Source organism: Sinocyclocheilus grahami, unplaced genomic scaffold, assembly GCF_001515645.1.
Source record: "Sinocyclocheilus grahami isolate Dianchi unplaced genomic scaffold, SAMN03320097.WGS_v1.1 scaffold220.1, whole genome shotgun sequence".
NCBI lineage: Eukaryota > Metazoa > Chordata > Actinopteri > Cypriniformes > Cyprinidae > Sinocyclocheilus > Sinocyclocheilus grahami.
In genome coordinates this window covers 591,691-651,339 of record NW_015505399.1, presented here as the reverse complement: position 1 = coordinate 651,339, position 59,649 = coordinate 591,691, and the positions used below count along the sequence as shown (strand labels likewise).

General features: G+C 36.9%; 3 protein-coding genes across 16 annotated transcripts in view; all 3 read right to left on the bottom strand.

Moving 5' to 3' along the window:
- abi2a (abl-interactor 2a) overlaps positions 1-13,322 on the bottom strand; it is a 54,999-nt gene extending 41,677 nt beyond the window's left edge. For all 11 annotated transcript variants that reach the window (XM_016287271.1, XM_016287273.1, XM_016287278.1 and 8 more), the window contains exon 1: positions 13,139-13,322. In XM_016287271.1, coding sequence (XP_016142757.1) covers positions 13,139-13,255 — 117 coding nt within the window. In that variant the 5' untranslated portion in view covers positions 13,256-13,322. The remainder of the gene's footprint in view (positions 1-13,138) is intronic.
- A 2,523-nt stretch (positions 13,323-15,845) lies between these two features.
- On the bottom strand, positions 15,846-20,976 carry LOC107596532 (transmembrane protein 237A-like). Of its 4 annotated transcripts, none has more exons than XM_016287286.1 (9): positions 20,839-20,976; positions 18,946-18,982; positions 18,680-18,751; positions 18,262-18,378; positions 18,072-18,162; positions 17,803-17,960; positions 17,159-17,276; positions 16,802-16,993; positions 15,846-16,022 (listed from the first exon to the last, which is right to left on the bottom strand). In XM_016287286.1, exons 3-9 carry the CDS (start codon positions 18,744-18,746, stop codon positions 15,941-15,943), a joined length of 825 nt encoding a protein of 274 aa, XP_016142772.1. In that variant the 5' UTR covers positions 18,747-18,751; positions 18,946-18,982; positions 20,839-20,976; the 3' UTR covers positions 15,846-15,940. The 4 variants fall into 4 exon arrangements, with proteins under 4 accessions (XP_016142772.1, XP_016142770.1, XP_016142769.1 ...); XM_016287284.1 differs by having other exon boundaries at positions 18,262-18,381; positions 18,916-18,982; positions 20,839-20,975; XM_016287283.1 differs by having other exon boundaries at positions 18,262-18,381; positions 20,839-20,974.
- A 1,898-nt stretch (positions 20,977-22,874) lies between these two features.
- Positions 22,875-52,779, bottom strand: als2a (alsin Rho guanine nucleotide exchange factor ALS2 a). Its single transcript, XM_016287301.1, is given in 47 exon segments — positions 22,875-23,189; positions 23,326-23,460; positions 23,557-23,665; positions 23,777-23,870; positions 24,137-24,217; positions 24,342-24,366; positions 24,369-24,463; positions 24,800-24,877; positions 24,961-25,008; positions 25,160-25,180; positions 25,490-25,531; positions 25,918-25,935; positions 26,645-26,703; positions 26,793-26,989; positions 28,456-28,552; positions 28,673-28,822; positions 28,916-28,977; positions 29,069-29,114; positions 30,299-30,475; positions 30,787-30,903; positions 31,199-31,356; positions 32,488-32,605; positions 32,901-33,065; positions 33,155-33,282; positions 33,403-33,480; positions 33,623-33,734; positions 33,815-33,982; positions 35,266-35,364; positions 35,821-35,886; positions 36,126-36,325; positions 36,409-36,475; positions 36,643-36,713; positions 41,521-41,544; positions 41,644-41,772; positions 44,793-44,924; positions 45,005-45,167; positions 45,260-45,325; positions 45,410-45,599; positions 45,699-45,870; positions 46,996-47,184; positions 47,285-47,362; positions 48,279-48,375; positions 48,483-48,651; positions 49,993-51,345; positions 52,113-52,288; positions 52,435-52,498; positions 52,576-52,779. Coding segments are annotated over 46 exon segments (6,231 nt in total). The 5' UTR covers positions 52,458-52,498; positions 52,576-52,779; the 3' UTR covers positions 22,875-23,000.
- Positions 52,780-59,649: the final 6,870 nt, after the last annotated feature.

The window sequence follows — 59,649 nt, the reverse complement described above, 5'->3', positions numbered from 1 at the left end:
TGATCTGATGAGGCTTCTTGTCACAGAATGAGGCAGAAAATATTTTCCATATGCTACTTTAAAAAGAATATATAGATTAGCAATAAATTAGGGTGACCATACGTCCTCTTTTCCCCGGACATGTCCTCTTTTTGGACCTACAAAAATGCGTCCGGCCGGGATTTCTTAATTGCCCAAAATGATTCGGCTGTTTTCTTAATCCCACTCCCGCTGGATCTCTGACCATTGCCGCCTGCTCCCGCAATCTGTTTCGCTCCCGCAATTTTCATGTCCACTCCTTTAAACATTCTAATATTGTGTATAATTTTGGCTCATCAGGGAGCCGCTCTCAGGATGCGGTGTATTTAAATATTTTTGAATGAGCGTTTGCTCAGTTTACTTTCACTTTCGATTTCGCGATCACACGCACTCTGTGTAAAGGGAGCACATCTTACAAGATCAGATATTTGTCAATGAGCTCAGGATCTGTTGAGCAGCAAATACTCCAGCATGGTCTTGTCAGTCATCTCTACTTATTCTCGACCTCTGATCAGTCAAAGCTGACTTCGGTAGTTGGATGCAGGGTTGCCAAGCCCGCGTTTTTTCCACAGAATTTGGCTACTTTTTAACTGTTGCCATAGGTTGATTTTCCCAAGTGGGTTAAAGGTTTGAAATATTGCATAAATTACATTTGACTGAAATGCTTGTAATGAAACATTTTGCATTCTACCCATGTTAAAACTTTCATGGACCTCTACATTAACTATTCCCTCCTGGTGGAATGACCTGCCCAGCTCAATCCAAGCAGCTGAGTCCTTAATATTTTCAAGAAATGACTGAAAACACATCTTTCATCTTCATTTGACCCTCTAACTCTAGCACTCTCTATTCTAATGCTACTTCTAATTTTATCTGCTTGTTTTTTTTTATTAAAAAACTTGACCCTCTAACATTTGCACTCTCTATTCTATTTCTATTCTAATGGCCAATCCATCATTTTTATTTATTTGTTTTTTAATAAGTATCGGTTCAGGCACCGTTTAGGCACCGGAACCGTTTTAAAAGTATCGATTTGGCACCGGTATCGAAAAAAACCCAAACGATACCCAACCCTAGCAAGGAGAGGGTAATATCACAATTGAACTCACATGTTTGTAGAGTGACGCGCTGACACAGGTTCACACACACACACACACTTCTCTCTCTCTCTCGATCGAATAATTAATTCAAGTAGCTAAATGTTATAATTAATTAATTCAAATAAATGTGATCTTACCACATTATTTAATCTGTCTGATCTGAAGTGGGCAGAATAATGAGCTAACGAGCCGTAGCTTCGCGTCAGTCTTGCCTTCACATCGTGGATTAAAATAGTTTAAAGCAGTGTATTCGCTCTTTAGCAGCAGTTTTTACGGCAATATTTAAATGACACTCTGGTTATCCTTGGTGTACCCAAAATGGTAAATAAAGGATCGCCGTTTGGTTCCTCTGTCATAGTTAATCTAGTGTGTGTAGTAGCTAGCATTCATGCCTCTGATAAGCACAGTATTTTAAGCTGGTGTAACTTTGTTTTCGTTTTGCGCAAGTTGCAACCGTTCCATTCTGTGCAACAGATACACTCGGCGTAGCGGAGCCTTTACGATTAATTAACCAAGACATTTTAAAGCGTGGTTAATTGTGAAACCGATTAATCGCTGCATCCCTACGCGGGGCCAGTGCGTTAACTGCGTTAAAATATTTTAATCACGTAATTTTTTCAGAACTAATTAATTAAGTTAACACGTTAAACTGACAGCCCTATATATGTATATATATATATATGTATATATATATGCCAGACTGAATCTTGGAAAAGAATGCCTCTCCTTTTATGGACTGGATGGCAGTTGGTTTCTTTCATCTCCTGGCACTAGGACTCTCTTCTTTGAGGGCAAACTCTGTGACTACTTACTAGAGAAAAAATATTTACTTTGTTCCTCTACTTTTTTCCTTTCTGTGTATTGTGAGTTCTCGGGTGATAAACCAGTCAAAGTAAAGTTCTTTGCCAACAAGATTCCTGACTTATATACAAGTCAGGAATCATAAGTCAGGAATCTTGTTGGCAAAGAACTTTACTTTGACTGGTTTATCACCCGAGAACTCACAATACACAGAAAGGAAAAAAGTAGAGGAACAAAGTAAATATTTTTTCTCTAGTAAGTAGTCACAGAGTTTGCCCTCAAAGAAGAGAGTCCTAGTGCCAGGAGATGAAAGAAACCAACTGCCATCCAGTCCATAAAAGGAGAGGCATTCTTTTCCAAGATTCAGTCTGGCATCGACTTGACAAACTGTGATAATATCCTGGCTGGTTATAGTACATCCAGTGCAGTTCAACACATACAAACCCATTCTGTGAATAATAACAATTCAATCAAAAACACTGAGAAAATAAATCTGAGGGTTTATTACAGACAGTTACAACTTGTCCTCCCCCACTAGAGCAAGCATGGGCAGAAAACCACTTTTAGCACACTTCATTTTGACATGTCTTTCATTCATGTTCAATTGTCATGCGGCACAGACACCATTTCTGCATTCATCGTGTTTACGGTCTAATTACGGCTCCTCCCTGTTTAAAAAACCAGCATATGCTGGTTAGGTATGTTTTGACGCTGGGATGCTGGTTTAAGCTGGTCCTTTGCTGGTCCTTTTGCTGGTTTATGCTAGTCAAACCAGCAAAAGGACCAGCATAAACCAGCAAAGGACCAGTTTAAACCAGCAAAGGACCAGCTTAAACCAGCAAAGGACCAGCTTAAACCAGCAAAGGACCAGCATAAACCAGCAAAGGACCAGCATAAACCAGCAAAGGACCAGCATAAACCAGCAAAGGACCAGCATAAACCAGCAAAGGACCAGCTTAAACCAGCAAAGGACCAGCATATACCAGCAAAGGACCAGCAAAGAACCAGCAAAGGACCAGCAAAGAACCAGCATAAACCAGCAAAGGACCAGCATAAACCAGCAAAGGACCAGCATAAACCAGCAAAGGACCAGTTTAAACCAGCATCCCAGCGTCAAAACATACCTAACCAGCATATGCTGTTTTTTTCAACAAGGCTTCTGGAATGACTGAGAACTCAGCATGATACGTTGTACAAAACACTCTGAGAAAAATAGCACTGACAATTATTGGCTATTACTGATACATTAATGGCCAGTTCATCATCTACTGAAAAGAGCAGAGTACTTAGGCTGCATGGTTAGGACTGTCATCATTATTGAGACCAAGAACAGGGTATCTGCAGAGCTTTTAATATTAAATTTAAGATTTTACAGAACTATACAGAAAAAACATACACAATCTCAAAATAACTAATGTATCTAAGATACTTTATTAAACAGGGCTAGGTATCACCGGCAAAGTCATGATATGATACGTATCACGATACGGGACTGCACTGAATTTCACCTCAGCAGAATTTAGTAAAACAGCTGTTTATTAAACACTGCATATTATAGGGCCATTGCTAACTACTGGCAGAACATGCACTTGACCTCTGCATTATGAAGGGCCTCCATAACTGTACCACAGTACAATTTAGGTAATGGCATGTGTTTCATGTTTACATTGTGCACTCCCCGCCAAGTACAATATTCTGATTGTTTGAATCTTGTTTTTAAGCCCATAAAAAATAATGTACTCATTCTAATAAATTTATATTGTAATGTACTCATTCTAATACATCAAAATCATCTTAACATTGCTGGTAGGTTATCATTGCACAAATCAACACACTCTCTACATTTAAAAAATAAAAATAAAAATTAGAAGAGTTCTAAACTAATGCACTGTCTTCACTGTACCTCACGCACACACGTGTAGTCACTAGGTAGCGCTGCGCACGCACAGACATTCTTTTTAGTGCTCAGACAAACTTTTTAGCGCTGCCCCGCAATTTGATCAATAAAATAGCTTAATTGCTGAAAAGCTACATTATCTTTCTCAACAAGGAGCAGGTAACACTATCTTTTTAAAAGCAATTAAAGGGTCAGTTCACCCAAAAATGAAAATTCTGTCATTAATTACTCACCCTCGTGTTGTTCCAAACCCCTAAGACATTCGTTCATCTTCGGAACACAATTTAAGATATTTTTGATGAAATCTGAGGGCGCTCTGACCCTCCCATAGACAGCAAGGTAACTACCACGTTCAAGGTCCAGAAAAGTACCAAGATGATCGACAAAGTAGTCTGTGTGACATCAGTGGTTCAACTGTAAAGTTACAAAGCTATGAGAATACTTTTTTGCGTTCATGACAGTACCATGACGCGAGCGTGTGGCGGCGCCGGCGCTGACCCTGATCCGGTCGTGATGACATCATTACGCCGGATCTGGGTCAGCGCCGCCACACACTCGCATCATGATACTGTCGTGAAGGAGTGTCCACAAGTATATGATAAACAGATTTTAGGGATGCACCGATATGAAAATTTTGGCCGATACCGATAACCGATTACTGAAGGAAATAATGCATTATTTATCGGCTTTAAGATATCGGCCAAATTTTCTTATCAGGCCGATACCGATAACAGAAAAAATGAGCCGATATGGGCCGATACCGATATGGTGGCCGATATATCGTGCATCCCTAACAGATTTCATCAAAAATATCTTAAATTGTGTTCCGAAGATGAACGAAGGTCTTACGGGTTTGGAACAACACGAGGGTGAGTAATTAATGACAGAATTTTCATTTTTGGGTGAACTAACCCTTTAAAGCCACAGCTTCAATGTTAATAGAGCAACACGGCAAAACGGTGGTAATTCATACATACACAGTCTCTCGCTCTCGCTCTCATAAATGAACACTTGATAAATTACACTTTTCTGAGAATAGAATATTGAAGTGGACATTACTAAGCTGCAAGCTAACTGGTGTTTTCAGAAAGCAAGCGCGTTTATCCACAGTGGAGAGTAGGGCTGGGAAAATATATCGATGCATCGCGAATCGAGAAATGATTCAGCATCCATTCTGAGATTTTCCGTATGCATCGCGATTCTTTCTTGAGTCGATTCTGAGCTTAGTTTTGAACAGCAGATGGCACTGCATGCTTTAGAAACAGCCGTACTCTGCTTGTTTCCAAATCCTTACACACACTTGAACCTAATGATCTATGCTAAGCTACAGCTAAAAGTGCTACCGCCAGACCCAGAAATCAGCTGAATGGATTCGAAAACGGTAAAACTCAACTGTTTAACTCTAGGGGAATTGGAAAATGAGCCTATTTTCAAAAATAGTGGAGTGTTCCTTTAGCAGCCTACTACAGAAATGAATAATCAAAGGTAAAATAAAACAGCATAGTCTTCAGTGTAAGAATTAAACTTTCTTTGTTTCTTATTAAGGCTACAAAAGTCCTTCACTCAAGAGCAGTGTGATTTTGAATTTGTCTTTGTTGTTTGATTAATATTAAGCACACAGTCGTCGGCAGCAGGAATATAGCCCGCTGTCACTTTAAGAGCCGCACGGATCCAATTTACCGTTACACATGTATTTTCATTCTCATCTCTTCACATAAATCACTAAGTGGCGCATTTTAACACATTTTTGCATGTATTTGACCATCTAGGCAAGGTGCTTGAGCTAAAAGATGACATTACATGTCCGTGTTCTGTTCCGTCTCTGAGCGCATCACAGAAATCCTCCTGAGGAGCAGCACAAGTTCTCTTTCACGCTTTAGAAACATAAATAAATCTAATATACTTCAATAAATCAAGCAGGTCCCAATTTGCAAAAGTTACGATACATGATTTTACTGATTTGCATGTGAAATTGAGCTTTTATGGAGGAATGAAAGCGCACCGCTGGAAAGGGGGCGGAACGGGGCGCAATAATCGTTTTATCTTGATTATTATATTTTCATAATCATTGGAGGCCGAAATCAAAATTAATTTCAATTAATTGCACAGCCTTAAGTAACACACTTAGTAGATATTTCCGTATTGCGCAAGTGGGAAGCTCTGTTTCGGGGATTACGTCTCTTTATATCAGGCAACCCCGGTTGTGTTCCTCTGCAGCCAGATTAAACCTTGTTGTAGCCTATATATTATGCTCTAGTGCTGGGCGGTATGACCAAAAATTTATATCACGGTATTTTTCAAAATTATACCGGTTTCACGGTACATGACGGTATTTTTTTTTTTCATGCATGACCGGGTGTTAACCATATTTTCTACTGATTGAGAGAGGAAATACTGCAGTATATTGACTAAGAATGCCCTATTTTACTGTCATGAGTGAATATTGTCAAAAAATACCACACTAAATAGTGACTAAACACGACCTCTTTTAATACATGCTAACCATGAGCCACTCTCATTTATAATCGCGGCATCGTCTGATAAAATCAACATGCATCTACACTAAAGAGCGGCTATGCGGTTGTTTTGGCTATATTACTTTTTTGTCTCATGCAGCGCACTGCCTGCGTCTGAGTAACAAAAAAAGTGCATGTGATATTAACAGACGAACTACGCTCATATTTATATAATTCCAAACAATCAGTAAGCGACAGGTGCTTGGAAACGCTGTTTTGTACTCATTTATTGACGAGTCGGCTGCTGTGTGGCCAACTGAATGCGCTGCTTCTCTGCCGCTCACTGCACAGAACAGACGCCGAGAGAGGTGACACTTCTCCGGGAAAGTCAGACAGCACTGGCGACATCTTCCAACTGAACCATAGCTAAGGTTTATCCAAAAAAGTCGCTAGGTTTGTCAGTATGAATATTCTATGGAAAAATGCCGCTAAAAGGGTCTGAAAGTTGCTAAATCTAGTGCTAAAGTCGCGCTCGTGTGTGTGTGAGACGCGGGAGCTGATGGCAGGGGGTGGTGGATATTTGTGGCGATCAATGTGGATATTGTGGATGAGACCATGTTCTATTAGTTCTACAGCTTCAGTTTCGGAACTGTCATGCTTAGTAACACATACAGCTGTTCCCTCACCACAGTGCAACAGTGAAAACGGACCCCTTTCAAACAGTGTCGCGTTCCGAACGTTGTTTAAGCGACATACGGGTATTGCGGTATTTAAAAAATTCATATCATAACAAAAATAAACACCGGTATTCGGTATGAACCGGTATACCGCCCAGCACTATTATGCTCTATTCATTATTTTAAAGAAACCTTGCACTTTTCTACTCCGTTTTAAATGGTGTTCTTGTATTCAAATTAAGCGCGGTCCACTGCTGCACACGTGCCACAATATCGATACAGAGACAGCTGTATCGATCCTCGCATCGTCAAATCTCTGTGACGATACATCGTTGTGTCGATGTATCGAACACAGCACTATTATTAAACAGGCTGGGGAAGACTCAACAAGGAATAACAGTGGGATTTCGCTGTTGCCTGGGGCTATGGAGTACAGGTAATAATGTTGTAAATAATGTTCAGTTTCTTGCACAGACTAATCGTTTCGCTTCACAAGCCCTCAATTTAACATCAACACCCACTGACTTGTATTTTATGAATCAAGGCCTACGGTTACAGTTAAAAATCTTCTTTACTGTTTTACTCAAGAAAAAGTTATCTGCATCTTGGATAAACTGAGGGTGAGTAAATTAACAGCAAACTTTCATTCTTCGGTGAACTATCCCTTTAAAACCTCTTCACAATGACAGTTAAGACATTTGTTTTACCATTACAGATATTTTAAACTTTTTATGACCTTTAAGACACTTTCTAAGGACCCTTGGAAACCCTGAAGAAGGTTGCTTTCTCAAGGTCTGTAAATTCAATATTGTTTCAATGCAGTGAAATGCACTGAATAGTGATGGGCGAGTAACCCAGTCTGCTTCAGAACATCTAATAAGTTTTGGAGGCAACAGTACTGTTGAGTCACTGTGCTCTTTAGCCTAATAAATCAAGATCTAACACTAATGAGTTTCTCCAAATAAATAAATTCTGTCTTTTGCCAAACCATCTCCTCAGGGAAATATGTAAAACTCTACGTCTTCTTAACTTGGAATCGAAGCCAGAAGAAAAGTGTCTTGTCACATTATCTCCATGGCTGCCATTAAAACAAACATTCTGGAAGGGCGTCCCCACCTTCCAAGATTCCATTAGGATTCAGAGCGGACCACTCATTTCACATCATCCAAACATGGATCCAATTACAACTGGGACTCTCCTAAGCAAGAGATAATCGAAACAAGCAGGAATGACCCGGAATGGATACAATAGCCCACCAAAAACACACACCTTAAACACGTGAAAAACTGCCCACAGGCTTGTCATCTCCATCTTTCTCTCTATAATTCAAGCACTGACACTTCAGAACTAAAGCCAATCGCTGATGTTCACAGACTCAAATCTGACATGCAGGCCCGGAAAGCTTGCTTGAGGAAATGAAAGCAAGCATATGATTTGGATGATAAAGATAAGCAACTGATGTAATCAATCCAAACAATCTGACATCTCTTTAATTAACAGAGCTTATGATCTATACAAGCACATAACCCTGACTCCTTATTCCTTCATATCCTTCCTTTCAAGCTCTGGTCCAAAACCTATGAGTTACATTAGAACAGCATTTTTAGGCATCATAGGGATGTTCTAGTGGTTGAATGTATCGTAGTTAATCCGTGATCAGTACGGACCAAGCTCCATGGTTCGACACAAACGTGATCCGTGGATAAATTGCAAAATTGAACCATAATAGACGGAAAGTTTATCATTTATTTATACGCATTTACACACACACACAAGCAATTTTAAACCATTCCAGCAAAAGGGAACTCGATTCGTTGCTCGTGTATTGTTTTCTGTTCACAGTCGCACACACATGAAGTGTGCGCACGAAGAGAGGTGCGTTTCAGACTGTGCATGAACACCGAACTGAACCTCTTTCATATCTCCTTCACTCCTTGCCTTTGAACATATATATACACCAAAAACTGACAAAATACCAACCTCGACAATCATACTGGTAAATGTAGTCAGTTATGCATGAGAACAGCTGAAAATGAAATCGGATGTGCTGCTGAAATCGTAAATACCTGTTGCTGTCATGCTCATCAAACAACAAAACACATTTGACAAAGATGAATCTAGATTTAATTTATACAGTGGACACTATGCAGTGTTATTTTACATTTAATTATTAGATTTCTGTACCTGAATACTACTGATCTTATTTTATTTGTAACATTGTTCTGTTGTATTTATCTATGCTTGTAATTTGTGTATTTGTTATTTTTACTGGCTGTATCAAAGAAGTACTTAGATTTAAGTAATGGAAAGCAAGGTTACATCGAAATATTTTTTAGCTGATCCGAAAAATGATCCGATCAGTGGCTCAAAAACCACCATATGATCCGAACTGTGAGATTTGTGATCCGTTGAACCCCTAGGACGTTCCCAATCCAAACTGTTCCAAAATGTAACATTGGTTTCAAAGAAGGCAGTTCCACAATGGGAAGTTGTCTGTTCCTTCACACTGATCTTTAGAAGGCATGGATATACTTTTCCAATATGACTTTAAGATTATTTCACCCAAAGAATGAAAATTCTGGTATCATTTATTTTCCCTCACGTTATTGAACCATTACAATTTTGAAGAATGTTGGTATCCACACAGCTTTTTTTCTATTGACTATAAGTGTTGTTTTGTCCATACAATTGAAGTCAATGGAAAACCAAACTGTTTGGTTCAGTTTCAATTAATGACTTCAACTGACTTGCTGCCTATCAGGTTTTGGAACAGGAAATATTTGGATTAGGCCTAACCTGAAGGCTGTACCAATAGGAGGCGGCAAATTTATGCTGCTTACACTGTAACAAATTGCTGTAAAAATTACAGCAATATTTTACAACAGCAGGCTGTTTTTCTAATAATACAGCATATTGCTGTAAACCCCAAGATCTTTTTTTTCTTTTATTATTCTCTATTTTTATTTGACTGTACCCGTCATCCCTTTTTCTGTCATCCCTCTATCTGTTTCTGACTGTATTATTATGTTTTGTAACATATATATTGTCCTCTTTGTTTCTTTTTAATATTTCTAGCCACCCTTTACATCCTGGGATGGAACAGCATCTGGAGCTGAACTGTTCTCCTTTTTTTGATCCGAAGTTTTGTTGGACTCACTTGGGGCCTTGTTGTTTGGGCATGTTGGACTGCTCATGAAGTGGTGAAAATTAATCAGTCTTTGTGGTTTTTAGAAATGTTTAATTTAGAGATGCACCGATTGCAATTTTCTTGGCCGATTCCGATTTCTCGTTAGTGTGATCTGCCGATACCGATTTTTGATGATTTCGATTTTCTTTCTAAGAACTATAATTGACGGCATATACAAACAAAAATCTACTTTTCTACAAACGCAAAGTTTTATTTTCATAAAAAAATAAGTAAAAAGTCAGTAATAAAATAAGAACAAATAAAAAAAAAACAGCACAAATAAATGCAATAGAATAAAGAGAGCTATGAAACGTAAGTTTTTATTCAGGTAAGAAATACAACAGAAATTAAAGTAATCAAATGTAAAATAACACATCCAGTGTTACTGTGTTTAACTGGATACTCGCCAAAACGGGCATTTTGACAATTTATGTATTTGAACATTTTAGCGCAGTTAGCCACTCATTTTGGTATTTGTGGCTCACAAGCTGTTTGAGACTGAGCGCGGATTGTGTGCTCCACTAATATAGATCAGTGGTGGTGCGCACGCGTTTGGTATAAGCGCGAAACCTGCGGGAATGACTATAATGCACAATACAAGCACTATTTAACTGGAGCGAATGAGACGTGTGTGAGAAAGAAGGGTTCGTCGGAGAGAAGAGAGCGAGAATGCGCAGCTGACGTTATTGCCTGTGCCGCTGGTAACAAAATGGATCGGCTTGAAATCGGAAAGAAGTGAGACTGACCGACCGATCACCGATCCAGGCCGATCATGAGGAAAATCGGCCGATTCCGATCCCTGGCCGATCGATCGGTGCATCTCTAGTTTAATTATGACCATGTTGGTTAACTTGTGGTTTTAAAATGATGCATGGTAATATGTTTCAAGTAATTTAATATTATTGAATTTCATTTCCAATTTATTTTGGAATTCAAAGTACCGATATTACTACATACACTGTTTATGACATTTCTTTCATGCGATTTTGAAAGTTATATATTAAATAAACTTTGTCCTGTTTAAGAAGTGTACATATTTTTGTTTTGTTAAATAACAGGTGAATTAATTTATGCATCATACAACACTTTATGCAGTTAAATGTTGTTTAAAGCTTATGCAGTTAATGAATAGTTTAAATTTAAAATTGACCTGCTAGTCATTAATATTCATTAATATTACAGCATACACACATTAAAGTAGTTTACTGTATAAAAAAAATAAAAATAATAAAAGTTATTCACTGCAATCAGGAAATACAGAGAAATGCTGTAAGTTAAATTACAGCAACACTGCTGTAAATATTACAGTAACCGGCTGGCAACCCTGAAAGTTACAGGTAATTTTTTACAGTGTAGTGAGTGTACTAAAATTGTTCATTCAAATTCAAGACACCACAGCATGTTATGTTTACAAAGACAATCCTATAACGCAATGCAATGGTCACAAGTGCTGTCGTAACCAATATAGTTCAATGTAACTTGCAAAACAGAGTTGGCAACTGATGCTTTTGGGAAACACACCTCTGTTCAGTTACCACTGTAGGCAGTCTCATTTCATTCACGTCTCTGTTCTAAAAGCCAGTAATCTAAATATTTTAAATGTGGCCTTGGCACTAAAAAAAACATTGCCATGAACTGCTAAGCAAGAGCATGCATGCATCAGTGCTGAGCATCACAAAACTGCTTTTGGCTATCGCAGGATATAACAGCTTCAGGGATGGGCTCAGCACATAAAGAGCACAGTGGAATGGGACAGAGAGTGCTTTTACGTTTGTCAGTAATGTGCAGGTGTGTTAACACTGATGAAAACCCATCAAAACTGGGTGATTTCAGTCAGACTGACTGGAAAGTAAGCATGTACTACACAATATTTATTTTAATATGATTTCCCGTGCACATACTAAATATTGTTAAATATAAACTGCAGTGTGTTATACCATCTTTAAATTAGTGCTGTCAAACGATTAATTGCAATTAATTGCATCCATAATAAGTTTGTGTCTACATAAAATGTGTGTGCACTGTGTATATTTATTATGTACATAAATCCACACACATACATATATATATATATTTTAAAAGTATTTATATATACATTTTTATTTATGTGTATAATTTATATTATAAATAATATACATTTTATATATTTTATTTTTCTTATATATATGCATGTGTTTACGATGCGATTAATCGTTTGACAGCACTATTTAACACTATTTAATTTAACATATGTGCTTTATATTAACCATTAGTCACCCTGCTAAAATATTGGCATCATCCATCAAAAAAAAACTATAATGGTAGACCACTAAAACTGACCCTAGTGTGCATCACTGCACTAAAACATGAATTTTAGTACATAAACATTAACATTTAATTCACCAATACAGATATGACTAGAGTGTGCCAAATACATATTAAATAAGAATTCCTGCTCACGACTGACATGAGTGTTCAAGCACAATTCATATTCATATTCATAAGTGATTTACACTTCAAAGAAAATCTGATTGAAATAAACCTGTCCTGACACATGCCATCAGTATGGAAGACTTCCAATAAGCCTCCAGCAGTCTGTCAGATTGCTCCTGCACTTGTTCGCGATGATCACGACGAGTAACAGAAAGTGTCACCGGTCTATAAATGTGTAAAAACAAACGAGGAGTTGATTTGAAGTGCATTATCAGATGTTTTACTCGCGTGGAGAAACAGAACAAAGTTTCCCAGTGCGAGATGATCATTTAATCGCTGTTATCGGCGCGCTACACTCACTGCAAACCTGAGCGCATCTCTCGCAAAGTAGTCTTCGCTTAGTTTACAGCCTCGCCTAAGAGTGCTATAAACTTTTATGGTTTATAAAAACCATAAGTTGCGCGCATGCATTTAGTAGTTGGTGCTCAGCTTCAACAGATGATCAACAGCCTCCACATAGACACCAACAGCTCCTTCTCCACACATCAACTCCAGAAACACCGCGTATGTGCAACGCTTCGCCCGCTCACCTGTACGTAGTTACTTTCGCAGTATTCGGCGACTCTTTGGAGGTTGGTGAAGCTGTCCAGTAACGCTCTGCGACCCGCTGGGATTTCCTCCTCCAGCAGCATCTGAAGCTCCGCCATCTTTACATCCCTCCACGCGCCCGCCTCGCGCGGCGCAACCAGCGACAGGAAGTGCAGCGGCTTCAGAGTTTTGGGGAAAGCTAAGGAAGGGCGTTTACCAGTAATATAATAATATCATATAATATAATTAGCATCTATTCCATACCATATTCTACATTTAAATATAAAAATATACACTATTGGTTAAAGGTTTGCAATAATTCAGATTTGTTTTGTTTGTTTTTGAAAGAAGTCTCTTTTGCTTATACCAACACTCTTAAAAAATGAGGTTCCAAAAGGGTGTTTTCGTAACGATGCAATAAGAACCATTTTTGGTTAACTTTTCAGTGATCAGTTCTTAAAAGAACCTTTTTTTCTTAGTGTGAACAACATTTAAATAGTATAAACAACTTTTCTTTTTCACTACGAAGAACCTTTTGTGGAACAGAAAGGTTCCCTGATGGATGTTAAAGGTTCTTCATCAATGCCAATAAAGAACCTTTATTTTTAAGAGCGGTAAGGCTGCACTGATCAAAAATATAATAATATCAGCAGTAGTGTGAAATAGTATTACAATTTAAAATAACTGTTTTCTGCTGTAATGCGAGTTATTCCTGTGATGGCAAAGCTGACCATTACACCAGTCTTCAGTGTCACATGATTCTTCAGATATCAATCTACTATGCTGATATTGTGCACAGTTATTATTAGTGCTCAGTTATTAATAGTTCTTATTATTATAAATGTTGAGAACCGTTTTTGCTGCTTAATATTTTCGTAGAAACTGTGATGAAAGTTCAGAAGAACAGAATCGAATTGAAATATACATTTAGTCATTTTTGAACTAATAAACTAAATGTATAAAATCTTACCTCAAACTTTTGAATGGTAGTGTATCTTAGTTTTCTACAAAAATATTCCGCAGCAATTTTGTCTTTTCAGAATTGAAAACAAGAAAGGTTGCTTGAGTTTCTTAAGATTTGAAAATCTATATAAATATAAAATAGTTATTTTAAATTGTAATAATACCTCAATATGAGATATTAAGAATGATCAAATAAATGCACCTTTGGTAAGCATAAGGCCTACTTCTTTCAAAAACATCAAAACATTTGACGAGTAGCGTGTACGAATTAAAAGTTCCACAATATTTATATTTCTTTACTTTTTTTTTTTCTTTTTTTGGTTGATTTAACCAGCGATCTAAGCATTACAGTATATGATGTAATAACAATGTTTGATACTGTTATTAATGAAAGTTAAGTGCTACCTTTATTAAGCTGAGCAGATAAACAAACCTTTATCACTATGTATTTCTTCCTCTCATTCCTCGTTTTCTTCTCCCTGACAACAATAATGTATCTTTAATCAAAATTAATTATCACACATAATATACGCTGAAGGAATGCATTACTCTTCATCTGCTGAAAAGATGCACTTTTCTGTCTCACATTCCTTTGGAAATTGCGCCCCCTGTGTTGTCATAACATATAATAATTATTTCACTCCTTTAATCTCTAGTTGGAAACAACAGTATTAAAATTCAGTTTGTGCTATATGACTTGTGTTAGTGTATGCATGCTCTTTAATGATGCGTTTAGTGGTAACGGGGTGTATTTGACATAAAACATCAAGTGATCGACAGGCGTGTCCTACATTTACTTCCATTTATTAATTTAGCCCACACTTTAAGTAGCTTCTATCCAAAGCAACTTACAAACCTGCAGTATGTAATACAATACTTCTGGTAAAAGTATTTAAACAACATATTTCTAATTGTTGAATAACTATATTATAAATTCAGTTCTTATGAATCCATAGACATGAAAAATCTGTTGTTAAAAAAAAAGTAAGAATTCAACACACCACACGACTATTTAAGTCGCGCTTCTAAAATACACACTTAGAAGATCAACAAAAAAGTGAAGCAGGAAATTTGACAAAAAAGTGTATTTATTTTTTTACATAGTTATTATCTACAGTATATAACAAGCTCACCAATAAAGTACAATCAAAACATTTAGCACAAAACAATGTTAATTTTGCCCAAACGTCTTTGTTTGGGCTTCCGAAAGCGGATGATGTCAGGAAACAGTGGTTGCAATTTACTTTTTAACTCTGTTCCTGAGCATTATAACCCCAATTTGCTATTGTGTGCTGCGCATTTTACTGAGGATAGCTTCCACAACATGAGGGAGTACAGTGCCGGATTCGCCAAAAAGCTTTTGTTGAAAGACGGAGCAAGAGGCGGGGCAGTACTGAAACACCATCTAAGCTGTTCGCCAATCACAACGCACTGGGACAGCTAACCAATCACAACAGATTTTGTTTTTCGGAAGGCGGACCTTCATCAAAGCCGGGACTAATCGAGCCGTTTGTGCCAGCCTGGGGAGAAAGGTATTGTAATAATGTAAATTATGTGAAAAATAATGTGTTTTTCGAACCACCAAGCATGAGAGCATGTTCTAGTACACCCCCAAAACAAAATCAAGACTTTGCAAAAGAGCATAATAGGACCCCTTTAAGTTTTGTGGTTTTTATTAATATTTTCAATGAGTCTTTTATATTTTTGCTTTAATTTTACTCTATGTTTAAGTAATTTTGTTGTGTATGCTTTTGTCATTATTAGCCATTTAAATGTCTATATAGTTAATTATAATAAGCCTGGTCAGAGGTAAGTGTTGTGTTGATAAAGTTTATTGATTTTCACTCACAGAAGGAAGCAAGAGCCGCTGGATCAAGAGTGAGAAATCCTCGAAGAGCCATGGATGCTTTGGCCAGATTCACCCTGATGTAAAGAGGGTACAGATAATTCACTCCGAACATTTATTTTGTCAAATGACATGATTTTCAAACACTCAAATCAAAAAACTGTACAACAGATAGTTCTGCGAAATTCTCTTATCAGTTTTCTTGGGATTCAATCTTAGTGCAGATTTTCCCAAATTGGGTTTTGCAAACACATAGCGGTATAACACATATAAATAATCAAATCATGACAATGTCAAATGAAAACAAATGACTTTAAAATAAAACTGATCAATAAAATATTTTCTTTAACTGCATGTCATGTGACCATTCACCGACATGCAAGAACCAGGTTAAGGTTAGAAGAGATAGAGTTGCAGCTACTGGGCTTGCGCTCATCAATATAGCGTAATTTTTGTCATACTGTACAACAATAATTACTGTTTTTGCATTATTGTAAGGGATAGGTTTAGTGTTGGAGTAGGTGTAGACATTAATAAAACAATTCTAATAGGTAGAAAATGTAATTTATTGTTAGTTTCCAGCCGTAGCTGTATCCCTTCTAGCCACAACCCAATAACCATGATCATGCAAAAATATTGTCAAATTATTGAAATTTAAACTTAAAATCTCAATGTAAAAGGGGAACAGCTGACAAAAATGTATGGGGATCCCTGGTGAAAGCATTTATTTATTGAATTGGAATCAATATATTTGTTCATTAAAATACGATTTTAAATCGCTTGGAGTATGATTATGTATTGTTTATACGGTTGTTGCTTATATTGACACTTGTGTTCTTACTATGCGTCCACACACCTGTCAAAGGCAGACACGGTGCTGATGGCCAGCAGGAGGTAGAGCAGAGACTGGGCTGGGTAAGCCAGACTGTGGTACTGCTGGAGAAGGTTATGTAGAGTGGTCATCTGCTCTCCAGCTAACACATACACAACAATGATATTCCACACCGCATATCCTGCCAGAAACCCATGAGAGAACAGTCCAATGATCCTACACAGAAAGCAACAGCAAATTTGGCAGTTGAGTTCAACACATAACAAGTCAACAAGCTCCAAAAAGAAAACCACATGAAAAGGTCACGGTCTTGATGAGTACTAGACAAACTCATGAAGCCCGTTGATAAGAGCTGTTAGATCATCTGCCAACCAAACCCACCTGAAGCCACTGTGGACCCTCATGGCGACATCTCGTGTATTCCATATGGGCCTGACTTCCATGTACTCCTCCATTTGGTCACGGGATAAATCCAAATGATCAGTCGCCTGGAAGCGGCCTGGGTCAGAGGTCATAGTTTATCCTATTTTAGTGGCTACATTTATATATAATATACTTGTCATAATACTGCATATATACATATATATATATACACACTGTATATATGTCTTTGACATAAATCAGATCTATAAATATAGGATCTGCAAAAATACAGAATATGAGATTTTTTTAATAACTAATACATTGGCAACAATTATAGGGACCAATTCTCACTGTTAAATAGTTGCTTATTAGCATGCCTATTATTAACAAATTGGCTGTTTATTAGTGCTTATAAAGCACATATTCTGCATGACCATATTCTACCTCACTAATCCTATCCAAAACCTAAACTTAACAACTACCTTACTAACCATTAATAAGCAGCAAATTAGTTTATTGAGGCAAAAGTTGTATTTAATGGTTTGTTAATAGCGAGAATTGGACCTTAAAATAAAGTGTGACCAATATATCTTTGTTAGCATACAGTATATTTATGTATAATGATAGTATCATTACATGTATGTATCTAAAATGAAACTCACGGTTCTTTTCTACAAACACTTTTCCGATCGGATGACTGTGACCCAGAGGGGCTGAGAATAGAGAGCGCTGAGATATGGGTGCGTGCACATCGGTGATGATGTCCTCCTCCTCCACGCCGAGCTCATTATGAGACTGGTTTTCCATCATCTTAGCCTTCCTTCAAAAAGAAGTGGACATTATTCTCAGGAGAGAATAATACAATCACAACGTCTATGAAACTACTGTATTTAGAAGTATTTACTTTCTTTTCAAAGTTTTTGCTTCTCACCTTTTTCTCTTGCTTTTTCTGGTGACTTCTTCATCATCTGTATGAGGCTCTTGAACATCTCCATTTGGAAGGTCTTGTTGTTCACTCTCATCTTATAAAACAACGAAATCAAGAACAATTGATCTAAAAAAAGAAAAAGAAAATAACATCCATAAATTAAATGTGAATATCATTAACAAAAATGATTTACCAAAAGTATGTGCCTTCTTTTTCTTCTTCTTCTTCTGTGGTGGATTGTCCTGAGGCTCAGGGGTCAGTGGCTCTCTGCGGCTCTCCAGACCCTCCATTTCTATAGCTGGCTCGGGCCCTGCTGTTGTTTATTGGGGATTATACAAATATAAAGGAGACAAATGCTGCAAGATTCTACATTTATTATCCTTGAAAGAAAAGAAGCAACTACAAAATATGTGCAGTAAACAGTAAGCCAGTTTTGTGTGGGTATTTGAACTATTCCACTGGCTACCTGCAGAGGTAGCTGTTACACCAATGGACTACACTTAATTGCCTTCACAAGAACGTATTTGTCCAGCAGCAAACACATAAAAATGTTAAATTTTTTTTAAAGTGATCTTGTTAAGATCAAATAAGGCATTTATAAGTGTAATTACCTTGTGGTTCCTCAACTTCATTAATGTCCTTCTTGATTTTCTTTTTCTTGGGTTTGACACTTGGCATTTTGTCTATAAAAGGTAGAAATAGGACAGTCAGCTTTGTCTACAGTTTACACTAGTCCTTTATAGTAATTAGATTAGAAATCCAAGTACAATAGAAACTATTACAGGCTTTGGGGTTAATAAGGCTAAGCCAAATAATATAATTGATTTGATTAAAACTTCCTGTTCACATGTTCAGATGTTCAACAAGGATAACTGACCGCTGGTGTCTTGACGTCACACACCCGAAAATCAGGACTGAATGGAAACAAAACAAAGAAAATGAGACCCACTTCTTACAACCAGGGATTGAAATGAACTTTTTCACTCACCAGCCAATTTGGCTACTAAAGTTTTAAGTTACCGGCCATTCATAACTTCTACTAGCCAAAAAAAAATTCATCTTTGCAGAAGTTGCATATGAAGTGGCATTTAGATGTATTTACACATGTTAATGCAGCTTAGAGGGACATGGAATGCTTTAAACTGCAGTTACAAATGTATAAATAATGTTTTGATATTTTAAACATGAAATGTTGAATAGTGATATTTGAAAATTATTTAAAAAATTAAAAGATACTTTAAATGTGAAATTAATTATCGCCAGTAGGTGGAAGCAAGTCACTGCCAATATGGCGTCTAAAATGTAAGTCTCTTGATATTAACTTATTGTTTATTGAACTGTTGTAAAATCAATATCACATTTGTAACCATGCTGATATTTTAAGAAAACAACGGCACTCTTCGTGTGATATTGATTAACTATATGAACTGATCTAAATATATAAATTTTCTGCCCCCTTATCTTGAATTATGTGATCATTCTTAATGCATATTAATAGACTGAATCATGCAGTGAAAGAACGCACTCTAAATGCGCACGCGCACTAAAGCCTGTGTTGGACTTCATCACGTCGAGTATGCGTGCCTCTCTGTAGGTGTGTTTTGTTTGGTTTTTTGCAATATACTAGATAATATCATGATGTCTCACGTGTTCAGTATTTGCGCTAAACCTGCGCAGATTTGGCTTGCATGAACTTCCCCAAGAAATTAATGAGTGAACATAACTTATGAAAAGTAACCCGCCAAATTAGCTAGTGATTTGACCCGCCACAGCTGATTTTTACCCGCATTTTGCGGTGTTGGCGAGTGTTAATTTCAAAACCTGCTTACAACTGAAGTCAATATGTAGAGTGTTTGTGTGAGCATACAGTGAGCATGTAGCTTTAAATTAGCCTCTTGCTAGATATAGCACTTTACTGAGAGAAGATTTTGAGGCCACAAGGTAAACAACACTGATTGAACTGCTTCTTTCTGCTTGACTTAAATGCTCACTTTTAACCACTTAGCAAGTCAATGACAGTAAGCAAAATCACAATCAAAAACATCCAACTATTGCAAATAGAAATTCATAATTAAGCAATTAATAATACATAAAATGATAGAAAAAAATAACAGATCTACCTCTCAAATATCTGTCTGGTTAGATCTAGATAGATATTTTAGATGATTGAGAGATAGAGGTATTTTTTTAGATCTGATATTTTATATTTATATAGCTAGATAGATAATATTACAGAAAGTCACCAAAACGTGTTTGAGTAGCTACAGTATCCTGACCATGTAAGTTTAAGAGGTGATCAGTTGTGATCCATGTCTGGTTATACCAGATTATAAACAGGTCACATATGGTCACACAGTAATGTATGTAAACACATATGACACTACATACACAAGACAAGAGCCCAGCTGATAAATAGCGAAGATATTATGTTAAGGAGGTGAATAGTAAGTGTGAACTTCAGTGAAAGTCTATCACGAGTACATGTCAACTGACTAGTCAACTAACTCTGACAGCTTTATATTGCCATTCAGATCATAAAGAAATATAAATATAGGTTACAACTAAATCCTACACAGCTCGCTCTAATAATCAAAACAAAAATACATGGCTTTTACACATTATGGGCTAAGGCTCAATACGCATCCAGTGCTCCTTGTCTTTATCTTGACCACATATCAGTCAAAGCCATAGACAGTGGTCAAAGCTCACGCTGCTTATCTTAAATGACTGATGCTAAGGATCTGCTATAATACTGTGTGGCATAATTTACCATTTGTTTTCTTCCCATTCTTGTCTGGCTGGAGTCGTGGTGCAGGAGCTGTTGGTGTGAGATGAGGAGAGTCTTGGCTGGGCCGTCAGGCTGTCTAATCCTGGGCTTAATCCTCACAGACGTGCATCTGCCAAGGAGGGAATTAGTGTGGCATAGATCGGTGAGTGAGGACAGCCTGAGAGAACCACACATACACACCATGACAAAACCCCTTATCTACACACCATTAACTACAGCTGTTACATCATAGGCCTACACATTTATACGTTTAATTCATTTTTTTTTCAATAAAAAGCACATACACAAAGTGAAAAGAATAAGTACACCCAGTGTTACATTTCAAAACATGTTTAGATTTATTTTGAAAAGGGATTCATTTTCTCTCTCTCTCTCTAGATAGATAGACAGACAGACACTGGTAGGATATGCCAACATAATATGTGAACTAATACAATATGATATGACAATATATAAAATGCTTAATGAATGATAGAAAAGGCAGATTCAAAAATGTCTTTGAGATGTGTTAAGATGTCTTTGGTATTTTTTTAACGCAAACATTTTTTACAAATCTTTCCCTCCATCCTATAGTTTTGAAGATTAAAAACTGATTTAAACTCAAGCCTTCCAAACAAGTTTGGAAAGATAACCATTAGCACTTTGCCAAAATTATTAAACCCCTTGACCTGCAGGACATTCTGCTGCCTATTCTGCAAACAATATAAGAAAACAATTCAACCAAAGCATCTGAAATTATAGAACATTTCATGCACATTTGGCTCTAAAAATTTATGTACAAAATTATTAAACCCCCAAAAGACAAATTTTGCAGAGAATCTTTTCTTCTTTATAACATCTAATAAATGTTGCCTCTACGTGCTCACAAGCATTGACAACTCTCCTGTTAAATCTTAGCCCAGAAGTTTTGGATGTATACTATTGGATAATTGCCCTGCAGTCCAATGATCATCGGTTTCAGTCTCTGTATTGAAGGCATCACAATCTTTGCCAAAATAGCCCGATACTTCAAAGAATCCATAATGTCCTTCATACAGGATTGCTCCACCACCATGGTTGACTATGGAAATGGTCTTCTGCTGCTCTTTTGCACCAGACATGGGCCCATGGGTCCAAAAAGTTCAGTTTGGTCACATTACGCTATAAAAATTTTTTTTCCTGAACTCCACAAATTAATTTGAGCATATTCAAGTCAGCCCTTTATATTATTTGTGAAGAGTGGCATTCGGTAAGGTGTCCTGACATGAAGGCCATGTTTGTATAGTGTTCTTCCGATACGCTCCATTGAAATGTTTCTTCATCCTTTCATCGGGTCATCTTGCTCTGTTCAGACATTGTATTCCTCTTGATGATGTTGTGCTTTTTCTTTAATGCCATCAGAGTTTTTCTGGTACACCTTTTAAACTTATGAGTAATGCTGACAGTTGTGTCTCTAGGAACTTTTAGACTGATGATACACAGGGCAACTTTTTGAGCAATGCTGCCGTCAACAGGCAACCAGGTGAGACACAGGGCTCACGACCAATCTAAAGTATCCAGATAGAAATTTGTTACCCATTCTCAATGGGAAAGTGCCCAAGCAATGTTGCTTAAAAAAAGCTGCCCGGCAAAATTGCTTAAAAATTTAGCCTTAGTGACTTGAAAGTCGTCATGCAACATTTTGTAATATTTCTTCTCTATAGCTTTTGTGAGAGCTCTTTTGACTTGGCCATATTTGCAACACAACTTTAGCACATGCATGGGCTAAATTCATATAGGACTCAAAACTATTACAATATACTGTATGTTGACATCTTACACGTGTAATATGCCACATTTACATTTCATTTAGCAGACACAAAAATAGCTTCTACACTAGTGTAAACAGTTGAAGTCACCAGAAATAAACCTACAGATCTCATAAGACATTAGTGAAGACCCTCGAGGCCTAAATATGTGTTTACAGTATATGTACTATGTACTGTATGTAAAATGATAATCCAGACAATTGCTGATGACAAATAAGATTTTACTCAGGGGTACACATGAAAGTTAATTTTTCCTAAACTACAAACAAAGGCATTTGTTTTTTCAAAATTCAGTTCTTTTACATTAATTACAACCATTCAAAAATTCCCTTGTTTGTTCTTATGTATGTCTGTGCATCATAGATGATCAGGAGCAAACCAGCTGGCAGGAATCCACTGTGGTTCTTCTTGAGCATGTTGTATAGCCGTGAACAGATCCATCCATGAATCTTGCAGATCATCGGTCACAATCACACAGTCAAAGTACTGACGATACTTGGCCTTCATAGTCCTGCTTGCTTCCTCAATCTCCTCAAAGTCTTTGTCCTGAGAAAACCAGTGGGACAGTGTTACATGTCATAACCAGAATTCATGAACACACTCTTTACTTATGTTCATAGCAGCTAATCAACCTGTTATCAGAAAAATTTTTACTACAAGAAATATCAAATGCATATCTTACATAAAAGTATCTCTTGATGTATCTATTGGAAAGAAAATGTGGGTCTTTTCTTGTTTGCTTCATGCAGGCAGGAGATGGAGGCCGTACATATATGATGTAGGGCTTCAGCTTCTTGGTTCTGACTGAATGAATGCACTGGAATAAACAGATATGTGCATGTACATCACTGTTTGCAACCAAACTAATGATAAAAACATAAGTGTGGTTTTGATAAACATAAATGACACCTACATGAGGTTCAAGGTCAATAACACATATTTTTCCATTGTCCAAAACATCTTGGGCCGAGTCTAAGCTGGTGCCGTACATGTGTCCATTATGCTGTCCATACTCAAGAAATCTGGACATTGTTAAAAACACAAAAAACACCCCAGAGTAAGCTGAATCACAAGAACAGATTGCCAACTATATATATATATTTTAAGTATTTAAACATAAGCAATAAGATTACTTGTGATTAACCACCATGTACGCGAACACTTCCTTGGTCACAAAGTGATATTCACGGCCATTCTTCCCACCCATTTTCTGGGACCGTGTTGTGTCTTGAACAAAACAAGAGACAACTTATAACATCAGACCGTTTTGTTAAATAATGTAAGATGACAACTTATAACATCAGACCGTTTTGTTAAATAATGTAAGATGCTGTAAGCAATTTCAGACATTTTGTTAACTTCAAACACACAGCCTCTCTTTAAAATCCAGCCCTCCAAAATCTGAGGGTAGTCAGGACATTTTTTCATATTTAAAAAAACTAGCTTACAGAACCTTTAAGTCAGAGGTTAAAGGGATCAAATGGACCACATACGAGATATTGGTCCCTGGTACGTATTAGGGTTGATTTTGATTAGCCTCCTGTGTAGTTCATTTACACCAACTCCTGATGGAGCTGTGAAAAACATGGAAAAGCATTAAGCCTTTAATAGGACAAATTTAAAACAGCCAATAAGACAAATGATAGTTATTGTCCGTTCATGTATGGATAAGATAATCCTGCACAAAGAGGACCATACCAATGAGCACAATGAGATGGGGGGGGGATCGTCTATGTGGCGCTGGTAGTGGACCACCTCTTCATAAACGGTGGCTGAGGTGTTATGGCAGCTGCTGACACCACAGGAATAACATGATGGTTCTTTTACATTAATTACAACCATTCAAAAATTCCCTTGTTTGTTCTTATGTATGTCTGTGCATCATAGATGATCAGGAGCAAACCAGCTGGCAGGAATCCACTGTGGTTCTTCTTGAGCATGTTGTATAGCCGTGAACAGATCCATGCATGAATCTTGCAGATCATCGGTCACAATCACACAGTCAAAATACTGACGATACTTGGCCTTCATAGTCCTGCTTGCTTCCTCAATCTCCTCAAAGTCTTTGTCCTGAGAAAACCAGTGGGACAGTGTTACATGTCATAACCAGAATTCATGAACACACTCTTTACTTATGTTCATAGCAGCTAATCAACCTGTTATCAGAAAAAAATGGGGCTTTCGATTACTGTATGATTTCCTCCTCCATACACGCAGACTGTGTCGGAACCCCGCTGATTCAAACAATTAAAAAATTTACTTTTCATTTAGGTGTACATATGAGCCAAAATTTACATTTGTAATTCAGATTTCATACCTATATATAATCCCTGCATATGTTCACCATTCTCACCCTCCTCTGACACTGGGCAAAACAAAGATTTGATCAATTAAAGATCATTGACAAATGTTTTAATAACAAATCAGCAAATCTACATAAAATCTAATATTTACATAAAATCTAAATTATTCTCGCATTCCATAAAAAGTTTTTTCCTCAGAAAAGACTTACCTACCGAACTCAAAATCTTCTTCGTCTGTAAGAACAAAAAAATTTATTCAACACTGTTAAATTCAGACAACCCATACTATTACTAAGGAAGCCGGTTTACACTATTTGTTGCGATTTACAATTTGTTACAATTTTGATTTGACATCTCACAATTCTTGATGATTATATCTTGGAATTAAGAGTTTCTTTCTCAGAATTGTGAAATTGCTAAATATAAACTCAGAGAAGTCACAATTGTGAGATGAGAAGTTGCTATTTTTTATTCCGTGCAGAAACAGGCTTTCATATATTACCACGAAGTTAAATGAAGATATGGATTCAGTGGGATAATCACCTGTTTCAATGCATTTGTTCTCATCCGTTGTCTCCTCTTCTCCTTCAGAGCCACACTCAACACACTACACAACTAAAACAAATGTTTTATACAAGTTCTTAACGAATGAAATCAACATGAACACGTCTCTATTAAGTTCATATACACCCATTTCTCACAATTAAATTCAAACCAATTCCTTATAGATAAAAACAAGTTTCATATATTTTTTTCTTGTTGAAAATTCTGTTTAACAGAAACAAATCACATGAAACACTGAACAGTTCTCAATAGTGAAGATATTATGAAAGCAATACCTGTGACATGCCATATTTCAAAGAGCATAAAACATATTATTTGAATGTACAGTTTAAATACTAAACATTTTAGGCATAAATTTAAACATACTAAGCTAACACTAAAATATGAAAGACAAAAAAGATACATACCAACATCTGTTGCACTCACTTTACATACCAAAGCAAAGAAAACGACAAAGAATTAGACTAGTAATAAATAAATAAAGATATTATATATATTAATAATATTAATGCAACATTGTGGGTAATCAAATGAACAGACTGCAATTAGCAAATCATAAGCAGCATTCTTTGTACAACTTAATACACATGTAAAGATGAATTTTTCAATAAAGATAACTCTCTCTGACCTTGAGATAATATAAATGAGCGGTTTCTGCTACTGTGATTACAAAATCTGTTAAGATACAGAGGTACAGAGAGATACAGGATTGTGGTCATTAAGTCTTATATAGTTTTAACTTCTCCATCCTTCAACAACAGCCTCTATGTAAAGCCTGCAGTACACTGAGCAATCCGTCCTGAAATGAGCTTGAAATGCTCAGGGACCTTGCAAACTTCAGATGCTCCTAATTCCTCAAAAGGATATGCAGAAGAATCATCTGGTGTTTAGAATTAACAGTATCTATCTTTCTTTCACCTTAACGGTTGAGCGCAAAGTGGACAGGACTAGTCAATCAGTCATGAAGGAAGGATCATGCCAAGAACAGCTCACTTTCAAGCTTCTTTAAAGTAATTAGATCAGGGTAGAGAGAGGGCAGGGTTAAGAGGCTTATGATGCCAACCAACATCTTAAAGAGTGCACAGAAGTTCATACATTTGTGTGTGTATGTGTCTGTGTGTGTTATTAACGTACAGGGTCTGATGCAGGTGTGAGCCTGATAAGGTTGGGACCACCACAACTCCCTTTGCTTACTGTAAAACATGGAAATAAATATCAATCTTGCTCACAAATTTATCAGTGACATAATTTTGAACTTAATTAAGCATAATTCAAAACTGACTATCTGAACTGGTTAGTGGAGGGGATGAGGCCACAACACAATGAGGCACTGTGGAGTTTCCTGGCCTGCCACCATTGGATGTCCCACTGGTCGACAATCTTCAGCAAGTCTCCTTTACTGAACGCCATGCCTGCATCTCGGCAGGGGATCGCAAGGTCCTGCAGAGGACTGTAATCCACCATGGCTCTCACATACAGCTAATGGGAGACAAGAGACAAACAATCAAAGGGATAGTTCACCCAAAAATTTAAATTCTGTAATTAATTACTCACCTGTATTTTTTTATGAAATCCGAAAGCTTTCTGACCCTGCATAGATAGCAACGCAACTTAAAAATTCAAGGCCCAGAAAGGTAGTAATGGCATTGTTAAAATAGTCCATGTAACATTGCGTCGAAGACCGACACGGAAGAGAATACATTTTTCTAGAATAGTCGTTATTTTTGTTTTCTTTGCACACAAAAAGTATTCTCATAGCTTCATAAAATTACGGCTGAACCACTGATGCCACATGGACAATTTTAACGATGTCCTTACGAACTTTCTGGACCTTGAACACAGCTTTATTACGTTTTTCTCCGCTCGCAGAAGCGCTGCAGGTGCGTAATGTGATATGAAGACCATGTGAATCCTCATGTTCTGTTGTTTGCTGCTTTTTGCGCATGTAAAATGAATCCCCGGGAATCAAATGTTAGTATTTTTAACAGGTCACAGACACTTATCCTTTCTAATTTAATTTAATGCAATTCTAATTTAAAATAATCTTGTCGGTTAACGGTTAATAATCGGTTAATGAGCGCCGGTTGTCGTTTAGGAAAAATAACCGAAATGAACATCCCTTGTCTTAACTTAGACCCTTAGTCTTAACTTAGACTTGATGAGAGTGAGCTGTCATCAATCCGCCATTGTTTCACCGCCAGAGCAGACAAGAATGACTCCCAACAAGCGATTGAGCTGTTCTGTTGTTGGATGTAATAATGAACATAGCAGTCGTCATTTACTCTCGACATCTGAGCCGCTGAAGACGCAGTGGATTACGTTTGTTTTTGAAGGGAATGCGCCCCCAATCTAACCTAAATGCGCTTATGTTTGCGCAAATCATTCGTGATCCAGCTTAATCTACAGAAGAAGTGAGTGTAAGGTTTTTTAATGAATATTTGCAAATTGCCTTTCCTAATAATGTGCTAGTTAGCAAGTTTCACGACAAATGCAGCTAAAGTTTACCGTCTCTCAGAGAGCGGCTCAGAAGAGAGGGGCGGGCGAGCAGAGCTAATTTGCATTTAAAGCGGCATGCAAGGAAACAGCTCGCTATGAAAAGAGCTGTTTTTGACAGGGTAAAAAGGGTATTGTTTTACACTACCATTGAGACATTTTAACCAAACTATGTTACAGACTATTCATTAAGACCCAAAAGAATCATATCAACTTGTGGAAAATGGGCATCTGATGACCCCTTTAAAGACTTTAAAAGGTCATGTCATACATTTATTATTCAGATTCAAGTTCAGAAATTTACATTAAGCTTTCAAACTAAGAATTTAACAAACCTAATCTTAAATAATCAAGGTAAAAATTGATATTCTAACGACATAACCTTATGATTTTACAAGTAATAATGTTATTTGTCCCTGAAAAAAAATATGAAAATATAATTTAATTCTCACCTTGAGAGTTGTCAACATGAATCCAAGCTGTCCCAGCTGTAGACTGGGGTCTGTAAGGTCCTCTATCAGACTCACTTCAGAGCCCAGGTTTCTGATCCTACACATTCACAAGCGACAGGTTCTTTACGTGGGCAGACAAACTGCACATACATTAATGTTTCAACTGATAACTTTATTGCCAATAAGTCCATATGCAGTGAAAGGTTTATAAAAGTACCGTGCGCGGAGCACCACATAGAGGAAGATTGGAAAGAGGTCATCCATGCACCACAGAAAATCTTGCCCAAGCAGAGCCTGCATGTCCTGGGTGATCTCCTCAAAGGTCAGCTGTATCACCTGCAACTTGTCTGAGGGAGTGAATGCTGTGCTGTAGAAGCAAAAATAAAAATAAAAAGGAGATAGCTAATGAAGTGTTCCTGTTGTTGTTTTCTGCCTTTGTTACACACATGACTATCTTTACCTGATCTGTTGCAGGGTTTCAACAGCAGTTGCAAAGCAGGCGTCTTTAGTACAAGGCAAGACCTGTCCATTAAAATCGATTAAACCAATAAAGTTATATTTTACCATCAGTGTCATTACTGATTATTTTCTTAGAAATGACAGAAAGCATTACCTGGTTTTTCTCTCCCAATACAGAGATAGACACTGGGCAGAACTTTCTGGAAAACAAAATGACATTGATTCAACTCAACATTGTAAAAACCACCGTCCTTCCTGGCCTGGGGCTTTGATTGGTTATTACTGTATATGCAGGGGCCACAAAAAGTATTTGCACGCTTATGAAATTAAATGTTTATATGCTTAAAAATAGCAAAAAAAACACACATTTGATTTCATTGGGTTTTAAATATTAAACATAGCAAATATAATATTGCCTTTTGCATGCATAATGCCTTATAAAAACGTATTTTGTATGATCTCATGAATAATCATAACACAAGTTATAATAAATTTTAATACTGGTTATAATTTTTAAGTGAATGATTACTTTTAACACATGATTAACACATTATATCCAAGTTACCATTATAGTTTCCATGGTTATAATGTGTTATGAGTCTCATATCTTGACATTTTTAAAGTTTAATGTCTTATAACCACCTCATAGTATCTTATGGCTGTTTAAGAATTGACAAAACCTTGGTTACTTTGCTAAAATCAGACAATGAACACTTTGAAATGATTATGACCACATTATAAAGCCTTTTGGATTACAAGAAGACTTTGTCAAGATAAGGGACTTACAATACATTACAAATATGGGAACTATACTCCATTATAAGTTAAGTGGATATAACATGGTATTTATTACGTGTTATAATTCATCACACTCTTTGAAGGTATAACCACAAATAGGTCAGAAAAATAATATTAAAACTGTCATTAAGATTTTTCATGAGATGATACATACAAGTGTTTTTTTATTATTTTCATAAGGCACCATGCATGCATTATAATGAAGTAAGAATACTCTTATAAATGTCTGTATAAATGCACTGCATTATAAATAGTCTTCATATAAAGTGCTGACTGACTACTGCGAATTGTGAAAGTGAATTGACTACTAATGCCTAATAATTAATTACCAAGGACATGATATTTTGGTGTCCAAATATCATATATCAAATATATCCATTGTTTCATCAACCAAACTTCTTTTCATGATATCCTATTTGAAAAAAGTTTTTGTGCAATGTGTTTAACATGAATGTCAGTTAGTTTTATATTTTCCATCTACTGCAATGACTTAAGTGTCCAAATACTTTTTAGGGTCAGTATAAATGTATCATAAACACTGTAAAAGTATAATATTTCATATGGTACTGTCACTATTGTCACTTACTGTTGTACTCCAAGGAAGGCTAGAAGAGCAAGATCAGGCTGCTTATTGAGTCTTAACACACAGTTCCAGTACACCTCCTCTTCTCTCTCTTTCTCTAGTGTGTAGAGAGTGAAGAGAGGAGGGTAAAGCCTCGGCAGCAACACCGGCAGGATAAGACTTGAGCTGCTCACTAACCAACTGCAGTAACACAACACAAGACTGTCATACTTTCAGAAAGTAACTATATCTATCTATTTGTATATATCTATTTATCTTCTGTGGTAAGAGCAATTTTTAAAGAATTGAAACATTTATTCAGCAAGGATCCATTAAAATGATCAAAAGTTACAGTAAAGAGATGTACAATGCTACTAAAGATTTTTAAATATATAATAGATCGATAATAGAATGATCTGAGTAAATTTAACTTAATGTAACGTAATGCAACTAAAAAGTACGAAAATCAGAAATAACAAAACAGTAGTCGAGTGACAGTGATGCTGTCTTACCCCTGCTGTGGTGTTTCTGAATGTGTACTGCTGTTAAGAGACTCTGTGCCCTCATCTGAGGAACTGGAAGAATCCAAAATAAAACCTCCATCTTCAGGGAGACCAGGAAACAGAAACCTGCAGCACATATTTGTAACACAAATATTTGAAAAACAACAACATACTTAAAATTCCTTATAAATTTATAAGGAATATCAAGTGTGCAGTGGTCTCTGAGACTGTAAAGAAATGAACAGTATACCTCATTATTACATTTAGCCGAGTTCATTAAGTAATGACGTAGTAAATCTAAAAGAAGAACAGAACCTTCACAACAAGTCAAATGCTTGCTATGAGCTTTGCAAAATGCTCTGCTGGCTTTTAAAGCACTAAAGGTTTCTGGTAACTCATATTGAAGCATGAGAAGTGTTACCTGACTATTTGAAATATGCGCGTTAGGTACGACTGGATCTCCTCCACTGCCTGCTGTAGGAAGCGTCTATTAGAGCCCACACCAACATAAGTCATCCTGTACACAGTCACAAGGGTCTCCAGCAGCCAGCCCAGAGGGTGATGAGGGGTATCACACGCCTAAAAGGAGTCAGTAACCACCCCAAACTTTTGAACAGTAGTATAACTGCATTATGTAAGAAATGATTAAACCAAATGGCATTTATTTTAAATGAAAATCATATACATCTTACAATACCTTACAATATCAAAATCAAGATGAATACTATGTGACCACCTGTGGTTACTGTGCTAAGACATCTGTGATCTATATAAATGAAGCCAGGTCTTCTTCACTAAAAATCCCCTTCACACCAGTTGGTGTCATTGCAAACTTGGCTTAGAAAAGTAAATTAGTTCTGAAAAAGCTCTAGCATCATCTGTTTGCAGATGCCACTTGGATTGATATTTTGTAACTAATTCAATGACACTCTTAATTGTGACCATAAGTGTCTGAATGCTTTTTGATGCATCTGTACAGCTGTGCAGACTTGGTGTTAATAAGCCTTTGAACATCTCACCTTCAAGAGATACCGACGGATTCTGTTGTAGGAGTCAGCAGTAATAGGGCCCACATGTTGAGGAATCACCTCAAGGCTCTCCAGCATCTTAGTTTGAGATCGGCTCAGCTCCTCTGGACTATAGACAAACATACATCACTGGCGATTTCTTCATACTCTGTTCACTTACATTAATGTGCATACAAATAAAGAAGTTTTGCCTTTTGTGTACCAAAGTTCCCGTTTGGTGAACTATTGAATTAGTATTTGTTATTTAATTAAAAAAAAGAAGCCCTGGAGTGTAACATTAAACCCTTAACTATATGTTGCAGAGTATAAAGCATTTTGTACTGTATGTTACAAAGTGTGATCACACCTTTACTTGTTCACTGTTTTGTGTGTGTGTGTGTGTGAATACTATGTGACCACCTGTGGTTACTGTGCTAAGACATCTGTGATCTATATAAATGAAGCCAGGTCTTCTTCACTAAAAATCCCCTTCACACCAGTTGGTGTCATTGCAAACTTGGCTTAGAAAAGTAAATTAGTTCTGAAAAAGCTCTAGCATCATCTGTTTGCAGATGCCACTTGGATTGATATTTTGTAACTAATTCAATGACACTCTTAATTGTGACCATAAGTGTCTGAATGCTTTTTGATGCATCTGTACAGCTGTGCAGACTTGGTGTTAATAAGCCTTTGAACATCTCACCTTCAAGAGATACCGACGGATTCTGTTGTAGGAGTCAGCAGTAATAGGGCCCACATGTTGAGGAATCACCTCAAGGCTCTCCAGCATCTTAGTTTGAGATCGGCTCAGCTCCTCTGGACTATAGACAAACATACATCACTGGCGATTTCTTCATACTCTGTTCACTTACATTAATGTGCATACAAATAAAGAAGTTTTGCCTTTTGTGTACCAAAGTTCCCGTTTGGTGAACTATTGAATTAGTATTTGTTATTTAATTAAAAAAAAGAAGCCCTGGAGTGTAACATTAAACCCTTAACTATATGTTGCAGAGTATAAAGCATTTTGTACTGTATGTTACAAAGTGTGATCACACCTTTACTTGTTCTCTGTTTTGTGTGTGTGTGTGTGTGTGTGTGTGTGTGTGTACATACCGATATCTCTGTTGTCTGCGTCTGGCAGTGAGGGCGATGGCAATGTTCTCCCAGGCTTTCTCATGCACTCCTTCTCCAGGACCTTCACAGCCTAATCGACTCCAGCACTCATCAAACACTGCCTTCCACTTTTCTTCTGCAGGCACTGCGTGTTGACCAGCCACACTGCACACACAAAAATGCAAACACAGATTAAAAAATAAAAATAAAAATAAATATTCAGTAGGCCAAAGCATTACTCATGACAAACTTACGGTATCTTTCTTTCTCTCCTCAAAGCTTCAAAGGGTTTTGTAAAAGTTCCAGCCACTCTTAGACCGGCTCCCCAGTGACCGTCAAAGACCCCATCCAAAGAGTCACCATTAGGCATGAACAGAACGCCCTTCACATCCATAAAACCACAGGAGATTCAGATACACAGAAGCATTCACATGCACAAATCACAAATAAAGTTTCTATAGATTTACTGTGACCGAAATTGGTCAAATTAATTCAAAGATACCTTTCCGCACAGAGTCCAGTCCTCTATAAACTCTCCCTCAAAGACTGTGTCATCATCACAGAGAAGAGTCCCATTGCCCTACATCAGACAAAAGACATAGTAAGTTGCTCAAATAATAGTACACACTGCATCTAGTGCCAAAACAGCTAAAGAAGTGTATATTTAATATAAGCAATTTACAGGCACTTCAATGCAGGCATATAATAACATCTCAACTGACCATCATCTTGTTATTACAGAAGATTCCTTCATAATACAATCCAAACTGAGTTATAACGACTCCGACTCCATGACGCTGGTCATCGAGCCACATTCCCATGTATTTCTCTCCTCTGGGAGATATAAAACCAAATTAATGAATTGTTCAGGAGGATGTTTAAAATCTCTAATTTGGTAACTACAATGAACAAACCTGCTGAAGTCATCACACACCCCATAGCCTGTTCTCTTGCCTTGAACCCACTGGCCCACAAACACACTACTGGAGGAAGGAGAGGCTAACTTTCCACTCCGTAACATGCCGTGACCATGACACATGTTGTCCCTGAATGAGCCCTCGTATACCTCACCTGAAGCATACCTGCAAAGACCACAATCAGACCATGGGCAAGGTACTAGATGGCAACTATAACAATTTAAGATGTTCAGGGTCCCCCATTAACTGATAATGGTTCAAAGAGCTTTATAATATACACATTTACATGATTATTACCAAAATGTGCCAAAGCCATGTATTTTCCCCTCCTTCCAGTGACCTTGGTAACGCTCAAACTTGTTTAAGGTTATGTTGGGCGTCATAAAATCTCCAAATCTGCAAAGAAAAGAGAAATGGTTATTCTCACCAAGGCTGCATTTATTTTATTAAGATAGTGAACAGTCATTTTGTGAAATATTATTACAATTTAAAATAACTGTTTTGTTATTAGAATCTTTAAAAAAGTAATTTATTCCTGTGATATCAAGGCTGAATTTTCAGTTGTCATTACTTCAGTCTTCAGTGTCACATGATCATTCTAATGTGTTGATTTGGTGCTCAGGAGACTTTTTTCCCCCCATTATTACCAGTGTTGAAAACAGTTGTGCTGCTTAATATTTTTGTGGAAACTGTCATGTGTTTTTATTTTATCAGGATAATTGATGAATAGAAAGATCAAAAGAACAGCATTTATTCATAACAGAAGTCTTTGCAAACACTATAAATGCTAGCGTATAACAAAGAATCTGCAAACATGGGTATGTATGTTAATCTTAAACTGTGCATACTGACCCATCTTCCAACCCGTTCTTGAATGTGCCACAGTAAACTGTCCCCTCTGGCCACTTCAGAGTCCCTCTATTAAAGAAAAGAACAGAAGGTACAGGTACATGTGAACCACAGTTAATGCAACATGCTCCACAGTGGATTCAAATATATATATATATTAAAAAAAAAAAGGTTTTTGCACGTTAGGCAGGACTACCACCGGTGTTCCCTGAAAAAATTATAAATGCATGACAGCCCTGCTTAAGTGATTGAGAGAAATTTTTGAAAATGTTTTTTATTGTATAGAGTGTGAATACAGTCATTATGGGCATGCACTTACTTGCCATGAGGTTTGCCTGACAGCCAGCGGCCCTCATACGTGGCATCTTTGAGTCGGCCCTCTTTGCTGAAAGTGTAGGTAGACGTGCGTGACACCATGACACATGTTGTCCCTGAATGAGCCCTCGTATACCTCACCTGAAGCATACCTGCAAAGACCACAATCAGACCATGGGCAAGGTACTAGATGGCAACTATAACAATTTAAGATGTTCAGGGTCCCCCATTAACTGATAATGGTTCAAAGAGCTTTATAATATACACATTTACATGATTATTACCAAAATGTGCCAAAGCCATGTATTTTCCCCTCCTTCCAGTGACCTTGGTAACGCTCAAACTTGTTTAAGGTTATGTTGGGCGTCATAAAATCTCCAAATCTGCAAAGAAAAGAGAAATGGTTATTCTCACCAAGGCTGCATTTATTTTATTAAGATAGTGAACAGTCATTTTGTGAAATATTATTACAATTTAAAATAACTGTTTTGTTATTAGAATCTTTAAAAAAGTAATTTATTCCTGTGATATCAAGGCTGAATTTTCAGTTGTCATTACTTCAGTCTTCAGTGTCACATGATCATTCTAATGTGTTGATTTGGTGCTCAGGAGACTTTTTCCCCCCCATTATTACCAGTGTTGAAAACAGTTGTGCTGCTTAATATTTTTGTGGAAACTGTCATGTGTTTTTATTTTATCAGGATAATTGATGAATAGAAAGATCAAAAGAACAGCATTTATTCATAACAGAAGTCTTTGCAAACACTATAAATGCTAGCGTATAACAAAGAATCTGCAAACATGGGTATGTATGTTAATCTTAAACTGTGCATACTGACCCATCTTCCAACCCGTTCTTGAATGTGCCACAGTAAACTGTCCCCTCTGGCCACTTCAGAGTCCCTCTATTAAAGAAAAGAACAGAAGGTACAGGTACATGTGAACCACAGTTAATGCTCCACAGTGGATTCAAATATATATATATAAAAAAAAAAGGTTTTTGCACGTTAGGCAGGACTACCACCGGTGTTCCCTGAAAAAAATATAAATGCATGACAGCCCTGCTTAAGTGATTGAGAGAAATTTTTGAAAATGTTTTTTATTGTATAGAGTGTGAATACAGTCATTATGGGCATGCACTTACTTGCCATGAGGTTTGCCTGACAGCCAGCGGCCCTCATACGTGGCATCTTTGAGTCGGCCCTCTTTGCTGAAAGTGTAGGTAGACGTGCGTGACACAGGTGGTTCACCTTTCTGGCTGCTTCTAGACACACATGTCCTTCCGTTCAGGCCTAAAGCAAGCACGTCCTCAATGGCCTGGTTAATGGCTCTCAGCCACTTCCCCTACCAGAAAGCCAGCGGACGGTAGAATTAACGCAAAACAGAAAAACTTCTCAACCAAATTCCTACCGCATCAAGAGCATTACCTTTTCCAAAGGGGATGTTGCCAGAACAACAAAGTTATCTTCAGGTGTGGTCAGCTTAAGGCAATGTCTAGTAATGACAGTCATAGTTTAAACTGGGGCAGAAACGTTTTTTATTGGTTGATGGGTTGACCATTCAATATTTAATGAAATATTAATCATGTGCTAAACTAAATTACATTAAAATGAACTAAAACTGAAAACGAAAGATAAAAGATGTTAAGATGGATAACTTACTGGCCCACACTTTCATCTGAGATGGGCTCCACCCAGAGTATAGCAAGTGGATAGACGTAATGAGATGAGAACTGTAGAAACAGAGAGAGAGAATTTAATCAGTTACATTATAAGCAAACCACTCCCTCATCTACAGTATATTAAGAAGGGAATACAACTAAAGCCTCTGCTCTGCAGATTCATGAAAATAAAATTTAAAGGTGCCATAGAATGGAAAACTGTATTTACCTTGGCATAGTTGAATAATAACAGTTCTGTACATAGAAATGACATACCGTGAGCCTCAAACACCATTGTTTCCTCCTTCTTATGTAAATCTTGTGCATGCAAAAGACCACTGAAAAATAGGCGAATCAGAACATAACACCGACTGTGACGTTACAGTGGGGATCACTAATAGTTACGCCCCCAACATTTGCATATACCCGCCCATGTTCGAGGCCTGCACAGCCGAATCATCAGAAGTTCTGCAGGTATTGTGAAGAAACAAGCTAGGATAATAGCAAAAATGGCAGATCATGGAAATAAATGTTATATTCCAGGCTGTGCAGGGGCTGTGAAGTGCAGGGATGGGTTGGTGTCTGTATTCAGAAAGGCACGGAAAACAAATAACACGCGTTCTAATAAAATAACAAGAGCCACTAAAGGGACATGGTTAGCTGCTTGCTAGCGGTAGCCTGTTACATTACAGTACATAAGATTCACTTACCACATAAACAGAGTAAGGAGAGATGACTGAGGATGATGGTGAATCATTTACAGATCTTGAGCACCACTGACAAGCATCTGATCTTGTAAAATGTGTGGTAAGTACTGTCGCTGTAGTAGTTTACACAGAGCACGTGCAATCACAAATCTCGAAAGTGAAAGTAAAAAGCCATCGTGCATTCGAAATAAGTTTTAATGCCCCGCATATTAATATGCCTGCATTTATTTTATGTGGGTTCCCTGATGCCCACATTTTATATACAGTATAATTACCCAACGATATAACTGCGAGAGAATGTATTGAAATATATATATGTTCCCTGTTTCTTCCTGCTGTGTGAGCTACTGAAATGAGCAACACTGTGAAACAGCCAATCAGAGCAGAGCTCAACATTGAGCCGCACTGTGAAACAGCCGATCAGAGCAGAGCTCAACATTTTTATTCATGACCCTTCCAAATAAGGTAAAAACAGACCATTTAATTCTAGGGACAAATTCTAGGGTTGTAAATGGACATGTAAAACCGTTTCTGGGGATGTTTTGCCCTTACCTATGCCACATACCTTCTATGTAGATATCAGAGAACAATTTAAAATATTGTATAAATGCATTCTATGGCACCTTTAAACAGGAAATGCATCTAATTTGTGAATAAAACTGGTTTGCCTGAAAGAAAAAAAACACATTAGCCATATTAAACACTGTCAGTTCCTCAAGGAGCTTCACCCACCCATTCACACGAACACACACCCATGTAACTACTCATGCACAAGGGAAACCACACCCAACACCCAAACATATTACTACAACTACAGGCAGAAATCAACAGTTAAAAAGATCCATTTCATTTTAAGGAAATAAAAAGTATGCAACGAAACAGAACAATATGATGTGCTATGGCATGACATGATAGTATATGGGTGAAGTAGAGCCCCTCTGAGGTGTGTGAGTGGTTAGACATTGTAAAAAAACTGTTATTAAAAGCGTGTGCAGACAAGGGAGGAATTGAAACATTTAAATGTCATTGCCATTTTCAAACCACTGGCAAATTAGACCAAGAAGAAACACAGACCAACCAAGCGTGCAAAGAAAACATCACAGCAGAACATACACAGTTCAAGTTAAAAAAACCACAAAGCAATATGAGGCAATATGCCAGCATCCCCGACAAATACACACATAATGTTTTTTTTGGTTTTATGATGACTCTACATAGACATAGACATTTATATTGTACAAACATTATATTCTATCCACTAACCCTACCCCTAAACCTACCACTTACAAAAAATGGGCACTTGTAATTTTTCTAAATAAATAATACAAAAAAAAAACGCGTGGACATCTACATTTTGTAACCACATCATCAAAAATTGCAGGTTTTACTAACCTTGTGGGGACATGGTATACCTGGACCACACACGTGCGCACGCTCGAAAACAACAACTGATATATTTTTAAAGTTTCAATTAATGGAGATTCAGTGTTTAAAACCAGTTTAAAACTAGGATCAAAATGTCTTATAAGTTGCCCTAACTATTATTTTTTAGTTCCATTTCTGGTTTTCTGCCATTTTACTGATGTAGTACTAGTATTATTGATACTATTACAGCATGTATTAAAATTTTGAACTAGCTTTTATCTTAATATTTTCAGTTTTCATTTTAATAATTTTGTTATGCGTTTCTGTCATTTATATTGGGGCTTGTTTATTAATATTTCTATATGTCTTTATTTTTATATTAGTTTTAGTAATTTTATTATTCAAGTTATTTGCCAATGCAATATTTACATATTTTCATCTAACATTTATATTTTACTTAAGCTTTATTTAACAGTATAGTAGTTTTAGTTAACAATGCAATGAGCACCACTGACAAGCATCTGATCTTGTAAAATGTGTGGTAAGTACTGTCGCTGTAGTAGTTTACACAGAGCACGTGCAATCACAAATCTCGAAAGTGAAAGTAAAAAGCCATCGTGCATTCGAAATAAGTTTTAATGCCCCGCATATTAATATGCCTGCATTTATTTTATGTGGGTTCCCTGATGCCCACATTTTATATACAGTATAATTACCCAACGATATAACTGCGAGAGAATGTATTGAAATATATATATGTTCCCTGTTTCTTCCTGCTGTGTGAGCTACTGAAATGAGCAACACTGTGAAACAGCCAATCAGAGCAGAGCTCAACATTGAGCCGCACTGTGAAACAGCCGATCAGAGCAGAGCTCAACATTTTTATTCATGACCCTTCCAAATAAGGTAAAAACAGACCATTTAATTCTAGGGACAAATTCTAGGGTTGTAAATGGACATGTAAAACCGTTTCTGGGGATGTTTTGCCCTTACCTATGCCACATACCTTCTATGTAGATATCAGAGAACAATTTAAAATATTGTATAAATGCATTCTATGGCACCTTTAAACAGGAAATGCATCTAATTTGTGAATAAAACTGGTTTGCCTGAAAGAAAAAAAACACATTAGCCATATTAAACACTGTCAGTTCCTCAAGGAGCTTCACCCACCCATTCACACGAACACACACCCATGTAACTACTCATGCACAAGGGAAACCACACCCAACACCCAAACATATTACTACAACTACAGGCAGAAATCAACAGTTAAAAAGATCCATTTCATTTTAAGGAAATAAAAAGTATGCAACGAAACAGAACAATATGATGTGCTATGGCATGACATGATAGTATATGGGTGAAGTAGAGCCCCTCTGAGGTGTGTGAGTGGTTAGACATTGTAAAAAAACTGTTATTAAAAGCGTGTGCAGACAAGGGAGGAATTGAAACATTTAAATGTCATTGCCATTTTCAAACCACTGGCAAATTAGACCAAGAAGAAACACAGACCAACCAAGCGTGCAAAGAAAACATCACAGCAGAACATACACAGTTCAAGTTAAAAAAACCACAAAGCAATATGAGGCAATATGCCAGCATCCCCGACAAATACACACATAATGTTTTTTTTGGTTTTATGATGACTCTACATAGACATAGACATTTATATTGTACAAACATTATATTCTATCCACTAACCCTACCCCTAAACCTACCACTTACAAAAAATGGGCACTTGTAATTTTTCTAAATAAATAATACAAAAAAAAAACGCGTGGACATCTACATTTTGTAACCACATCATCAAAAATTGCAGGTTTTACTAACCTTGTGGGGACATGGTATACCTGGACCACACACGTGCGCACGCTCGAAAACAACAACTGATATATTTTTAAAGTTTCAATTAATGGAGATTCAGTGTTTAAAACCAGTTTAAAACTAGGATCAAAATGTCTTATAAGTTGCCCTAACTATTATTTTTTAGTTCCATTTCTGGTTTTCTGCCATTTTACTGATGTAGTACTAGTATTATTGATACTATTACAGCATGTATTAAAATTTTGAACTAGCTTTTATCTTAATATTTTCAGTTTTCATTTTAATAATTTTGTTATGCGTTTCTGTCATTTATATTGGGGCTTGTTTATTAATATTTCTATATGTCTTTATTTTTATATTAGTTTTAGTAATTTTATTATTCAAGTTATTTGCCAATGCAATATTTACATATTTTCATCTAACATTTATATTTTACTTAAGCTTTATTTAACAGTATAGTAGTTTTAGTTAACAATGCAACAAAAATAGCAATGTTTTGCAAAAAAAAGCAAGCAATGCTGGCTAATAATGACAGGGAGAATGTGTTGCAAATGACACAAGCAAGACTTGAATTCACGTTGGAATATGCACACTATCTGCCAGGCCACGTCTTCAACACACTGATCGGTTTTAAACAAGTTTAACATTGGGCACAAAATAGTTAGTGCATAAAGATTCCATGTTAAAGCAAGGTTTAACATTCACACTATCAACTCTGTTGCCCACTCTTTCCATTAATCTGATTACAATATAGCATGACTCTACATGCATCTTTCATTGGCAGAATAATGAACTTCAATTAGAAGCAAAAAAAAAAAAAAGGGGAAAAGATGCCAGCTGATAATTCAAAAAGAAGAAACGAAAAGGCCTTAGCATGTGGACATTTCAGGTTTTATAATGTTTTTTTTTTCAGGCTCAAATCAAGCCATAAAGTATACACTGCTTCTGTGAAAGCAGGAATTTAAAAACACAATACTCACAAGCTTCTTTGATGGAATAGTTCCCTGAATGAATGAAGACAATATAAAAGAAACATGAATAAAATGAAAAATGAGTGTAATGAAAATTACAGGGTGGTAAATTTTGTGTTAAAATGAATTAACCTGTGCATGAACCAGCACATCACTGAAGAGGATGAACCAGCTGGCAGAGAATCTTCCAGCATTCTGTAACGTCAGAGCTTTATTACTGCTCTCACAAACCAGACGACGAGACGGCTTACGCAGGGATTCCTGAGAAAGAGAATGTCACGTAAAGAGAACGGAGACACATAACGTGTGCAAATGAATCCACCCGGCCACACACAGGTTTCCACATTAACTAAACAGAAATATATCTGAAACTTATGTGGTCATATCTGACACTATTTAGTCTTGCAGCACGTTGAGCAATTCAACTTCATTAAAGGAAATAGTAACTAGGCCAACTTAACCACATTATACAGTGGAAGTAATATACTGTACAGTCACAAGTACAGGGAGGGAAATGAACACCAGCCAAACACTGGTACATTTTCAGAGTGGCGGATTATATTGCATTATGCGTGAACCACTACAGCAGGCCAAGATTTCTTATTATTAGTTGATTATTAAAACAATTCTCGTATTGACCCAGAAACTGTTGCTTAGTAAAGACAACATATGTGGTAAGAATGAAAAGTTCATCTAATTTGCTACTTGCCTTGATCTTAGTAGATTGTTACTGCAAGTACTCTTCACACGCACTCATTTTATAGGGATGTAACGATTAACCGCGAGCCGGTTGAAAATCGATTCAAATATGTGACGATTCAAATCGGTTGAGATGCTAAACAAATCGCAATTCATTTAGAGGTAGGAGTTTATATGAATGTATGTCTGAAGGGAACTTAGTCTTTAAAAAAGTTTAGATGGTATTTTTTCTTTTTATAATGCAGCGTTGCTTTGCTTCGTTTACAGCCGAAACCAAGCAAATGCTTTAAGCGCCACCTGCTGGCAGAGAGTGTATCTGCGTCTCATTCAGTTCGTCTGCTGTTTCTGTTTCATGCAGACATTTTTGTATGTATAGTTTCACAAAACTGAAGTCAAACCATTCTATTTTTGCTTCAAATTTCAAAATTATACAATCTAATTTAGATTAAAAACTGCTCATGTTGCATGTATGCAGCATCTTTGTTTGGATCGTGATTAAAATGCAGTAGTTGCCTCTCATTTTAAATGGAAAGAGCACAGACAAAGCCTTATTTTGTTTATATGAAGAGATATATTTTATGTGTGTTATTTATTTGATTTGGAGCTTGTTTTAAAATTTCAATTTAGTTTTGTAAAAATAAAAGGACACATTTAATTTATAATTTGTCTTAAATCTCATTTTGTAAAAAAAAAATAGTGAATCGAATCATGAAATCAAATTCGTGATTCGAATCGAATCGTGAGTTGAGTGAATCGTTACATCTCTACTCATTAATGAGGGTGTTTTCACGCTGAGAATTTTGTTATATATGTGAATGCTTAAAGCATCAGCTGTCAAAACTTCATATGCTTTTTGTGTTCGCTCAACTTCATTTACAAATGAATTATTTTTTGCATTTGAATGGAAACATTTAAAATGGCTGCTGGGCAAACAAGCGAATCTTACTGCACAGAAAAGTTTGTAAAACATTAAAGGGGTCATATGATGCGATTTCAAGTTTTCCTTTCTCTTTGGAGTGTTACAAGCTGATTGTGCATAGATAAGATCCCTGAAGTTGCAAAGACTAAAGTCTCAAAACCAAAGAGATATTCTTTATCAAAGTTAAGACTCTGCCACGCCCCCCTAAAACGGCTCGTTCTAACACGCCCCCACATATCTACCTCACTATGTGGAAATATTAGCATAATGCCGCCCAAATGTGCACGCAAAGAAAGAAGGCGTGGTTTCAGTAACCGCAGTTAGTGTTGAAGCAGCATGTCAGGGAGACGCTGTGTGTTTCAGTGCGAAAGCAAAAGCACTTTATTTGGCCTTCCAGAAGTAGATGCATTTAGGAATCTTTAAGATCACTTACAACAGAACAGCAATGCATTTTATGGACGACCGTTTCGTGAACCTAGGAGAGGAGGTAATTCTGACTTTGCTATGACAATCTGGCGCTTCTGAATCAGCTACTGTTTTGTTATTAGTTTAAGTATTTGCTATTGTTCAAATGCGGAGTTTTGCGCATCGTGTGTGAGTGTGTGTGCGCGCGGTGTGTGTGAGAGAGAGAGCGAGAGCGGGGGGGGGGGCGTCACATCACAGTAAGAAAGATGAAGCTCGCGATTATGGTAAGGGGCGTTACATTTCCGATGAGTGCTTGCGGTGTTCGGCCAATCACAATGCACTGGGTCAGCTGGCCAATCAGAGCAGACTGCGCTTGTCGGAAGGACGGACTTTATAGAAAACGAAGCGTTTGAGAGAGGCGGGGCATAGAGGACCTACAATAATGTACAGTATTTGAAAAAGAATGTGTTTTTTGAACATTAAAGCATGTCAACATATTCTGTTACACCAAATACACAAAATAATGATCTTTAAAAAAGCATCATATGACCCCTTTCAAATGTTAGACAGCACACCTAACTATTGTGAATTTAACTAAAGAGCAAGACATGCAGCAAGATAGAAGCAAATTGACGTTATTGTGAAACAAAAATACAATTCAGTTGGAGGATATACTGTAGAAAAGTTTGGGGTCAGTAAGTTTTTATAAAGGAATTAATACTTTTACTCAGCAAGGATGCATTAATCAAAACTGATGTTACAAAAGATTTCTATTTCAAATAAATGCTATTCTTTTGAAATTTATATTCAACAAAGAATCCTGAAAACTGTAAAACAGTACAATACTGTAAAACAGTAAAATATTTCTTAAGCATCAAATGATCATGTGACACTTAAGACTAGAATAATGGCTGCTGCAAATTCAGCTTTGCCAATACAGGAATACATTCCATTTTAAAATATATATATATACAAATAAAAAAAATCTAATAATGTTTTATAATATTTCTATTTTAAATTGCAATAATATATCACAATATTTCTGTTTTATTGTACTTTTGATTAAATACATTTTGATTAAATAAATAGACTTCTTTCCAACCCCAAACGGTAATGTACGTAGTCCTTCATATACGAGCATGTTGCTATCCAACAAAAACAACAGCTATGGGAGCTGCACAGTGACCTGGCAGACAGGTACTACTGCACATCACCAGAAGCCAGGACTGCAACTAATTATTCACATTCTGCACCATACCGAATTCTTCCCTTTGAAGTTCTTCCAGAAATTGAAAGTGGCCTCAGCATCTCTTCTCTGCTTGCTGACAAGGCAGGCTAAAGCTTCATATTTGGAGCAGCCATTTTGAATCCAATCATATTCCTCAGTGTTCTAAAAAATAAAAGATTATGTTATGTATTTTTATGCCACTTTCATTCCTTTAAAGAGCATAGTGAAAATAATTTTCTTACCACTTCAAAGCAGTGGGCTAGTTTTAGAAGTAATCTGTTATACCCATGCAGGTGCTGCAAGGGCATATAAAACAAGTTGACTAACAGATCATAGGGTGATGCATTCTTCTCCTTGGACTCTAGCAGAGTCTGTATTAACTCCAGCTTCTTCCCAAAGCATTCTCTGAAGAAACAGATCATGCATGACCAAATATATTATTTGCATATATTATAATGATGCCCATAGATGATACATTAATGAGTATGACAACGCACTGTGAGGGCTTCAGCAATGACTGGAATCCTCCCATAACAAGAAAGTTTCCTACTGGATCGCTGTACCTGAGGATAAACATCATCACTGATGTTATCATAGAGATTTGAAAATATAAAAGATGTTAACGTCTCTTGAGTTTGAATACTTACTCTTTATACGTGTCCATGAAAATGTCTGTGCTCTTGATCAAGACCAGTGTTTTGATCACTTTGCCTCGCTGCAGGAAGTTGGTGAGGGATACCGAGTGCTGTCCTGTCAGATGGCAAAGCTTGCTGAAACTACCAGCCATCTCTTGAAACAGCAACATGGAGGACTGACCCAGAGACAAGGCCAAACTTGCTACATTACAACAGAGTGGGTACAAACAATATAAAAAAACAGTAACAATCCACAAATTCAAAACAAAATGTGCAATGAGTAAAACAATCTGTTACATACCACGGGCTAGAAGGGGGCTCAGGATTTTGCTCTTCACCTTACTGAGGGTGCAGTAGAATTTCCTCTCTGCTGAAGCTAGTTCATGGATTGTAGCTATGAAACCCATCGCGTTTTGATCGGCCAAAGCCAAACAATTCAGTCCTCCCCCAAACACTTTACTCACATAGCCAATCTAAACAAAGGACACAGACAAATTAGAGTAAATTGCGACTTTACATAACAGTAAATCACAATAAAATGAATGTGATTACCTTCCAGTATATTATACATTAACCAATCACTGATACTTGCTGGGAAAATTATGTATTCAAGTGTATCTAAAGCAGTTTCAATTCATTATTTATATACTATTATAGATTTGATCAACATTTTGAATTAAATTTTTATATATGTCTTCATTTTTATTTTTATTTGTAGTTGTAATTTTGTTATGTGTTTTTCTATTACATTGTTTGTAAAAATATTTACAAATACTTTGATTTCGTTTTTATTTCGGTGTAAGCATGAGTTTTTAGTGCTGTCAAACGATTAATCGCATCCAAAATAAAAGTTTTTGTTTACATAATATATATATGCGTGTACTGTGTACATTTATTATGTATATATAAATACACACACATGCATGTATATATTTAAGAAAAATTTTATGTTTATATAATATATTTATATATAACAAATTGAATATACATTTATAAATACGAATATAAATGTATGCATTTAAATACATGTAAATATTTTAAATATATATACTGTATGTGTGTGTATTTATATATACACAATACTCATACACAGTACACATACATATATTATGTAAACAAAAACTTTTATTTTGGATGCGATTAATCATTTGACGGCACTAGTTTATTTAATTTTATTCATTTAATAGTTATTTTTAGTAGTTCAATGAATTTCACTTGACACAGCAACATTTCCAATTTTAATTTAGTTTTTCATCTAAGACTGCTATTTTCTTTTAGATTTATTAACAAAAATACATCAAATAATATAATTAAAAGTAGTTTTATTTTTAGATGTATTTTGGAAGGCCTATTTTTTTTTGGCTATTTTGTTATTATTTAAAAAAAAATATTTAATCATTAATATTTTTTTCTTTGTCACTGATTTTGTGCTATGTTTTGTAATGGTGTACTCTACAGTGAAGCAGGATGGCTTCAGATAATTTATGTTTAATTGTGTAACACTAATAAATGTAGATGTTATTTTGCTAACAGCCTACACACAGTAAAAATAAATAACTCTATCAACAGAATAAATGGTCATAACGGTCTGTACGAACATTCATGCAGAAGGGCAGAAGGGTGGGCGTCTGGGTGTAGGTCCCGGAGAGGGGATGAGCGCTGTCAGTGCTCTCCAGCACCTGCTCTCCGCTGTAGTACAGTATGGGCTGGTAACAGTCTCCATCAGCCAGCAGCAAAGTGTGCGTTTGCCCTGCTGCCACGTCCCATACACGGATACCCTCAGAAATCTATCGTCACACAAAAGCGCATTAATTTTAATACAGGGAACTGTATGCCTTAAAAGGGAAGGTCTGCAGAAAAAATGATTGCATATCATCAATAAATTACCATGGCGAGATTAGGAACTGTGCTAGGAGCATTTATACGACCCAGCTGTCCAAATTTGTCACTTCCCCAGGAATAAACCTGTGAGAGAGAAGAAATACACACTTATTGTTATGAGGAAGAGGTGACAGAAGAGAACAGAAACATTTGTTATACGGTACTATATAACTATATACTAATAGTTAAACTATTAATAATTATTTTTGCTTATCGTAATAAAGATGAAATATAAATACTTAAAAAGCTTAAATGGAAATTAGACATGTTGCTTTGGCATGTAACAGAAATAACTAAGTTTAAGTTGAAGTATTACAATTTTTAAAATTAAACAAAAATATATTGAAGCTATAGTAAATTTTAAAAAAGGAAAAAAATGACAACAAAATTGCAAAACATATAAACTAAAAAGTAAATGGTAAAGTATATAAATAAAACTAAAATTACAGTGGCCTAAACATTCAAAACAGACCTAACGTAAGCTACAAGGTGTTCAATCATATGCAACTTCACTGTATTTAACAGCCAAATTCAAGGAGCAGCACTACACTACTACTTACAATAATGAGACAAGAGCCTCTGATAAGAGAAGTTGCTGTTATCATAATGGCAATCATGACAAGCAGGATTGTGCTTATGTTTTGACAGCTGGTAGGGTAACATTAGTTAGCTACCTAGTACCTACTTAAAGTTTTTACAAAGCAAAGAATCCCATTCAAATGCAATACTACAGTTTTCTGATATAATTTTTTTTTTTAACATTTAAAATGACAGAAATGAAACTCAGGCTGCTGTTACATCACTTGCAAGGCTTTAAGGGATTATTACAGTAGTCATTTCCTTATAAATATACAGTCTTGTACTTTGCATCTTTTTTATATTTTTGTATGTATATTTTTGCTATGAACCAGTTCAGGCCTAAAACGCCTTACTGAATAATTTTGAAGACACTGTTGCAGTCTATAATCGAAAGGAGAAATATTCTGAAGTCCCTCTCTACCTGGCATTGAGCTGTCAGTGCCAATGAGTGATTTGCTCCAGCAGTGATCTTGACAACTTCCTTTTTACTTAAGCTCTTGATGCAGAGAGGCTGTAACCTGTAGGAGGAAAACCAAAATATGTTTCCAGTCATGCACTGTGGTCAAGGACATGAACAGTTAAACATAAACAAAACACTTATGTGTTTATGAGGGCTCTAATGTACCTGGGCAAATAGTCTCCATGACCTAGCTGACCTTCCTGGCCCCTCCCCCAACTCCACACCTCAGTGTAGAGGGAAGGAAGGAGATTTCTGCATTCTGAGGTAGTAGTAGTAGTCCTGGCACCTACTACAGCTCTTAAATGGTTGGTTCGATGACTACCAGAAGGTGACACTGAAATTCAACAGCGTATTAAAAATACTCTTCATGCAAATAGCCAAATAAATAAACTGAATTTCTACAACCTTAAGTTTTTAAAGGGAGAGTTCACCCAAAAATAATAATTCTGTAATTTCTGTAAAAAATTACTTAAACCTGGAACCTAAACAGTTTTGGTGACCTTTAACTTCCATTGTATAGACAAAAACACTTCTCAAAATATCTAATTTTGTGTTCTAAAGAATAAGTGGCAAGTGTCCATGTTGCACGTTACATGTACTTACTATTATAATAACAATAAATTATGCATAATTACATGCAAGTAACACTAAATCCTAACCCTACCTATATGGTAAGTACATGTAGGTTAATTAATGTATATTTACACTGTAACAAGGACAACTTAAAATAAAGTGTAAGCAAGTAAGTCATACAGGTTTGGAACAACATGAGGGTGAGTAAATTATAACACAATGTTCACTTTTGGGTGAACTATCAATTAAAAGTGCACTCGGTAACTTTTTGTCTCGTTGACCAATATGACAGTGCTCTTGGAAATACGGTCAATGTGGATGCAGCATCATGCAAAAGTAAAGCTTTCAGTAACCGATGCCATTGCAGAAATACCCTGTGTGCAGTCGATTCATTTCTTCTGCAAGTGAAAGTGTTTTGCATAAAAAAATGCATATGATTTAAATAGTAGCAAGTTAAAGTACATAGTATTTGGCAGGTCATATGTGACCCTGGACCACAAAACCAGTCATAAGTAGCACGGCCATATTTGTAGCAATAAATCAACAATACACTGTATGGGTCAAAATTATCGATTTTTTTTTTTATGCAAAAAATCATTAGGATATTAAGTAAAGGTTATGTTCCATGAAGATATTTTGTAAATTTCCTACCGTAAATATATCAAAACCTAATTTTTGATTAGTAATATGCATTGATAAGAACTTCATTTGGACAACTTTAAAGGCAATTTTCTCAATAATTGGATTTTTTACATCCTCAGATTCCAGATATTCAAATAGTTGTATCTCGGCCAAATATACAATGGAAAGCTTATTTATTCAGCTGTCATGTGATGTGTAAATCTCTATTTCAAAAAAATTGACACTTATGACTGGTTTTGTGCTCCAAGGTCACATATGTTCTTACCATTGCTCAACAATATGGATGGCAAGCTGAAGCCAGTTGATGAAAAATTTACTGCATGGTTACTGAAAAATGTACATTCATTTATTTTGCTAATTTAAATGTTTTTTTTCTTTCTTGCATTTCTACATTGGTTTTGCAAATTCTGCTCATTTCTCACCACTATAATAATATCCAGTTGGCTAACGCCCACAATACCTGGAGAGAAGCCAGGTAAAGACCCTCTGCGATTACGTGCTTCAGCATCCTCTAACGTGATGTCCGTCAGACTGGTGCTCTTCTTGACTTGAAGAGGATCTGCTGGACAGAAGTCCATTCCAGCTGCCCCTCCTCCCTCCTCACAAGACTCAAATAAACATCCATTGCTAATCACGTGGTCACTGATGTAAACGCCTCCATCCACACTTGAGTGCAGTGAAGAATCATCAGAAGTGGAATCCAGTGTTGGTATTAAATGGAGAGAGTGTTTCCGGTCTGTGACAGTATCTGATGCACAGCGTTGTCTGTATCTGATATCAGTTCGACTCAGTGCTGGTGAAGAGGGACATAGTGTAAGCTCATCACTTTGGTCTGATCGCAAAGGACATGTAAGTGACGACTGACGGCTCGGAGGATGGGAACCTCCCAAAGAGGTGGCCTCGGGCTGCTCGGCGAGGGTCTGGTCTGAAATTCTTTTGAGGTAGTCTGTCAGAGCTTGCTCATCAGGGTAGGGATTGCTTTTGGTTCGTCGTAGACGTGCATGTCCGGTTTCAGATAAGGCAGGGACTGGTTGAGACTCCTGGCTTGTTGTATTTTGCTGAGATCTGTCTGAAAAACCTGAGTCTTCGCAGATGTTCTTCAATGTCAACGGGGATACTTCGAAGTGGGGTGAGGAGTTTTTGCTTTGTGGTGTCTGGGCTGGAGAACTCTGTCCTGACCTTCGACCTTCTTTAGAATCAGTCAGTTCCACTCCAAGTGGGCAGTAATGCTCATCAGAGATAACAACATGGTCATCCTTGCCAGTCATGGTGTAAAGGCTCGGCTTACACTGCCCACATCTATCCCGAGCTTGCTGACTGTACTCTGGGGGAGAAATAATCTGAACCAGAGCCAGGCTGTGAAACCCACCACAAGCGATCTGAACCACATATCTTCCCACAAGATGCTCCACTTTCTGGGGTTTCCATACCGGGAATATATTGGTGACTAGTCCCAGCTGGCAGCCACTACCCCATGCCCACACCTCCTGCTTTCTTGACAGGGCCAGAGTGTGCTGCGCTCCGCAGGCTACATTCAGGACTTGGACCAGTTGCGGAGGATGGATCTCGCCATCCACCACATTAACGGGAGTGGGACTGGGTACCTGGTCCATTCCAGAGACGCCACACTGGCCATGAGAGTTCTCCCCCCACATGTGGATGAGGCCATCCTCCGTTACAGCAGAACAGTGATAGCTGCCCGCTGACACAGAGATCACACACTGACCGCTCAGGGCGCTCTCTATAACAGGGCCGGCAGGCTGAGATTCGACTCGTTTCCATGGCTGCTCGCCAAAATTATACACATGCCCATCTGAGAGAGAAACATGTTTGACAATTACACAATACTGTCCAAGAGACCAGTCTTCAGTCAGATCAGTCAGGAAGAAGGATTGGTACTATTACTAAATAAATAAATACAATTAAACAGAAAATTTATGAGAAAATACAATTTCCTGCAGATTAAAACAACATATTTAAGGGGCCAGAAGAGGGTGAAACACAGCCATGAAAATGTAAAATTTTACTGATTTGTTACAAAACAAAAACTCAACTAATATATCTCAGAGGAATAAATTAAATGAAAAACTATAAAAGATCAATTTTATCCTACGACGTATAAATTCCATACACCTCGCAGAATCTGCAAACTTTAAAAAAAGATGAAGACATGTATATTTTTCTTATTCTGTCTAAAGCTCATATTTTAATACTGTCTTTCAGAAGTTAAACTAGATACTTACATGTTTCCCAAACGGTAAAAAAAGAAAAAGTACCCTGATCATCAACTTCAAAAAGACTTCTCTTTCCTCATGTTACTTTCTTGAGCATCAATGAATGCCCAAAACGTTTGCGACTGTTGTGTTATGATGAGTGCCTCAGTTGTCCTTACGGTGAAAAGATGGATCTCAAAATCATACAGTACTGACAAAAACATGCCATTTTTAAGATCCTTCTTATTCATTTTTTTTTAAATCCCAGATTTTCCAGATTCTGCAAGGTGCATGTAAACTCTTGACTACAACAGTATGCAACTGAATTATGTGGTCATTTCATCTTCATTTACAGCTTGCTTCTGACCTTCTGTCAGCAGAAGTCCATGTAAAGTCCCCAGTGCAGCATGAAGCACTGGCCTGGACAGCAGCAGTCTCTCTGGGGTCACCCTGCAGAAATAGCCCTGCCATCTGTAGAGCACACCTTTCTCTCTAGAGCCCTCCTCTTCTCCAGAGCTGGAACTGAGTAACTGATGCAAAGAGCTGGGTAAACATTCCCAAAAATTAATTGTGCGTTCAAATGGACGGGAAAATAACAGCATGCCGGTTTGTAACGAGACAGCAGCGAATAAATAATGACAGAAAGCACTTTCAAATAGTAACACATTATAACAGAAATGAGTACACACCAGCGCTGTTCCTCCATCGGCATGATTTAATCCATTTCAGACGGTGTGACAGCCACTCCAGCATCTAAATGACATAAAATAGTGATTTAAAACGGACTTCACAAGCGAAAGTAACTGACACACGCCCTTACTAACACTTACAAGCACTGACGAGATGTTTATCGAAATTCAGCTTCTGACACATTAAAACCGCCCAAGAGAGTAAACAGAAAGTTGTTAAGCTCGTTTAAGTTCAATAAGCGTAACGTACTTACAAAACTGTGCACACTGTTTTTTTAGAGAAACGTAACATCTTGCGGTAGCTTACGTGAGAATGGCTGTCCGCTTTTGATATCTAAAAAAAATGCTCGCGACTCAACTTGAAGTTTGTTGTGGGAACGACGGAAAGCGCGGAGGGTCATAGTAGTCTCATTGTACAGATTTAGGAAACGCGAATGTTGTCTGAAAATCATGTAAAACTTTATTATTCCGATTTCTTTAACCTTGGAGATGCATGTATAATCAGGAAACTGTGAAAATAGTTGATTAAATGTAAATAAAGGTCAAATGCAACTGTTATGGGAACACGTTGCAGCAACGCTCTTTTGAGCAGCACACTGTTTTGAATTTGAATTTTATTTTTGTGTTTATTTAAATTGGTGTGTGTTGGTATTTTGGCAATCCAAAGTATTATTTCAAGCAATCCAACCAATAAAATTGCTTTCAAATTGATATTGGTATCATTAAATATGCCATTTAGATGAAGGATAGTGTGTATTTTCATTAAAGAAAATCATTAAAACAATAAAGAAAATCATAAACAAATGTGATGAGTGCATGTAATCGTAAAAGTCGTTCAGAAACTCACTTCACAACAAATCATTTGCGTTTGTTTGAGACATTTGAAACAAAAATGTGTAACATATTTTAATATTTCACATTCTAATAGCGTTGACCAGTTAACCATTCAGCATTTACAACGTTTTTCATTTAACCTAAGTATTTACACCTGTAAAGACATGTTCAGAAAAATATTTTTTGATTGTTTGTTAAACGTTTAGACAAAATATAATAGCCTACGATATAGTTTGCATATGTGTGTTTTGTTGTGCATCACATCAGGCTTTTATGGCTCATTAATATAGTGAAAATATGAAGAAAAAAACTTGTTAAAAAATTTCTATCAATATAAAAGTTATTCTTACATTTACTTTATAAACAAACAGTAAAGATTTCACAGCAAAAAGGCCACTGTCAATCAGACGACAAAAGGGACATAGCTGTTTGTGTGCAACAGGTTTTACAGCAAAGTTTTGATCCAGTTGATCATTTGGAGGCCTTAGAAATTTGCATATCATATATGCAACAGTAGGCTTTTTCTCCATCCTCCTGCATGCATAACATTCTCCGCATTCTAAGCATTTCTGAGGCCCTATGTGGTTTAACATTCTACTGTCCATCAAAGAGACCCCATGCTTAAGAGCCATTAATTACGACTCAGCAATAGTGCAGACTCACGTGTCACTCTGAATCATACAAATACTACGAGGATTAAAAGCATGATATGATAAAATTAGAAAAGTGTGAAACTTCTTGTCATCATGGTGACTGTTCATGGGTTTTTTTCTTCATCAGGAAAATGCAATGTGCTTCGCCAGCAGGGGGCACAACACTACTAGTACATTTATATTAGCTGAAATCTCTTTCACGTCGAAGTATACCATGAACTATCCTGTAATGGTTTCATGGCTAATAAAGTTAGTCCTCTGAGATTTGGCTGGTCAAAGGCGTAGCACCTCACTTGAAATGGTAGTGAAATGGTTACACCCCTACTCTTTACGAGAAGGGCTATGGGATTTTTTGTGACCACAGAGAGTCAGGACCTCGTCTCATCCGAAGGACGTTGCTTTTTGACAGTATAGTGTCCCCATCACTGTACTGGGGCGTTAGGACCCACACAGACCACAGGGTGAGCACCCCCTGCTGGCCTCACTAACACCTCTTCCAGCAGCAACCTAGTTTTCCCAGGAGGTCTCCCATCCAGGTACTGACCAGGCTCAACCCTGCTTAGCTTCAGTGGGCAATCAGTCTTGGGCTGCAGGGTGATATGGCTGTGGCATGTGGCTGTGGTTTCTCCTATAATGCCTGATGAGGTTAGAGAGCACCTGGCAAGAGATCAGAGACAATTCCTTCATCCAGAATCTCTCCAGACCCTTCAATCCCTCACATAACGCTAAAACCTACCTTATGTCATAACTTCCAAATGACCTCAGTTTTTGCCCAACAAACCAAAACAACAGCAACAAAACTGAAACGATCTGTCTGACAGAACAAGACTCAGACAACCACACTCTAAAAAACCATAATATCACATAAAAGTTGTCTTGGAGGAGGAAAAAAAGGACAACAGCAAGTAACATAAAATAGAAAACAGTAAAACGACTTGGGTTTGGGGAGGAGAAACCACGAGCAGTAAAAAAGCCAGCGAAGGATTGGCAGGTATAAGATATCTCTGCAGGACACCCGCAGGAGCCCAGAGTCTCACACGCACACCCTCCACATCTCCTCCCCGAAGCTCTCGTTCGTGATCTCAGCTTGTTTTCGCTTTTAGTGTTTTCTATATAAAACACACAACTTTGCCCTGTGGAACTTGGCCCTACATTTTAGTATGTGTGGTCATAAACACTAACACGGAATGTTGGGAGAGGAAAGGGGTGTGTGTGTGTGTGTGTGAGAGAGAGAGAGAGAGAGAGAGAGAGAGGGCATGTAGGTTGAACTTCACAACACATCTGTCCTGCTTCTGTAAGTGGACCCATCAGGCCGTGCAGACTCAAGCATGTGTAATGGTCACCTTGTCTGTTTAGACCAATTAGTTAAGTCTGTCTGTCACTCTCAGCATGTGTCAGGCCTCGCTCGACCTCTGCATCTGTTCTCTTTCACGCTGTGGAGATATGGGGGGAATTAGTTAATTCAGCACTGATTTAACTAGACAAGTATTGGATGGGAATTTTAGGAATATTTCACACCCATTGCCAAGCATTTCTTCACAAGTCATTTATAAAACCCCTTTACATATAATTAATTAGAACCTTCCTGAGTAAGTTCACCGCTGCGATGATGATAACAATAATGGTAAGGATAAACATACTGTAAAAAACATTCATTGTTTCAATTAATATTTGTATTATGCTCTTCAGTAATAGTTAAAAAAAACTGAGAAACAAAACTAACTAAGACTTATTTTCAGAGAATACACTGCCAGTGAATGTTTTTGAATTTTTTTCAGTTTTAGTATTCACCAAGGCATCATTTATTAGATAAAAATATAGTAAAAACAGTAATATTATTGCAATTTAAAATAAATGTTAGAAGATATCAGAATGATTTCTGAAGGATCATGTGACACTGAAGACTGGAGTAACGGCTGCTGGAAATTCAGTTTTACCATCACAGGAATAAACTACATTTTAAGTATATTCAAATAGAAAACAGTTATTTAAAATTTTCATAATATTTCAAAATATTACTGTTTATATTACTGATTTAGTACTGTTTGTATTTTTGAATAAATGCAGCCTTGATGAGCATAAGAGACTTTTTCAAAAACATTTAAAAATCTAAAATTATTCCAAGACTTTCACCTGATCTCTAAAAATTTGTTTTATTGAGAATATCATTTTTAATTAGTGTATTTTTACATTTTTTTCCAGTAAAAAAAAAAAAACGTTTAAACATAAAATAAACAAAATAAAGTAAAAGTAAAGTAAAAAAATGGTCAAAATATATAGCTCTATTATTTTCCATATTTGCTCTTCAGTAAAGGATGTTTCTATTGGAAATCTACACAAAAATGCTGATTAAGAAGATCATTTTCACATGTTGCTTTGTCTTACAAATTGGGGGATAGTAGATCTCTCCTGTAATTTCAAATGTTTTACTGTTGTTTCACGCTGTGGGTGCGGCGACCCTTCTGCCACCATTCATTGGTCATTATGTCACTTAGTGTCTGTCGTCATGCTTTCACACAGCTCTCTGCTGTCCTTTATTCCATCAGCATGTGCTTCTAATACAGCCCTTGTATCAGGGCTTATCTGCATCTGGTCTCCTGCGCTGTGTGTTCATCTGTGTGGGAACAGAATGTGTGTTCAATGTGTTTCTGCATTAATGATCGAGTGTGAACCGCAGTAAACTCATGCACTGACTGTGGTCCAACCTAACAAAGACCTGAGCCAATGACCTCGCATGAGCCAAAATAAAGCACTTCACCAGCACTGCAGCCCACCTGTGCTGTTTCTTGTGTATTTACTGGTACTCTTTTGAACTATCTAAAATGAAACTTCAGTCTTGCTGCTTTTCCAGTTTCAGACAGCTAGATGAGCTGCGACATGACAGCAGTGACCAAGAGACTCTCAAAAAACCTGGACTTTTATTTAACTTTTAACCCGTCCTGCTGGAAAGACCATCTCAAACTATATGATTCTCCATGCTGGCTGTTGCTAGTGGTAAACTCAAAAAAAAAAAGTGGTAAAACAAAATTACCAGAGCTGGTATTATCTGAAACAGCTGATTTTCTTTTTTTAATTAGATGTGTTATGCTTGAAACTGTTTGAGCAGATGGGGTGATCTGTAATAGTACTCTCACCATTTACTTAATTTATTAAAAAAATGTCACAAAATGGGACAATGTTTAAATGCATACTGTAAAAAGTGTTAACCTGTAACTGCATTAAAGAGCTATTTCTGCCAGATTTAACCCATATAAAGTAGCTTTGGTGGTATAAGTTAATGTATTTGGGTTTATTCAGTGACATTTTTTACTTGAAAACTTTTAAATGTTAACATTTTTCTCACACACACACGCATTTGTGGTTTACGGGGACTCTCCATAGGCGTAATGGTTTTTATTCTGTACAAACTGTATTTTCTATTGCCCTACACCTAAACCTACCCCTTACAGAAAACTACTGGCAATTTTTGAATTTCATAAAACACCGTTTTGTATGTTTTTTAAGCCTTTTGTTTTACGGGGACTCAAGTAGTGTCCTCATAAACCATGTTTACGTTGAAGTACCCATACACATTTGTTTCCTCGTAAACCATATATACCAGTACACTCACACTCTCACTCTCACTCTCTCACACACACACACACACACAGTAGCCTATGTTTTATATTTGTTCAATAATTTCTCCAACTTCTTTAGTGTTCTAGAAATATATAGTTTATTTTATTTTTACTTTTTTCATTTAAAATGCATAAATCCTAGTGTGGTATCTTGTAACAACAGCAATAACACTTTATAATAATTTATACAGCTTAGGTATAAGATGTAAATTCCAACTTTGATATGCAGTAGATACTGTAAATGTGTGTGGGGGGGGGGGGATAAACAAACAAAAAAATATATATATTTTTTTTAAGTGGCAAATAAATACAGCAAAAAACAAACACACAAAAAAGTTAAAACTAAGTGTTTTAACTATCCCCAAACATAATAATACTAATAATAATAATAAGACCAACAGGGTGACCACCAAAGTGTTTGTTTGTTATGTTTTTTTCATAAATTTCACAGACTGTGCATTTGGCCTTTACATGACTAGGCCACAAGCAATTTCACTTTACACAATGGACCAAAATCTTTTGAAAAATGACTAAAACAGTCTTATTTACAACAATTGAAGCATATTTATCACTTCGCTTGATTCCAGTACACATTCTCTAGTGTGCAGATCATTTAGCGGCTGCATGATGCAATAACCACGGGAGACATCATTTCAACAAATGCTGCTCTAAGCAAATTGGTGAGTGATGCGCTGAATGCTCTGATCCTGCTCGTTTCCATCATTCTGCAGGCAGAGGAAGCAGCTGGACTCAGAAGAGTGCTGAGGTCTCTTTGGGGAACCAGGGGGAGAGATCCTGGCCTCTACACCCATCACAGTCCCATAGCGGTGGATCAGTGATCAAAGCCAGACATGTGGCGGGTGTGATGGGCAGAGGGAAATGAGGTGGGTTGCGCGGTGTGTGGATGGGGGTGGATGATGTAGCGCATCGAGCCCTGGATGGAGAGGGGGATGGAGGGGGTGTAGGAGAGCCGGCTGAGGAATGAGAGCATAGCAGTGGAGGGTGAAACGGAGGCCTCAGTGCAACATCATGGGGACAAATGTGAGGAGATGGCTGTAGTATTCATTGCTTTAACACGTGTTAAGAAAAAGAGCAAAGATGTGTGTGTGTGTGTGTGTGTGTGTGAGAGTGAGAGAGATACTTAAATAACTGAGTTTAAGGATTTTATGTGATGAGCTTTGCTTAGGACACTTCCAACTTAACAATTTCTAATAAATATTGTTAACACTTTATGGTTCAAATGGTTATCATTATTTAAAGAATAGTTCACACAAAAATTTTAATTTTGTCATTGTTTACTCACCCTCATGTCGTTCCAAACCTGTATACATTTCTTTCTTATGTTGAACATAAAAGATAATATTTTGAAGAACCAAACAATTGTTGGTCCCCACTGACTTCCATAGTAGGGAAAGAAATACTACGGAAGTCAAGAGGGACCATCAACTGTTTGATTACCAGCATTCTTCATACCAGCAAAATATCTTCTTTTATGTTCAACATAAGAAAGAAACTCATACAGGTTTGGAAAAACATGAGGGTGAGTAAATGATGACAACATTTTAATTTATATATATTTATATACAGTGGGGGAAAAAAGTATTTAGTCAGCCACCAATTGTGCAAGTTCTCCCACTTAAAAAGATGAGAGAGGCCTGTAATTTTCATCATAGGTATACCTCAACTATGAGAGACAAAATGAGGGAAAAAAAATCCAGAAATCACATTCACATAAATCTAACCTTTCATTGGAGAATAAGAATTTAAAATGGGGGGAAATATCATTATGACATAAATGTTTTTCTCTAATACACATTGGACACAATTAACGGCACCCTTTTTTCCAATGCTTTTTGAAACCTCCATTTGGCATAATAACAGCTCTGAGTTTTAAATGAATGAATGATGTATTTGTATAGCGCGTTATTGTGCATTGCTGTACACCCAAAGCACTTTACAATCATGTGGGGGGGGGTCTCTCCTCAACCACTACCAGTGTGCAGCATCCACCTGGATGATGCAACGGCAGCCATAGTGCGCCAGAACGCCCACCACACACCAGCTTACTGGTGGAGAGGAGACAGAGTGATGAAGCCAATCAGTGGATATGG

Coding starts and splice junctions, on each gene's coding strand:
- LOC107596532 (XM_016287284.1), bottom strand. CDS start 18,746: ATGCCAAGTGTCAAACCCAAGAAAAAGAAAATCAAGAAGGACATTAAT. Junction 17,277..17,802: donor AGTGTTTGTAGAAAAGAACC/GTGAGTTTCATT, acceptor CCTCTGACCCAG/GCCGCTTCCAGGCGACTGAT. Junction 16,994..17,158: donor AGGGTCCACAGTGGCTTCAG/GTGGGTTTGGTT, acceptor CTTTCTGTGTAG/GATCATTGGACTGTTCTCTC.